This window comes from Schistocerca nitens, chromosome 10 (genome assembly GCF_023898315.1).
Source record: "Schistocerca nitens isolate TAMUIC-IGC-003100 chromosome 10, iqSchNite1.1, whole genome shotgun sequence".
Lineage (NCBI taxonomy): Eukaryota > Metazoa > Arthropoda > Insecta > Orthoptera > Acrididae > Schistocerca > Schistocerca nitens.
This window is the reverse complement of record NC_064623.1, coordinates 233,350,996-233,423,084: the sequence shown is the minus strand read 5'-3', so window position 1 is coordinate 233,423,084 and position 72,089 is coordinate 233,350,996. Positions and strand designations below refer to the sequence as shown.

General features: G+C 42.6%; 1 protein-coding gene across 1 annotated transcript; it reads right to left on the bottom strand.

Annotated features, from left to right (window-relative positions):
• Window positions 1–21,845: 21,845 nt before the first annotated feature.
• Window positions 21,846–58,548, bottom strand: LOC126210614 (arylalkylamine N-acetyltransferase 1-like). The gene is made up of 3 exons (XM_049939907.1): window positions 58,366–58,548; window positions 25,993–26,159; window positions 21,846–22,012 (listed from the first exon to the last, which is right to left on the bottom strand). Exons 1-3 carry the CDS (start codon window positions 58,544–58,546, stop codon window positions 21,851–21,853), a joined length of 510 nt encoding a protein of 169 aa, XP_049795864.1. The 5' UTR covers window positions 58,547–58,548; the 3' UTR covers window positions 21,846–21,850.
• Between the last annotated feature and the right edge of the window lie 13,541 nt (window positions 58,549–72,089).

Sequence of the window (72,089 nt, the reverse complement as noted above, 5' to 3'; positions counted from 1 at the left end):
TTCCTCAAATTAAGGATGGTATTTGATATTAGTAGACTTCTCTTGGCCAGAAATGCCTTTTTTGCCATAGCGAGACTGCTTTTGATGTCCTCCTTGCTCCCTCCATCATTCGTTATTTTACTGCCTAGGTAGCAGAATTCCTTAACTTCATTGACTTCGTGACCATCAATCCTGATGTTAAGTTTCTCGCTGTTCTCATTTCTACTACTTCTCATTACCTTCGTTTTTCTCCGATTTCCTCTCAAACCATACTGTGTACTCATTAGACTGTTCATTCCGTTCAGCAGATCATTTAATTCTTCTTCACTTTCACTCAGGATAGCAATGTCATCAGCGAATCGTATCATTGATATCCTTTCACCTTGTATTTTAATTCCACTCCTGAAGCTTTCTTTTATTTCCATCATTGTTTCCTTGATGTACAGATTGAAGAGTAGGGGTGAAAGGCTACAGACTTGTCTTACACCCTTCTTAATACGAGCACTTCGTTCTTGATTGTCCACTCTTATTATTCCCTCTTGGTTGTTGTACATATTGTATATGACCCGTCTCTCCCTATAGCTTACCCCTACTTTTTTCAGAATGTCGAACAGCTTACACCATTTTATATTGTCGAACGCTTTTTCCAGGTCGACAAATCCTATGAAAGTGTCTTGATTTTTCTTTAGCCTTGCTTCCATTATTAGCCGTAACGTCAGAATTGCCTCTCTCGTCCCTTTACTTTTCCTAAAGCCAAACTGATCGTCACCTAGCGCATTCTCAATTTTCTTTTCCATTCTTCTGTATATTACTCTTGTAAGCAGCTTCGATGCATGAGCTGTTAAGCTGATTGTGCGATAATTCTTGCACTTGTCAGCTCTTGCCGTCTTCGAAATTGTGTGGATGATGCTTTTCCGAAAGTCAGATGGTATGTCGCCAGACTCATATATTCTACACACCAACATGAATAGTCATTTTGTTGCCACGTCCCCCAATGATTTTAGAAATTCTGATGGAATATTATCTATCCCTTCTGCCTTATTTGACCATAAGTCCTCCAAAGCTCTTTTAAATTCCGATTCTAATACTGGATCCCCTATCTCTTCTAAATCAGCTCCTGTTTCTTCTTCTATCACGTCAGACAAATCTTCACCCTCATAGAGGCTTTCAATGTATTCTTTCCACCTATCTGCTCTCTCCTCTGCATTTAACAGTGGAATTCCCGTTGCACTCTTAATGTTACCACCGTTGCTTTTAATGTCACCAAAGGTTGTTTTGACTTTCCTGTATGCTGAGTCTGTCCTTCCGACAATCATATCTTTTTCAATGTCTTCACATTTTTCCTGCAGCCATTTCTTCTTAGCTTCCCTGCACTGCCTATTTATTTCAATTTCTGTATTCCTGATTTTCCCAGAACATGTTTGTACTTCCACCTTTCATCAATCAACTGAAGTATTTCTTCTGTTACCCATGGTTTCTTCGCAGCTACCTTCTTTGTAACTATGTTTTCCTTCCCAACTTCTGTGATGGCCCTTTGTAGAGATGTCCATTCCTCTTCAACTGTACTGCCTACTGCGCTATTCCTTATTGCCGTATGTATAGCGTTAGAGAAGTTCAAACGTATCTCGTCATTCCTTAGTACTTCCGTATCCCACATCTTTGCGTATTGATTCTTCCTCACTAATGTCTTGAACTTCAGCCTACTCTTCATCACTACTATATTGTGATCTGAGTCTATATCTGCTCCTGGGTACGCCTTACAATCCAGCATCTGATTTCGGAATCTCTGTCTGACCATGATGTAATCTAATTGAAATCTTCCCGTATCTCCCGGTCTTTTCCAAGTATACCTCCTCCTCTTGTGATTCTTGAACAGGGTATTCGCTATTACTAGCTGAAACTTGTTACAGAACTCGATTAGTCTTTCTCCTCTTTCATTCCTTGTCCCAAGCCCATATTCAACTGTAACCTTTTCTTCTACTTCTTCCCCTACAACTGCATTCCAGTCACCCATGACTATTAGATTTTCGTCCCCCTTTACATACTGCATTACCCTTTCAATATCCTCATACATTTTTTCTATCTGTTGATCTTCAGCTTGCGACGTCGGCATGTATACCTGATCTATCGTTGTCGGTGTTGGTCTGCTGTCGATTCTGATTAGAACAACCCGGTCACTGAACTGTTCACAGTAACACACCCTCTGCCCTACCTTCCTATTCATAACGAATCCTACACCTGTTATACCATTTTCTGCTGCTGTTGATATTACCCGATAGTCATCTGACCAGAAATCCTTGTCTTCCTTCCACTTCACTTCACTGACCCCTACTATATTTAGATTGAGCCTTTGCATTTCCCTTTTCTGATTTTCTAGTTTCCCTACCACGTTCAAGCTTCTGACATTCCACGCCCCGACTCACAGAACGTTATCCTTTCTTTGATTATTCAATCTTTTTCTCATGGTAACCTCCCACTTGGCAGTCCCCTCCCGGAGATCCGAATGGGGGACTATTCCGGAATCTTTTGCCAATGGAGAGATCATCATGACACTTCTTCAATTACAGGCCACATGTCCTGTGGATACACGTTAGGTGTCTTTAATGTAGTGGTTTTCATTGCCTTCTGCATCCTCATGTCGTTGATCATTGCTGATTCTTCCGCCTTTAGGGGCCATTTCCCACCCCTAGGACAAGAGAGTGCCCTGAACCTCTATCCGCTCCTCCGCCCTCTTTGACAAGGCCGTTGGCAGAATGAGGCTGACTTCTTATGCCGGAAGTCTTTGGCCGCCAATGCTGATTATTTATCAAAATTTAGGCAGTGGCGGGGATCAAACCTGGGACCGAAGGCGCTTTGATTATGAATCCAAGACGCTACCCCTAGACCACGGGTACAGGCATTACATAAAGGGTCAAAATATACCACATTTTTACTATATTCACAAAATTACTAAAGCAATTTGCTCTTGTGTTGTTGAGAGAGAGGGGGCTGAACAGCATGAATGCTCATGGACATGTAAAGTACAAGTAGATATTGCTAGCCACATAGACATTCAATTCTGAACTGATCACAAAGAAAAACTAAGTTCCATTTCAATTGCAAAAAACAACAAGTACAAGAATTTACCTAACCAAACCATGTCTTTGGATAACAAACACGCCTTATGGGAATGTAGTAGAACACTTGTGTAAAGTGTTGATTAAGTCAAGAGCACGTAGTGATCTCACCCGACGAATATGAAATCCATGATGAAAATAGCAACAAGTTTCTATGTCCAAACAGTGCAAGATTCACCTCAGAGTGCCTTCCAAATAAAATCAGTCTAAAAGTCAACTGAAAATCCTGAGCTACACACCTGATTGGCTCACACTAACCAGACTGCCTGGTGCATGCACGATACATCATACGTGTATCATGCAGAGATGCAAGGCGCTCCTAGTGAAGAGTAATACTTCTATATTCGAATGCCTCTTTGGAAAAACAACACAATGATAAGACACATACTTATGAAACGATTCTATCAAAATAGCAGATGTGTTTAGGTGTTAGAATAATTTAACAATGAACTATTACTAAATAAATTGAAGACAACTAATATGAAGGAGGTTTATGTGCAGTTTTGATTTTAATTTTGAATTAACTGCAACACTGCATAGGCTGTATATGTTACTTTGACAGCAAGATCACAAATTGCCAGTCTACCAATTGCATAATAATAAAGTGTCTATTCCTCAGCATTTACTTCTCAGTCTTTTCGTCTTCCTGGTGTAGAGAACATTTATCAACCTGTCTTGTTTTATTTTCACAAGATTTTAGTGCAGTTTTGACAACCATTGGTGTGTTATATTTACCTAGTGTAAGATAATGGGGTGTGTGAGGTTTCTGGGCTAGAAGAGAGCAATAATCAGTGATATCACTGTTACTGAGACACTGTATGAACCTATAAAATTATCCCATTTATGTGGTTCAACAGACAATGCTCAAACACTCCTGAAGCAGATGCTGCATGTGCCCATAGAATGACAAGACTGTCTTAGCTCAGTTAGTACTATCACTCTTAAGAATATGTCTGGAACATTTTTAAGCAAGATTGAATCCTGTGCACATACTTGTTAATTTCTTACCACAACAGAATATTGTCACAGAAGAAGCTGAGAAGTACCGTGGTGTAGTGGTTATGATGGTAAAGTGTTGCACGGAGGGTTGTGCATTCAAAACTCACCTGTACTGTACAATTTTAATTTCTCTATTCAGTTTGAGTACATTCCAGATGTATACGCAAATGTCAAGCATCATTGTACTGGAACGTTCTGTACCTATAAATATGCTGTATGTGGTCTGGCTGGAGGCAGATCGCTCTGCGCTCTTGTATATGGAAGTGCTGAATAAATCTTCATTATGTGAAGTTAATGTTCATCATTCATCTAATTACACCATCTTCTACGTGACAATGTGACACATGCTCCTTGGATTAGCCACAAGACAGGGTTTGTGGATGTACTTCGCTCCTTGAGTCACATTACAACTTATTCACTCCCTCAAAATATATTTCAACAGTTTATGTGGCAGCTAAAAAAATACTTTACAAGTGCAATGTCTGTATCATGAATGGTATCAGTAGAGATATTAACTAAGTGCTGTCATGCTTGGGAGTGCATAGTAAGATTTGAGTCAAAGTACATCAATGTGGATAATATGGAGTTCTGCAAAAGATCCTATGACCAAAGAGAATTTTCAGTGGCTTGTCCTGAGAAGTTTGAGGTCCTTTCGTCTGAGCCAAGTAGAAGGCTTCCAGGAAAGACATCCAAGATTCTGTGGATAACTGTTCTGTGACTTCCTGGATGACTTCGTGGACTTGGCTATGGAGTTGAGAATTGTAGAGTCTGCCTGAATGGGTCAGGGGTGCAGTACACATCAGAGGCTGCTACCCAGGTAGCTAACTGCATGTGGGGTTGCACACAAGTTTTTTTTTGGATTCAGCATCTCTCTAGCCATGCCAAATAATGAGAGATGTAGGGCACACCAAGTATTAGTGTAAGATTTGGAGACATGATCCCCACAGATGAAAGGACTAAAATTCTGTTACTCAACTAATGTAGGATTCCTAGAAAAATACCAGAGTTTGAAGTACTACCAAAAAGCAGTAAATCTTATGTAATACTAGTTAAAAAATGATATGTAAAATCTGAAATAAACTGATTGTATAGCGAAAGGATAGGTTAATGGTAAAATAAGATGATACACTAGTTGCAGTAGTTAAGAAACTAATACTCGCAAGGTAGAAATTGAAGCTGTATGCAAGATAGTTTAGACAAGACTGTCAAGGATAATAGTAAAACTGCGATTGTATCTTTCTATCAGCCATCAGATCCACCCCCAAAAGTTACTGCAAAATTTAGAGAAACCCTCAGTTTGCTAGTATAAATATTTAATAATCATATTGTGGTTGTTGGAGGAGATTGTTTGGAAGGCAACTTATGATGGAAATACGCTAGACCTAACAGCAACAAACAGACCTAACATCTTTGTGGAAGCTCATATTCAAACTGGTAGCTTTGACAATAAGGTATCTGTAACAACAATAATTACTACAGGATTCAGAGCAGCTAAAACAAATAATATTTGTGCATTTAATAAGTTAGACAAAGATGAAGTCATATCACTTCTCAAGAAAGATCTCAAAACATTTACCAATCATAGTAAAAATATAGAACTGTGGCTTAGATTTATAGCTGAACACGCACTGGATGGCTATTTACCAACTCAACAGTTCATGATGGGAGGGACCCTCCATGGCATACTGTCAAAACAAACAGTGACTAATGCATAACAGGTGTATAATGAAGCATAGGGGTATAAATGGAAAGATGCTGAATGTAACACATTTAGTTGTCATGAGGGAAAAATGTGAAACCTTCATTGACTAACATAACAGAACATTATTGGATAAGCTCTCACAAAACCCAAAGAAATACCGCTTATATATATAAAAGGCTGTTAGTGGTACCAAAGTTGGCGTCCAGGCAAGCAAGTCATAGGAGCTGAGAAAGAGAGTAGCAAGAGTAATAGCAGAAATACTGAACTTCATTTTCAAATGTTCTTTTATTGAAGGAGAGTATGTTTACTTCTTGCACCACAGAAAATATGTGATATAGATAATATTGGCCAAACAGCTATAATCACTAAAATTAATTCCAGTGATATTCTATAGCAAATTTGTAATCGATTTAGATCCTTTTTACCATAATATACTGTAGATCCCTTGAAAAAAATTTGGACTTAAAAAGTACAGGACCCATCTACCAGAAGGATAACTGAAGTGATCCGTGAAACTACTGTCAAGTCTCCCTGACACCCACATGTTGTGGAACCCAAGAACATGTTCTGTGTTCAAACACAATACAGTATCTCTAAACAGAATGGTCTCATTCATGTCACTCCATGTCAACCAGCAGGGATTCCAAAAATGTGTCGTGTATAACCCAACTCACAATAGTAGTAGTAGTAGTAGTAGTAGTAGTAGTAGTAGTAGTAGTAGTAGTAGACAATGTACATTGTATCGATTTTGTGAAAGAACATAGTAAGATAAGGGTGTACAGTTTCCTACATAATACAATCATTCATTGTACCCATTTCAATAGTTTTGGGCAATACAACTTTGATTACTGTAATAATATAAAAGTATGAGAAGGATGTTTTACATGAAATACATTACAAGTAAATAATTAATTTAACTCTTTTGTTCAGAAAAATTAACATTGAGGCTGTGGCAAGCACTTAATTTATGGTACTATTAACATATAGCAAATGAATGTAGTTACTTGCTACAAGGTTACTGCAGATATTCATTTACACTATAATAGCAATAGTCATTAAGAATTTAAATATTGCTTCCTTGAATGTAGCTAATGTTTTTATTTCTTTTAGCTGAGTTGGAAGTTTGTTGTACAAAATAGTACCCTGAATGTTGGTTTGTTTTGTGTTAAAGCCTTGTTTACTCTTTTTATGTGGATGTCATTGCACCTTCTTGTATTGTACAAGTGAAGATCTGAGTTGGTTTTGTAATTATCAATGTGCATTTTTATATCAACAACACTTTTATATATAGAGGCATGGTAAGGGTACAGTAATTAGGTCTTTGAAAAGTGTTTGGAAGGTGTTAGCCTTTCACTGTTTGAAATTATTCTAACAGCTCGTTTTTGTAAGGTGAAGATGGTTTTCATGTTTGCCTTATTATGACCACAAAGGGTTAAGCCATAGTTGATGGCAGAATGGATGTAAGCAAAGCAGACAGTTCTGCTGCATTCTCTGCTACACACAGTACTAATTATGCATAATGCAGAACTAAACTTGTTAGTGAGGTAGAGAATGTGGGCTTTCCAGTCTAAATTTTCATCAATTTGGTACACACCTAAGAATTTTGTGGCAGCTACCCTTTCAATTTGTTTATTTTGAATTTTGAGATTCTCATCATGATGAGACTTCCTTGTCCTGTAATGTATTTAATTAGTTTTTGAAATATTTAAGGTTAGCCTCTTCTGTTCAAACCAGTTTTGTATGTATTCCAAAACCATGGTTGCAGATGTTGGCAATACTCTATGTCTGTTACAACAATATTTGTGTCATCAGTGAACAAAGTTATGTGTGTATCACTGATTGGGATCCTGATTTCATTAAAATGAATAAGAGAGGTCCTAGAATGCTGCCCTGAGGTGCTACGATTGGTACAGTCTGCATGTCCGATTTGTACACAATGCTTTCTTTTTTATTGTTTGCTGAGGTAATTTCTACTCCCTGTTTTCTATTGTGGAGATGTGACTGAAACCATTTCAATGCAACTCCTCATATACCTATAGCTTCTAGTTTGTCTAGCAAGATATCATGATCATCAGTACCAAATGCCTTCAATAAGTGCAAGTTTATTCCTACTGTACTGTTATTTCTGCCAAGTCCTATTACAATGTTTTCAATGAATTGGGTAATTGCTGTTTCTGTACTCATGCCTTTGCGAAAACCATGTTGGTTTAAAGACAAGATACTGAATTGTTTGAGGTAATTTGTAATTATATTTTTCATGACAGTCTCTACTATTTTTGAAAATACATATAACAAAGCTACTCATCTATAGTTTCCTACTTCATATATACCTGGTGATCAAAAAGTCAGTATAAATTTGAAAACTTAATAAACCATGGAATAATGTAGTTAGAGAGGTCAAAATTGACACACATGCTTGGAATGACATGGGGTTTTATTAGAACCACCCCATATTGCTAGACGCGTGAAATATCTCTTGTGTGCATCGTTCGGTGATGATCATGTGCCCAGCTGCCAGTTTCATCATGCTTGGCCTCCCAGGTCTCCAGACCTCAGTCCGTGCGATTATTGGCTTTGGGGTTACCTGAAGTCGCAAGTGTATTGTGATCGACCGACATATCTAGGGATGCTGAAAGACAACATCCAACGCCAATGCCTCACCATAACTCCGGGCATGCTTTACAGTGCTGTTCACAACATTATTCCTCGACTACAGCTATTGTTGAGGAATGATGGTGGACATATTGAGCATTTCCTGTAAAGAACATCATCTTTGCTTTTGTCTTACTTTGTTATACTAATTATTGCTATTCTGATCAGATGAAGCGCCATCTGTCTTACATTTTTTGAACTTTTGTATTTTTTTGCTTCTAATAAAACCTCACGTCATTCCAAGTATGTGTGTCAATTTGTACCTCTCTATCTACGTTATTCTGTGATTTATTCAGTTTTCAAATTTATACTCACTTTTTGATCACCCAGTATTACCTTTTTTATACAGTGGTTTTATTTTTGAAATTCTTAATCTCTGTGGGAAAGCCCCTTCTGTTAATGATATGCTTATGATGTGGTGAGTGGTTCTGCTATGACACTATCACATTTAATTATGACTGTACCTGGTACCTCGTCAATTCCAGAGGACATTTTATTCTTCATTGTCTTTACTGTCTTAAGAACTTCTAATTTATTTGTGGGACATTTCAATATTGAATTACCACTTTGCTCTCTTTGAACTGTGCTACTACTATTACTAGCAAAATTTTTACTCAGATTGACTGGAGTGTTTATGAAAAAGTCATTTATGTAATTTGCTAGAGTACCATTACTGAGTAACACACCACAATCATCTTTTAATATGTCATCTTGCTTTTTAACACTTTTGTTTTGTTTCCTTTTTTACTATATTCCATATTGCTTTCGACTTGTTTGCTGTCCCTATGATTACTTCGTCGTTGTGCATTGTCTTGGCTGTTTTAATTACTTTCTTAACATATTCTGCAAATATGGTTGTCTTTTCCCAGTTGATTGAGAAGTTTTATCTTTTGACTGGATACTCTGATAGCAAGTGTTATTCACTGGCTACTGTTTCTTGGCATGACACTAATTGTTGTCAGTTTTTTTGGAAAACACATCTCAAATATGGACATGAAAGTATTATAAAATGCACACGCATCCTAAATACCACAGATCAAAAGAATCATGTGTGTGACGTCTTTTTTGATTTGGTCCTACACCAGCTTTCATTAATAAAATTGCAATTACACAGGGTATCAAACAACATTTGTGACTAGTTTGTAAAGGGCCACTGTCTGCTTCTGTTTCCACATCCTTCGGAACATCGCATTCATCTGCCAATAGTGCCACAATCCACAAGAGACCACTGTCAACTTGGGACTACATTGCTTCCCCCTAGTACTGGTGGAGGTAAAAATCCTTGCACTGACAGACAGAGAAGATGAGGCACTGTAGACATTCATCCAGTTATTGTGCAATCAGACATTACATGTCAGTGCCTGCGGCTCGCAAAGTATAGTTCCTTCATCACACTACAGAGCACAGTGCCACCACTTCCATCCAGTAGATAACCATTACAACTTAACAGTTGCTCTTTATGGACAACTAGATAAAGTAAAACAAATGTCTGCATCATTACTTTCAGTCATAATGACAATATCAGAGACTGCCAAAGACAAGTCATTTAAACATAACTGTATAAGGTAGATAACATCAGGTGTCATGCATCAAACTGTTAATAAAACTTAAGTAAAGTTTCTAACAATTAAAGTTCCTAACAAAACTCCTAATACAGGTTATCTGTTATTTCTTATACTGTTAACACATTTATTTTCTGCTGCCACCCTGTCAAACAAATGTTTAATTGGTAATACTAGTGCGCAAACTGCCATCCATTTTAAATAACTGTAGTAGAAACACATGTTATACTGCTGTGGATGTTTGGGCTGAATTGATAATAACATTCAATTACTACATCCCAATTTTGGATGGACTCAGCAATTCACAACCAAAATACTAGATGTAGAAATAATTTCCATATAAACTATGCATCCCAATCAGGGGTTCAGAGAAGGGTTTTTGATTATGAATAAAATTGTGTTAATGGTTACTAGCTGACAGCTCACAGGAAACTGAAAATTCCTGAATGTTCAGAGTAAAAGGCTGTGTATTTTACTACCCATTCCTGCAGTTTTTCAGAATACTGAATTCTGTGATGTTAATTCTGCACATTTTACTGAAATTACTATTGATTGACTATGTGAAAGCTTTTAATAAAGTATAAAGAGGAAAGCTAAGGGAGATCATGAGCAAAATAGGTATCCCTCTGCAAATAATAATGACGGCAGAAAGCATACACCAAGTATCAGAAATCACCAATGCAAATATTCGAAAATATAAGACAGGAAACTTTTTGAGTAAGACAAGGACGTAGTTTATCTGTGATTCTTTTTAATAATGATACTGATGACATTCTGAGATAGTTGGTAAGTAAATTAAGTTTTATACTTTTGCCTTCGACAAAGGTAATTATTCTGACAGACTCCTTCTGTTGATAAAATTGTGATTGCTGACAGCAAGAACACACTCCAGCCAGCTGCTCATATTTTGTCCAGAATAGCTAATATATATAATCCATTAATGTCCTCAAAGACAGACAGAAATGGACGTACAAAAGACAGAAACAAACTATAATAACTAACTTAACAATCTATAGAACCATCAGAACTAAAGTATGAAAGGAAAATCTAATGAAGAGTGTAATGGAACTAATTAGTGCTCCTATCTCTCTCACATATAGCCCTGAATTATTCTTATTAATAAATAGAGCTAATGAATAAAAATAATACAACATTTATTTCCAAGTTAATTTGAAATTGTAATTATAATTTAAAATTATTGTTATTATTCATAATTGTATGATTTATTTGGAAAAAAATTGTGAAAGAAGTATTTAGTTATGAAACAAACACTTTGGATGTAAAAGATAAAGTACTCCATGATCTCTGAACTGTGACCTATTTTTTCTTTGCAGTAGTTGAATTTGTGTATTAGTGGGTCACAGAGTAGCAGTACTGTTAGCATAGTTATGGTGCAAATAGTTGGAAGATGTCTGTTGACAGAAGCGTTATGAAGTTATTGATGATGACATGTGTTTTATCTGAGATGATTTAGTTTGTGACAAAACATTGAGAGAGTAAAAGCTTATATTTTTCAAAGAGCAAACACATGTAACTGGTCAGTTTGTAGTGAATATTTATTTATTTAGCATCCGTATTATCACATTCATGATATTGGACTTGTCAAAGTACAGAACAGGATAAAATATTACATATTTACATCATGTACAAAATCTTATCATTGGTATCAACACATATTTATGACAAAAACATTATTCTGCTTAATTGGATTATAAAATTACACACATACATACAGTAAGGATGAAAGCTAGCGAAACCCCTTGGTTGCTATTAAATGTGGGTTTTAGGGTAAGGAGTCATTCCAATCCCGGGAGCGGAAAGACTTACCTTAGGGGGAAAAAAGGACAGGTATACACTCGCGCGCACACACACACACACCCATATCCAACCACACATACACAGACACAAGCAGACATTTGTAAAGGCAAAGAGATTCGGCAGAGATGTCAGTTGAGGCAGAAGTACAGAGGCAAAGATGTTGTTGAAAGACAGGTGAGGTATGAGCGGCGGAAACTTGAAATTAGCGGAGGTTGAGACCTGGCAGATAACGAGAAGAGAGGATATACTGAAGGGCAAGTTCCCATCTCCGGAGTTCTGACAGGTTGGTGTTAGTGGGAAGTATCCAGATAACCCGGACGGTGTAACACTGTGCCAAGATGTGCTGGCCGTGCACCAAGGCATGTTTAGCCACAGGGTGATCCTCATTACCAACAAACACTGTCTGCCTGTGTCCATTCATACGAATGGACAGTTTGTTGCTGGTCATTCCCACATAGAAAGCTTCACAGTGCAGGCAGGTCAGTTGGTAAATCATGTGGGTGCTTTCACACGTGGCTCTGCCTTTGATCGTGTACACCTTCCAGGTTACAGGACTGGAGTAGGTGGTGGGAGGGTGCATAGGACAGGTTTTACACCAGGGGCGGTTACAAGGGTAGGAGCCAGAGGGTAGGGAAGGTGGTTTGGGGATTTCATAGGGATGAACTAAGAGGTTACGAAGGTTAGGTGGATGGCGGAAAGACACTCTTGGTGGAGTGGGCAGGATTTCATGAAGGATGGATCTCATTTCAGGGCAGGATTTGAGGAAGTCATATCCCTGCTGGAGAGTCACATTCAGATTCTGACCCAGTCCCGGGAAGTATCCTGTCTCAAGTGGGGCATTTTTGTGGTTCTTCTGTGGGAGGTTCTGGGCTTGATGGGATGAGGAAGTGGCTCTGGTTATTTGCTTCTGTACCAGGTCGGGAGGGTAACTGTGGGATGGAAAGTGCTCCTCTCATTGCACACAAACCCAGTCTCTCCCATCTACTCAATCTCCCACTTCCAGCTCCACTCCCTCCAAAACCTCAATATTCCAATCAACACAATCTGGAACCACAACACCCAAATTCAGTAGTTAATCTTTCCTCCAAACCCCTCTCCCAATCTGAAACCGCTGTCCTATCCAAAGACACCTTCAGCCCCACTCCCAGATTCAACCAAACAGCCCTCGTCATAGATTTACTGTCCGACACCCATACTCTCTGCTGGAAATATCACTTTGCCATGAAGAAAAATGATCCTAATCCTACTCCTAATGATCCAACTCCCCAAGACACTATCCAAATTGAACCCCGCCTGGAACAGTTCCATCCTCCGTCACAGCCCGTCACTTCCAACATCACCACTGCTGAAGCCCAAGCTATCCGTGATTTGAAGGCTGACCGATCCATCATCATTGTTCCGGCGGACAAGGGTTCCACGACCGTGGTACTTCATCGTTGGGAGTATGTGGCTGAGGGACTGCGTCAGCTTTCAGACAACACCACATACAAAGTTTGCCAAGGTAATCCCATTCCTGATGTCCAGGCGGAGCTTCAAGGAATCCTCAGAACCTTATGCCCCCTACAAAACCTTTCATCTGACTCCATCAACCTCCTGACCCCACTAACACCCCACACCCCTATCTTCTACCTTCTTCCTAAAATTCACAAACCCAATCATCCCGGCCGCCCCATTGTAGCTGGTTACCAAGCCCCCACAGAATGTATCTCTGCATACGTAGATCAACACCTTCAACCCATTACATGGAGTCTCCCATCCTTGATCAAAGACACCAACCACTTTCTCGAACGCCTGGAATCCTTACCCAATCTGTTACCCCAGAAACCATCCTTGTAACCATTGATGCCACTTCCTTATACACAAATATTCTGCACGTCCAGGGCCTCACTGCGATGGAGCACTTCCTTTCACGCCGATCACCTGCCACCCTACCTAAAACCTCTTTCCTCATTACCTTAGCCAGCTTCATCCTGACCCACAACTTCTTCACTTTTGAAGGCCAGACATACCAACAATTAAAAGGAACAGCCATGGGTACCAGGATGGCCCCTCGTACGCCAACCTATTCATGGGTCGCTTAGAGGAAGCCTTCTTGGTTACCCAGACCTGCCAACCCAAAGTTTGGTACAGATTAATTGATGACATCTTTATGATCTGGACTCATAGTGAAGAAGAACTCCAGAATTTCCTCTCCAACCTCAACTCCTTTGGTTCCATCAGATTCACCTGGTCCTACTCCAAATCCCATGCCACTATCCTTGACGTTGACCTCCATCTGTCCAATGGCCAGCTTCACACGTCCGTCCACATCAGACCCACCAACAAGCAACATTACCTCCATTATGACAGCTGCCACCCATTACACATCAAACGGTCCCTTCCCTACAGCCTAGGTCTTCGTGGCAGACGAATCTGCTCCAGTCCGGAATCCCTGAACCATTACACCAACAACCTGACAACAGCTTTCGCATCCTGCAATTACCCTCCTGGCCTGGTACAGAAGCAAATAACCAGAGCCACTTCCTCATCCTCTCAAACCCAGAACCTCCCACAGAAGAACCACAACAGTGCCCCACTTGTGACAGGATACTTTCCGGGACTGGATCAGACTCGGAATGTGGCTCTCCAGCAGGGGTACGACTTCCTCAAATCCTGCCCTGAAATGAGATCCATCCTTCATGAAATCCTGCCTACTCCACCAAGAGTGTCTTTCCGCTGTCCACCTAACCTTTGTAACCTCTTAGTTCATCCCTATGAAATCCCCAAACCACCTTCCCTACCCTCTGGCTTCTACCCTTGTAACCGCCCCCGGTGTAAAACCTGTCCCATGCACCCTCCCACCACCACCTACTCCAGTCCTGTAACCCGGAAGGTGTACACGATCAAAGGCAGAGCCACGTATGAAAGCACCCACGTGATTTACCAACTGACCTGCCTGCACTGTGAAGCTTTCTATGTGGGAATGACCAGCAACAAACTGTCCATTCGCATGAATGGACACAGGCAGACAGTGTTTGTTGGTAATGAGGGTCACCCTGTGGGTAAACATGCCTTGGTGCACGGCCAGCACATCTTGGCACAGTGTTACACCGTCCGGGTTATATGGATACTTCCCACTAACACCAACCTGTCTGAACTCCGGAGATGGGAACTTGCCCTTCAGTATATCCTCTCTTCTCATTATCTGCCAGGCCTCAACCTCCACTAATTTCAAGTTGCCGCCGCTCATACCTCACCTGTCTTTCAACAACATCTTTGCCTCTGTACTTCTGCCTCGACTGACATCTCTGCCGAATCTCTTTGCCTTTACAAATGTCTGCTTGTGTCTGTGTGGTTGGATATGTGTGTGTGTGTGCAAGTGTATACCTGTCTTTTTTCCCCCTAAGGTAAGTCTTTCCACTCCTGGGATTGGAATGACTCCTTACCCTCTCCCTTAAAACCCACATCCTTCCGTCTTTCCCTCTCCTTCCCTCTTTCCTGACAAAGCAACCGTTGGTTGCGAAAGCTAGAATTTTGTGTGTATGATTGTGTTTGTTTGTGTGTCTATCGACCTGTCAGCGCTTTCGTATGGTAAGTCACATCATCTTTGTTTTTAGATATATTTTTCCTACTTGGAATGTTTCCCTCTATTATATATATATATATATATATATATATATATATATATATATATATATATATATATAATATGTACTTATTACTCTTACAGCTTTCTTTTGGAGCTTAAAAGACTGAAATATTGCTGCAGGGAATTTCCACCACGAATCTTGCATGGATGTCCATAAATCCGTAAGAGTATGAGGGGGTGGATCTGTTCTGAACAGCATGTTGCAAGGCATCCCAGACATGCTCAGTAATGTTCATTTCTGGGCAGTTTGGTGGCTAGGGGAAGTGTTTAAAATCAGAAGAGTGTTCCTGAAGCCACTCTGTAGCAATTCCAGATGTGTGACGTGTACCACTGTTCTGCTGGAGTTGCCCAAGTCTGTCAGAATGCACAACGGATATGAAAGGATGCAGGTGATCAGACAGGATGCTTACATACATTTCACCTGTCAGAGCCATATCTAAATGGATGAGGGGTCCCATATCATACCAGCCGGCCGTGGTGGCCGAGCGATTCTAGGCGCTACAGTCTGGAACCGCGCGACGGCTACGGTCGCAGGTTCGAATTCTGCCTCGGGCATGGAGGTGTGTGATGTCCTTCGGTTAGTTAGGTTTAAGTAGTTCTAAGTTCTAGGAGACTGATGACCTCAGCAGTCAAGTCCCATAGTGCTCAGAGCCATTTGAACCATTGACATGCATGTTCGTGTCGTGCAATCATGAAGGATACACGAGTGAGCCTTCAGCTCTGAAAGCCCATATTGATGATGTTTCATTGAATGGTTCACATGCTGACATTTGTTGATGGCCCAGCATTTAAATCTGCAGCAATTTGCTGAAGGTTTGTACTTCTGTCATGCTGAATGATTCTCTTCAGTCATCTTTGGTCTCGTTCTTGCAGGATCTTTTTCCAGCAACAGCAAAGTTGGAGATTTGATGTTTTCCTGAATTTCTGATATTCATGCTACACTTGTGAAATGGTCATACAGGAAAATTCCCACTTCATCGCTATCTCAGAGATGCTGTGTCTCATCGCTCGTGTGCCGACAATAACACCGTGTTCAAACTCACTTAAATATTGATATTCTGCCATTGTAGTAGCAGTAACTGATCTAACAACTGTGCCAGACACTTGTTGTCTTATAGAGGCATTTCCAACTGCAGTGCCATATTCTGCCTGTTTACTTATCTCTGTATTTGAATATACCAGTTTCTTTGGTGCTTCAGTGTATAAGAAATGGTATTACTCATGCAAGCATTTTGAGCCTGTGACTTCTTCTTCTGGCAGAAGGGATGAAGGGGAAGGAAGAGAGGTGAAGGAAGAGGACTGGAGAAGTTAAGGAAAATGGGTACAGTTTGTAAAAGTTGCCCAGAATGCTGCGTCAGGTGAGACTTACTGGACCGGATAATGTGGAAAGACTGAAGTCGGGGATTGCAACGGACGAGATTTGAAAACTTGAGAGCTTAAAGGTGGATTATAGGGTAATATGCAAGACAGATTACTCCTAAAACATTAAGCATGAGTTAATAAGACTGAAAAACTAAGTGGATTGTATGTGATAGAGGTGGGAAAAAATAGATAGGTCAGAAAATGAAAGACGGAGAAAAGCTAAATGGAATGAGGAAGATATATTTACTGTGAAGAAGTATAAAGTTGAAAGAAATTAAATTAAATTAAAGCCAGGTGGGTGGTGAGACCCAAGAACATCTTGTAGCATTGGATCCCATCTGCAGAGTTCTGAGAAACTGCTGCCTGGGGGAAGTACCCAAATGGCACGTGTGGAGAAACAGGCACCGAGATCACGACTGTCATGTTGTAGAGCATACTCTACAAACTGAACTCTGCCCGAACCCACCACGAAGGCCCAATGGTACTGACGGTCTCTGTCTCATCCTCAGCCTACAGGCGTCACTCTATGCGGATATAGAGGAGCATGTGGTCAGCACACCGCTCTCCTGGCCATATGTCAGTTTATGAGGCCTGAGACACTGTGTCACAACCACTTAGCTCCTTAGTTCGCCTCACAAGGACAGAGTGCCATACTTGCCAAAAGTGCTTGGCAGACCGGGCAGCCTCCAAATGCCAGGCCAGCCTGACAGTGCCTAACTTCAGTGATACGATGGAAACCGGTGTTGCCACTGCGGCGAGGCCGTCGGTTAGAATGTGCTGTGCAACGGCATATAGTGTGTTGCAACTACACACCCTCTGCCTAAGCCCATCAATCCTAACTGATAATTTGGTAGTAGCCATGCTGATGTAACAGGCCAAACAGTGTTTTTGTAACACGTGGCATATGACATGTCATTTCTCAAGTGACTTTCCCTTTGATAGTATATATTCTGCCAGTTGTGGAGCTGGTGTGGGTGGTAGTAGGTGGGTGCATAGGGTAAGTCTTGCAGTGCAGACAGTCACAGGAGTAGAATCTATAGGGTTGGGAGATGGGTGCAGAAGGAGCATAGCGTCTGAGAAGGATATTGTGGAGATTGGGAGGATGATGGAAAGTCATTACAGGTATATAAACACTGTCTGGCCTTTTAAATTGACATGACTACCACCAAATTATAAGGTCCTTGGGAGAGCCAGTCCTGACAAAACTCTACCATCTGGTGAGCAAGATGTATGAGACAGGCGAAATACCCACAGACTTCAAGAAGGATATAATAATTCCAATCCCACAGAAAGCAAGTGTTGACAGATGTGAAAATTACCGAACTATCAGTTTAATAAGTCACAGCTGCAAAATACTAACATGAATTCTTTACAGACGAATGGAAAAACTGGTAGAAGCGGACCTCGGGGAAGATCAGTTTGGATTCCGTAGAAATGTTGGAACACGTGAGGCAATACTAACCTTACGACTTATCTTAGAAGAAAGATTAAGAAAATGCAAACCTACGTTTCTAGCATTTGTAGACTTAGAGAAAGCTTTTGACAACGTTAACTGGAATACTCTCTTTCAAATTCTGAAGGTGGCAGGGGTAAAACACAAGGAGCGAAAGGCTATTTACAATTTGTACAGAAACCAGATGGCAGTTATAAGAGTCGAGGGGCATGAAAGCGAAGCAGTGGTTGGGAAAGGAGTGGGACAGGGTTGTAGCCTCTCCCCGATGTTATTCAATCTGTATATTGAGCAAGCAGTAAAGGAAACAAAAGAAAAATTCGGAGTAGGTATTAAAATTCATGGAGAAGAAGTAAAAACTTTGAGGTTCGCCGATGACATTGTAATTCTGTCAGAGACAGCAAAGGACTTGGAAGAGCAGTTGAACGGAATGGACAGTGTCTTGAAAGGAGGATATAAGATGAACATCAACAAAAGCAAAACGAGGATAATGGAATGTAGTCAAATTAAATCGGGTGATGCTGAGGGGATTAGATTAGGAAATGAGACACTTAAAGTAGTAAAGAAGTTTTGCTATTTAGGGAGTAAAATAACTGATAATGGTCGAAGTAGAGAGGATATAAAATGTAGACTGGCAATGGCAAGGAAATCGTTTCTGAAGAAGAGAAATTTGTTAACATCGAGTGTAGATTTAAGTGTCAGGAAGTCGTTTCTGAAAGTATTTGTATGGAGTGCAGCCATGTATGGAAGTGAAACATGGACGATAAACAGTTTGGACAAGAAGAGAATAGAAGCTTTCGAAATGTGGTGCTACAGAAGAATGCTGAAGATAAGGTGGGTAGATCACGTAACTAATGAGGAGGTATTGAATAGGATTGGGGAGAAGAGAAGTTTGTGGCACAACTTGACTAGAAGAAGGGATCGGTTGGTAGGACATGTTTTGAGGCATCAAGGGATCACAAATTTAGCATTGGAGGGCAGCGTGGATGGTAAAAATCGTAGAGGGAGACCAAGAGATCAATACACTAAGCAGATTCAGAAGGATGTAGGTTGCAGTAGGTACTGGGAGATGAAGAAGCTTGCACAGGATAGAGTAGCATGGAGAGCTGCATCAAACCAGTCTCAGGACTGAAGACCACAACAACAACAAACCATCAGGATTCTTCTCCCAGACACCACTTTCTCAGAACTCCGCAGGTGGAAACTGGTGCTACAGCATGTCCTTGGGTCTCACCACCCATCTAGCTTTAATTTACATTAATTTCTTTCCTCTCAGCATTTCTTCATAGCAAACATTTTTTCCTCACTGCTTTATTTTTCTACATCTTTCATTTTCTGACCTGTCTATTTTTTCCCACCTCTATCACATATAATGCACTTAGCTTTTCACTGTTATTAACTCATGTATGATGTTTTGGGAGTAATCTCAGTCTTGCATAATGCCCTATCTTCCACCTTTAAGCTCTCAGGTTTTCAAATTTCATCCAGCGCAGTTCCCAAAAATCAGTCTTTCCTTCTCATCCTATTCGGTGAGTGTCACCTGACCTGGGGTTCTGGATGATTTTTCTGAACTCTATCCCTTTTCCTAAACCTTTCCAGTCCTTTTCTTTCACCCCTCCTCCTCCCTCTTCAACCCTGCTGCATGAAAGAAAGAGCATAAGTAATATCTTTTTTTTATGCGTTTTCTACTGCCACCACTTGGTGAGCAGATTTTTTGGTCTATCTTATTGCATTTAATTACAATGTTTGCAATAATAATGATCTTTTCTGATGGCTTATAGTTTTTTGATTGGAGGTTAGAAGTTGCACAAAAAATGTCAGTATGAGTGTGAGTCAAGGACTGGAACAAAAAGAAATTAACAAAGATTACAAGCATCAGAGATCCTATGCCTAAGAAGAGGAGACGGATGCATACTATCCAACAGGAGGAGGGATGCAGGCATTGGAAAAGTACTGGCAAATTAAAGCATAAATAAGCAGTTTAAGGAATACAGCAACAACTAGAAGAACAATGTCAGAAAAATGGAAGACTGCAGAATACATGAAGTAATTGTGAATTATTACCCCCTGTACCAAAGATCTGCACAAAGACCAAGGGAAAGGTGTAAAGACCAAAAATTTCACTCAAGAAGGCACAGCAGACCAATCCTTTATATGTGCAGAAAGAAGAAGGAGAATAATTTGCACATAACTTTGTATTAAACAGCTCTTGGGTTTGCCAATCACAACTAAAAGATGTTTGTGCAGAATATTGAACATGATCATTTGGAGTAGAAGGGCAGAACCACTGGCCTGTATCAGTGAAGCTGTTTTTCTTCTGATATGCTTAAATATACTTAAATGTACAAAACTTCCTAACAGATCAAATCTGTGTGCTGTGCAGAACATTGCTTTGCTAAGAATGCACTAATTCCCAAATTCTACTGCATACAAGAGGTGCTAGCAGAAGTAAAGCTGAGAGGGAATGTTGTGACTTATGCTGGGTAGTTCATCCGGTACAGCTTTGCTTTTCTGCATTTGAGTCCTGGGTCAGCACAAAGCCCTTATAGGTAACTAGAACAAAAAAAATCATTTTCTAATGGTTTAAAAGATGCTTTGAACCTTCTAAAGTAAGAGGCAAAAACTCTAATCCCTGAAAAAAATTTGTTCTATGGAATTCTGAACTACCCCTTTAGTGCCTTGGATGACCTGAAATGGCCTACCTGTGCCAACTCAATACCCCCTGTAGTGTTTGGGTATAGTTAGATGCATTTCACAGCAAACAGTATATTAGCTTGGCATCAGCAAACGTCAGTATGTGCACAAAGAAGACAATTCTTTTGCTTTGAATCTCGATTTTTGTTTGCAGTGTGACTTTTGATAGTTTATTTGTGAGCTTATAATACACAGCTTTGTCTATTATGTAAGAATGAGTGATATGAAAGTGTATTCAGGTTAGAAGGGTATAAAAATATCATATCCGATGTGGTGTCAAAGGTGACCAAAGAAGAGATATGAGGCTGAAAGCAGTTTAAAGGAGTCACTGACTTTGCAGAGAAACTGAATAACAGTGGCCAGGACTTTGATGTGAAATATGGATCGAGCTGTAGGATTATAAATTTTCCTGGAATTTTCTCTGTTATTTCTCAACACATGAAATGTGAAACATGCAATGTAGACATCACATTGCAAGAACAAAGTCCTGGAGACTTAGGCTTCACAATAATAATTTCTTTTTCAAACTGCACAGCAGTTGTTATACTAAGTAGTAAGTTTATATGGAATGCATATTAAATCAGTCATTGATTCATCCTAATAATATGCCTGTTTGGAGTCAGGCTAAACAGGACTGTAAAGTCTTGTGCATTCATAGAATCGCCACAACCAATATTTCAATCACAGTTACAAAACTATGACAGACCACTCCTGGGATAGCAGATTAATGGTAAGGGTTTTCTAAAAATAGAATTTTCTCCTTTTGTTCATGTCTATAACACATCTCAAAACTTCAAACGCATTTTACTCAGAATACAATTTTTCAAAATGGCACACAGCATAACTCCAACAATTTTCAGTCTTTACCCTCTAATCTGCTAGTAAATTTCAGCACATGATGTTGATGGAGATGTTAGATACTGACTTGGTGTGCTCGACGAGGGCAACGCCAATTCCACAATTCCTGGCAGCTGGGTCGACAGACCCAGCTACAATCTCCAACCGGTGAAGGTGTACATCAGGGAACAGTGCACGCAATTTCTCAGACACCTGCAAAACACATTACATCTATACCAGACTCCACAGGTAACTAATACACACTGCCTGCCAAGAAGGTGAAGTACACAGAAGCCGAGGAGGAAATGTAATGGAAGTTCATGGATTGAGAGGGTCCAGCTGTTAATGGTGAGTGACATTTTCTGAACAGTTAGTAGCTAGCTTGAACCCCTCGCCATGATTATTCTGATAACCTCCATGTAGAAGAGGCATATGGTCCTGGCTTGTACTGAGGCCAACTCGTATAGACTTGTAAAGCTTCACCTAGCTTAGCCTAATGGAGTTAAATCAACCTCCACTTCTGCTGTGTACAAGGAATGGAAGTAAACAGAGTGTCTGGACTTCCACACTCCAATTTCTGCCTCTGTATATATTATGTTCTGAACCACCATTAAGTAATGTTTACAGAATGAGATTTTCACTCTGCAGCGGAGTGTGTGCTGATACAAAACTTCCTGGCAGATTAAAACTGTGTGCCGGACCGAGACTCGAACTTGGGACCTTTGCCTTTCGCGGGCAAGTGCTCCACCAACTGAGCTACCGAAGCACTCTGTGAAAATCTCATTCTGGAAACATCCCCCAGGCTGTGGCTAAGCCATGTCTCCGCAATATCCTTTCTTTCAGGAGTGCTAGTTCTGCAGGGTTCGCAGGAGAGCTTCTGTAAAGTTTGGAAGGTAGGAGATGAGATACTGGCAGAAGTAAAGCTGTGAGGACGGGGCGTGAGTCGTGCTTGGGTAGCTCACTTGCTAGAGTACTTGCCCGCGAAAGGCAAAGGTCCCGAGTTCGAGTCTTGGTCCGGCAGACAGTTTTAATCTGCCAGGAAGTTTCAAGTAATGTTTAATCTCAATGTTTTGGTAGTTTCAAAGAAACAGTTTCGTTTCTGATGTCTGATATTCTGCCCACTGTAATAAAGATATGCTAAGTTTGTTTATGTCTCACTAGAGTACCCAAGAATACAGTTAACCCAAGTGTCACCACCTAGTGAAAGCCTAATGAATGGTCGGATAAAATGATTGTGCAAAACATGTCAGTTATTTCAGTTTGTGGAGTAAAAGTCCAGACTCATTGTCAAACAGTGACTGCTATGCTTTGGTCTGCCTATGCAACAAGAGCCCATAAACTGCTTTCACAGGCAACCTCAAAATAGTTGTAAAGATTCACCTGTAGCCCTTCTCTGCTTGCTGTCATTCCAATTGCCCTTAGATGGAAAAACCTCTTGAGTAATAAAGTGTCCAGCAGAAACATGTGCAGAATTCACCAGTGATATGAGGAGATAAGACTCTCTGATCATCACAGGAGGGCTGTGAGTGGAATATCTTGAGAGGAAAGCAGTGTACTCTGAGCTTAGTGCATGTACAGCCATGCATCAGTTTGCACCGCTTTAAGTAGTAAAGAGGATTTTATCTGCAAGTGTGCCATTATTACGCACTTGTTTTGAGCTTTCCTGGGGAAAAATCCACATATATAATCACAGTTACAAGAAATTATTCCATGTATTCATAGTTCCTTTTGTTTGCACATGCGAAATAATAAAATCTCATACAACTTGTATTATTTCCTCAGCACTATAGTTTCTGCCTACATTATACATTGGCCAGTTTAGTCAGTGATAGTTTTGCTCACCTGTAAGTGGAAAGTCTTATTCTCTGCTTGCCAATGATTTTGGATATGCATGGCACACAAAAACTCATGAAACCAAAATGGATGAGGCACATAATGCCATTTAGTCTTTCACAGTTTCATAAAATTCACACAAAAATTCAAATTTATGAGATGAGGTTCAAATAGACCATAGCCTCACTTGCCAAAGCTTAAAGATTTTGCTGCTTACAGCCACCTGAGGATCACACTTATGGCAATGACTTGCAGCTTCCATTACGAAGTGAACGCATCAAGTGACTCATGCAGACTGATTCAGGCAGATATAATAGTGTTGCTTTTATTCTTTTGGTGCGGATGGCAAAGAGAACATTCAATTTATGATGAAAGGGTCACAAAATCAGTAGGATCTGAAGAATTTTACCCCAATAGTGGCAGATTCACAGACCTCCACAGTATAGAAACCACAAACAATGACTGATTCAGAGTACAGGAAATATTGATATTGATTGAAGAATGAGTTGTAGGAGTAACTCCCATTTCCTCTAAATTTTTAAGGCAGTAAGCTGAACAGTTAAATACAGAAGCCACAGATGTGAAATTTTGTGTATAGAAGAAGTATTAAAAGTAATGATAAGAGGGGCCCATTTCAAGAACATTAATGTTTAAAGGTTTTCAATAAGAAACACAATTACAGTGTTCCATAACCATAACGGATAAAGTGTTACATTAATATTTGACTAAATGTTAAAAAACTACTAGATTAAAAAAATATTCAAGATTAAGTAGGAGAGATAAAAAGCTATACATTTTTGAAATACGTGCATTGAATGCATCCTACATGAAAATCTTGGTTTTTTGTTTCTTGGTATATCTGATGTAGGAGTAAAAAGAAACATAAAAATAAAATTATAAAAATAAACTGAAAGATAAAAAATAAAATAAAAACAAAAATTAGAAATAAATAATAAAAGTAAAAAAACAAAAACTGAAATAAATATGCAATGTTCTTGTCTAGTAACCAGAACATCTTGGCTATCGGGTTTGGTGCCAGTCAGTGCTAAAATTCTGAAAATAAAGTCGTCAGCAATGGAACCCAAATGCTCCTGGCGTAGAGTGTCAACCTCGCTGTGCCTTTGGTTTGACATACAGAACTAGCCATGTAATGACACACTGGTGTCATGGTGCACCAAAAGAGAACAGGTGTGCATCCCATGAAAAAGAAGTTGGAAGAAGCTGAAATGAAGAAGACAGTAAAGAATCAAAGGAATTGACAGACTGATTTGAATAACAAGAATGGGAAAAGTGTATGTGGGTGCTTTACTGAGCAGTTAGAAGGGAGAAAAAGAAAATGTGAAGTATGCAGAAAACACCAGAGTAATCAGAGGTATTAGATGTTCCCAGCATTTTTGATTATGTGGATGATGACGACTACAATAACCAATTTACTGGATCTTGGAACTCCTTATCTTAATGTGGTAACTAATGAATGAGTTATTTTGCAGCTGTGGAGAACTTGGTTCAGGGTGTGTGTGCTCTGCTTGGAATTGTGCCGCATTTACTGGAAAAGGAACACCCCAAGACTGTGTGTATGATGACTACTTGCACAAGGAATGAATATTCTAAAATGTTTTGAAATATAAAAATGAAAGTACTTACACATTCCATGTTAGTGTTTAAATACATTTCAGTACTCTGATTTCTTAACATAAATTAGCAGATAAATTAAGTGGAAATTATTTTCACTCATGTATGTGTAATATAAGCTTCCTTCTCAATAGCATAATTCCCCAACCTTGCAGAAAATTACCACTTGGTGTGGGGAACGGTCTATAATCACATATTTGTGACTGAGCGAGGTGGTGCAGTGGTTAGACACTGGACTCACATTCGGGAGGACGACGGTTCAATCCCACGTTCGGCCACCTGATTTAGGTTTTCCGTGATTTCCCTAAATCACTCCAGGCAAATGCCGGGATGGTTCCTCTGAAAGGGCATGGCCAACTTCCTTCCCCATCCTTCCCTAATCCGATGAGACCGATGACCACGCTGTCTGGTCTCCTTCCCCAAACCAACCAACCAAACACATATTTGTGCTATTTACAGTTAACTTGATTTAGTGTACTGAAAGTAGAGAAATTACAGTAATCTTACATGCAGTTGGTTTTAGATTACCTACAAAAAATACGCCAAAATAATAACTTTTGCTTAAGTGTGCACAGTGAACAGAGATGAGGGGAGGAGGATAAGGTGGATAAAGATAGGGGGAAGAAGTGATGGACAGAAAGAGAGAGGAAAAGGAGATCAGGACATTGTGAATCATTGCTTGGTTCACTAGTATATTATATGAGAACATTTATAAATGGTAGGTTCACCTGGAGATCAACAGAGGTGGTGAACCGCAGGATCTCACGGAAGGCTGGATCTGGACAGGTCTCAACCTCTCTGACAGCCTCCCCTTCATGTCCAGGTTGGTGCAAGTGGTTTATGAAGACTCCCATAATCTTGCCACTCATGGTATCGACTGCTTGCAAAGAAACACCTGTCAACATAAGTTGTTTTCTGAGTCTGTAAGTTCTGTTCTTCAGAGTCTAAAAAGATGAACCTCAGTTTAAATCCTAGCCAAGCTATCTTGATTTTATTCTCTGCATCTTTATCAGATTAATTCTAAATGAGCCTATTGTAGTCTTTCTAGTGAGGCCTCAATGCTAATGCCCCCCTGTACTTCTCTCCTCACTTAACCTACAAAAGGACTATGCAAACAGTTGAATGCAATGCCCAATTGTAAAGTGATGTGCAAAAAGGTCATATCCTTTGACCTTTGTGAGAAATCATAAAATACAACAAAGATTGTACCTTACTTTAGTTACTGGGTCACACCAAAAATACAACAAAGATTGTACCTTACTTTAGTTACTGGGTCACACCAAAAATAGTCCTGCACCATCTCTGCATCTACATGGTTATTCTGCAAGCCACACTAACATATTTGGCAGAAGGTTCATAGAACCACTTTCAGATTATTTTTCAGTCACTCCACTCTTGACTATCAAATGGGAAATATGAACACCTAAATGTTCCCATGCAAGATCTGATTTCTCTTATTTTGTTATGATGGTCATTTTGCCTTATGTAGGTATAAAATATATAATTTTAGCACAGACCTGTTGTGTATCATGGGAGATCAGACAATAAAAATAAAAATTTAAAAAAAATGGAAATTTGTGGTAAAGACTATGGGACCAAACTGCTGAGGTCATCGGTCCTTAGGCTTACACAAGACTTAATCTAACTTTAACTTATGCTTAGAACAACACACACATCCATGCCTGAATGAGGACTCGAACCTCTGATGGGGGGAACCACATCAACCGTCACAAGATGCCTTAGACCCCAGGGCTATGTTGCACAGCTAAAAATTAAAACCAAACTCTGTCCAAAGAGGCCTCTGAAGCCAGAATGAGATTTTCAGTCTGCAGCAGTGTGCGCACTGATATGAAACTTCCTGGCAGATTGAAACTGTGTGCTGGACCAAGACTCGAGGCAAAGGTCCTGAGTTCGAGTCTCGGTCTGACATACAGATTTAATCTGCCAGGAAGTTTCAAGCCTCTGAAGGCTTAACGGTACTGACCGACCACCGTATATCCTCAACTGATAGACATCTGTGGATGTGGATATGGAGCAGCATGTCGTCAGCTCACTGCTCTCCCCACCATTGTCAGTTTACAGGACCTTAATTGCTACTCCTCACAAGGGGATGCCACAACGTTGGGATCATAGATTTACTTCAAACTTCGCACACATTCAGTAGGCCATCAAAACAACATAATGTGTAAGTAATAAGGTGCAGTTCTGCAACAGCAGTCTTACATGTCTATTGTGTAACACATGTATTTGAGTGAAGGTGCCGAGCCTATGGCATTGCGGTCAAGTAGTTGCCAGCACAGTAGCTCAAAGTGTTAGGTCAGATGGTTAGCTGCCTTCTATAATTGAAAAACTGAGTTAATGGATCAACAATGTTCTTGAACAGGTGTCATGATGGATCACCCACCCTGATCAAATGCAATGAACAATAATGAACAAAATGAGATTAAAAAAAGTGGTTAGCTTTAGCACACTGCATGAGGGTCATGGATGAGGAGACAGTTCGAATCCTGGTAACACTTTCTTGTTAACCTACATTTTTTCTTCACTGGTCACATTATTTAATTTATTTTACATTTGAGAGGTAATATAATGAAAAAACCTCATGGGCATTTTCATAAAGTTGTAGTGAATCCCATATTATTTGACTACTTACTACTTGTAATTAAATTTTCAAGGATGAGGAACAGACTTGGAAAGCCCAAATCAAACCTCGATAAATAATGATGCGAATGATGTTATTATCAATCATTAATATAGTAAGTCACGATGTGCTAGAGCGCAAGAGTAATGAACAACTACTTGTCAGATGTGCTCTTGACAGCACATGTTGCAGGATAATATTTGTGATACAGGCATAGAAAACATAAGTTGAAAGTTCATGCAAATACACATGATCTTTTCATAATATTATCCCTCAAATGTGATATAAATTAAAAAATATGACCAGTGATGTAAAAATAGATTAATAATTAAGCTCAAGTGGCAGTCAAACCGTCGTGTCATAGACTCTCATGTTATGAAGCTCAAACACTAATCACCTCACCACCACAGATTCTAACACCCAGCACCTATGCATAGATTCATAAGCACATAACAGACGTGTAAAACATCTCTTGTGATTTTCTCGGAATTGCCAGAGTAGTGCACCGAACAACTTTCACATTATGTTTTTTTAATGGCCTACTAAAGCTTGAAGTAGGTCTGTGATCCCAACATCCCAACAATGGGAGGCCCCCTTGTCAGTCAAATTGCCTGCTTGCCAACAGCACTTGGCAGACTGGGGGGGATCACCCCTCCAAGTGCTAGCCAAGCCCAACAGCACTTAACTTTGGTGATCTAATGGGAACAGGTGTTATCACTTCAGCAAGGCCAAGCACAGTGGCCGAGTGGCTGTAGGCGCTTCAGTCCGGAACCGCGTGACTACTACGGTTGCAGGTTCGAATCCTGCCTCAGGCATGGATGTGTGTGATGTTCTTCGACTAGTTAGGTTTAAGTAGCTAAGTTCTAGGGGACAGATGACCTCAGATGTTAAGTCCCACAGTGCTCAGTGCCATTAGAACCATTTTTGAACTGCAGCAAGGCTGTTGGCTAGAACATGGAAATAACTACACTAAAATTGTCTGTCAAGTTGAGGTACATCATCTGAATAGAAAAGTGGAGCACTCAGATGGGGGAGGGGGAGGTGGAGGGGGAAGAAAGGCAAAGCAATGAAACTTCATGGACTGGGAGGGTATATGATGTCATTTAAATGGTTATAAAATTGAGTCAAATTTACTAAGAACTTGGCAGTATGAAACAACTTTTCAGTATCCTGTCACACCCCCTCTAGCCTTGATGCATGCACTGATCTGGTTGGGAAGGGTGCCATAAAGCTGTTGTGCCCGGAGAGAAGTTGGCTCACAATTGATGTAACTGGTCCTCGATATCCTCAATACTGGACCTGGGATGGAGCTAATGTCCCAGCTGGTGTCACACGTGTTCTATCAGGGACAGACCTAGCAATCTAGCTGGCCACAAGAGTATCTCAACATCATGCAGGCAGTTCAGAGAGAAACGTGACATGCATGGATGAGCATCATGCTAGCAAAAAATGGCCACAATAGTGTTGCATGTGATGTAACACATGAGAATGCAGGATGTCTGTGACATACGGTTGTGGCATCAGAATACCCTTATTCACTACCAGCCATTTCATGAAGTCATAGCTGGTGACTCCACACACTGTAACACCAGTGCCACTCCAAAACATTGCCAGAATGGGTCCTCTCCACATGCCACCATCACACTCGCTGAGAATGGTTGCATGGGGTGGTATGCTGTTCCAGTTGTGAATGGAGTGCACTTTGGAGAAAAGAGAACCACTTGTATGAATATCAAGAGCTCACATGGAAACCCAGTTCTAAGCAAAGAAGGGAAAGCAGAAAAGTGGAGGGAGTATATAGAGGGTCTATACAAGGGCGACGTACTTGAGGACAATATTCTGGAAATGGAAGAGAATGTAGAGGAAGACGAAATGGGAGATACGATACTGCGTGAAGAGTTTGACAGAGCACTGAAAGACCTGAGTTGAAACAAGGCCCCGGGAGTAGACAACATTCCAGTAGAACTACTGACGGCCTTGGGAGAGCCAGTCCTGACAAAACTCTACCATCTGGTGAGCAAGATGTATGAGACAGGCGAAATACCCTCAGACTTCAAGAAGAATATAATAATTCCAATCCCAAAGAAAGCAGGTGTTGACAGATGTGAAAATTACCGAACAATCAGTTTAATAAGCCACAGCTGCAAAATACTAACACGAATTCTTTACAGACGAATGGAAAAACTAGTAGAAGCCAACCTTTGGGAAGATCAGTTTGGATTCCGTAGAAATATTGGAACACATGAGGCAATACTGACCTTACGACTTATCTTAGAAGAAAGATTAAGGAAAGGCAAACCTATGTTTGTAGCATTTGTAAACTTAGAGAAAGCTTTTGACAATGTTGGCTGGAATACTCTCTTTCAAATTCTGAAGGTGGCAGGGGTAAAATACAGGGAGCGAAAGGCTATTTACAATTTGTACAGGAAACAGATGGCAGTTATCAGAGTCGAGGGACATGAAAGGGAAGCAGTGGTTGGGAAGGGAGTGAGACAGGGTTGTAGCCTCTCCCTGATGTTATTCAATCTGTATATTGAGCAAGCAGTAAAGGAAACAAAAGGAAAATTCGGAGTCGGTATTAAAATCCATGGAGAAGACATAAAAACTTTGAGGTTCGCTGATGACACTGTAATTCTGTCAGAGACAGCAAAGGACTTGGAAGAGCAGTTTAATGGAATGGACAGTGTCTTGAAAGGAGGATATAAGATGAACATCAACAAAAGCAAAACGAGGATAATCGAATGTAGTCAAATTAAGTCAGGTGATGCTGAGGGAATTAGATTAGGAAATGAGACACTTAAAGTAGTAAAGGAGTTTTGCTATTTGGGAAGCAAAATAACTGGTGATGGTCGAAGTAGAGAGGATATAAAATGTAGACTGGCAATGGCAAGAAAAGCGTTTCTGAAGAAGAGAAATTTGTTAACATCGAGTATAGATTTAAGTGTCAGGAAGTCATTTCTGAAAGTATTTGTATGAAGTGTAGCCATGTATGGAAGTGAAACATGGACGATAAATAGTTTGGACAAGAAGAGAATAGAAGCTTTCGAAATGTGGTGCTACAGAAGAATGCTGAAGATTTGATGGGTAGATCACATAACTAATGAGGAGGTATTGAATGGAATTGTGGAGAAGAGGTGTTTGTGACACAACTTGATAAGAAGAAGGGATCGGTTGGTAGGACATGTTCTGAGGCATCAAGGGATCACAAATTTAGCATTGGAGGGCAGTGTGGAGGGTAAAAATCATAGAGGGAGACCAAGAGATGAATACATGGAGCAGATTCAGAAGGATGTAGGTTGCATTAGGTACTGGGAGATGAAGAAGCTTGCACAGGATAGAGTAGCATGGAGAGCTGCATCAAACCAGTTTCTGGACTGAAGACCACAATAACAACAACAACAATGGAGTGTGGCAAGAATGATCATTGGTAAGCCTCTGTATTGGCTTTAATTTCTCGAATTATCTCTTCATGGTCGTTACAGGAGATGTATGTGGGAGGAAGTAGTATGTTGTCTGACTCATCCTGGAAAGTACTCTCGAAATTTCTGTAGTAATGTTAATGCATCAGGATTGGCCAGGAGGGGAAAACTGTAGGCACCCGTGAAGAATTACACATTTTTTATATGCATGAATGTTTAATGCCATAAACAGGCAGGCCTAGAGAAGCCGCGGGAACTGAATGGGCTACCGCCCAAGAAAGCAGGAGAGGTGGGAGTCTGATCAGTTTGGAACCTGCCTGCAGAAGAGGGCGAACAGCGTGTCCGCTCCCAGCAGCTGGCCGTGGTTCCACCCTCACTTGACCGCCTCCAAGCCTCCCTATTGTTCGGCCAGATCGTAAGACAGACAGTTCAATATCGTTACCTCATCAGCAACACGTGAATTTAGCTGCTGATGATTCAACACGTGAGTTTCAGAGTGGTTCTATCCGTTTCTGGGCAACGTGACAGATGCTGCAACTAGCTGCCAGGCAGAAGGCGCTGATGAACATCAAGTGAAACATAAAAATAAAATTTTTATACTTATAAATCCATTCAATAATGGCCCCCATTGTACACCCTTCACCCCTCCGCAGGGGTGGGAGGGGATGGTAAACCGACAGTTACTGGAGGGGCTCCTGCGAGGGACGGCCTTACATAATTTTAACAATACATTTTGATTATTTGTGTTTTTGTGCTAGATTTGTATTAAAAAATGACAATAATTGGGTGATGTTTGCTTGCTTGACAAAATTTGGAAGATGGCGGATGGTGCGGTGGTGGTGTGGGACACTGTGAGTGGCAGCACTGGTTGCACCAATCAGCTGTTAGCGGTGGTAGTGGCGGAGGTCGCTGACCGTGACAGGCAGCTAAAAGTGAGGGGGGGGGGGGTTCCGGAAGGGGCGATGAATAGATCACGGGCGGTGGGGGGGGGGCTTCATACACATACATAGTTGTTTAAATCTAAAGGAGGGCCATGCCTTTTCTTTTGGGGGTATTTTACTTTTTTACTATTCCTTTCTACTCATTACTATCTTCTACTGAACTACTATCATATGGGGGCAGCAAGGAACACTCTTGCTTGCATTTCACAACTTAACATGGTATTCTCCAGGAAATTGCTGTTTAGGGACAGCAGGAAGAGATGACCGAAGTCATGCCAAAGGTCCTTTTCTAAACACTGCTCATAGTGATAAACCAATAAAGATAATTTCCTCAGTGGGGTAGTGATACTACATGGAGAGCTATTAAATAGTGAACCACTACCGTTAAGTAGCAGGGCTGGGTTGCTCGAAAGTATTCTTAGAGTTATACTGTATATAATACTCAGCGTACATTTTCACTCAAAACTTATACAATAAATGACTGATAAATCGTAGGAAAATTAGAATCAATTATGGCAGACAAGGAGAAGAATAGGGAGAGAAGTGGTAGCATCCGGGGGTGTGACTAGCTTATCACAAGGCGACCTCTGTGCCAGCCCACGTGTTAGTGCCATGTGGTCTCTGCTTATAGCGAGCCTTCACTGGAAACATAGGCCACAATTTAGACAACTAAAAAGACTGTCTCAACTGGAAACTCACTGTATGATAAAGTGAATCATGGTTAATGGTTCTGCTCTGACCTCTGGGGTGGCAGAATAAAACAGACCATTTAACATCACTTAAAACAACACACACAGAACCTTTTGACTGCTCACCAGTAACCTCAATAAAACAACGTCATACATCACTTCATGTCAACAAAACCTCACTGCCCTCTGGGGGTTAACAGCCGGAAGTCATCTCGTAGCTTCGTGCGATATCTCTATAAAATGGCTGGAAAAGTGTGTCTGATATACAGGGTTATATTAGTTCTTGCGGTGCTGCTGCAAGGCATAGCCAAGCATCACTTCCCCGACAGCAGAAAGGAAAAACACAGAATAGAAACGTTGATGGGGAAGTAGGGTAAGAGAAATGGGGAGGACAAAAAAATATCTGCAGCGAATGATACGGCAGTAAGACGTACTGTCCACATGGACTTCCACAGCAGAATCGGTTGCCTACCGCCGGCCTAGCAGGAGAGTAAGGAACTGAGTCAAAGAAATTTGGCCTCTACTAAACCAAGTTTACTGTGGGTCAGAACAGGTCTGGTCTTAGTTAACCAGCATTGAATTGAGTATGTAGCACCTTGGGGAGGGGAGGGGGTGCGATGTCCTTAAAGCAAGAGAGATGGGCACAGGTAATTACTAATATTATACGAAGAGGGGTGGTGGAATTTCAAGAAACCTCTTGGGTGGCTTGTGAGCCATCTAGTAAAATCAGTCACAAACTTCATACTAGCTGGTTTTAAGGTGGGGCATCTCATTGCCCGGGACTAAGAAAGTCACATAGCCTCGACAGTAGGACGTGTTAGTGTGGGAGGACAGTGGCAAATATCTGGAGTTACTAGTGTGTGAATGTATGTTTGTGTTGTCGGTTGAGAAACAGCTCTGCTTAACTTCCATGCCAGGGAAAAGTAGAGGGAAGCAGTGCTGTAAAGTGCTTAACCCTCACACCAGGGAAAAGTAGGGAGGGGGCAGGTGGGGGGGGGGGGGGGGGTTGCTGCAGTAGTATCATCACTGATCAAATCCCTGACTATATATGGTACAGCCAGGTTTCCATACAAGGGATTGCAATGGGTGGATAGTCTAAGGGCATGATACTGATTAGACCCCTAATTACAATAAGTGCATAGCCTAAAGACAGACAGGGTGCAGAACGAATGCTGCTAGAGGAGCACAGAAGGCTGAATGTGGTGACAACAGAGAAATTCCGACTGTAGTAGCCATATTAGAATATATTGGAATATAAAAGGCTTCCTTCCCCCTCGCTCTCGGGGGAGGCATTTGACTGGGCCTTAGAAATAAATTTTTTAAACCAGTCCCTTGACTATCTGCCACCATGTACAGTAAACCTCTTCATGACGCACGACACCTGTCTTGTAACGTCTGCCAGTGGAGTTTGTTGAGCACTTTGGCAGCTCTCTCATGCTGACTAAACGAACCAATGATGAAACATGTCACTCTTCTTTGGATCTTCTCTACCTGTTGTATCAGTCCTACCTGTTAAGGGTCCACTATTGATGAACAGTACTCAAGACTCAGTTGAACAAATGCCTTATAAATCACTTCCTTCGTTTATGAGTTACATTTCCTTAAGACTCTTCCTATGAATTTAATTCTGACATCCACTTTTCCTACTATTTGTTTTCTGTCTGATTCCATTTAAGGTCCCTCTCAACGGTTATTCCTAGATATTTTGTGGTAGATACTGTTTCCAGCAGTTTCTCATCAATAGTGTAATGGTACAGTTGTAGTTTTCTTTTCCTATGTACCCCCAATATGTAGCATTTATTTACATTTACATTCAAATGCCTGAGCCTGCACCATTCATCAATCTTCTGCAGATCATTGTACAAATCGATACTGTCTTACGGCATTGTTACTTTGTTATAGACAACCTCATCATCAGCAAACAGTCTTAAAGGGCATTCAATGCTTTCTACTAGATAATTTATATAGGACTACACTGTAAAAATTACAGTCCTACTACACTTTTGCAGGGTACTCTGGAAATTACCTTTTCATTTGTCACTTTTGTTCCATTAAGAATGGCATGTTTAGTTCAGTCTGGAAGGAAGTCTTGAATGCAGTCTCAAATCTGGTCTGATAGTAAGATTTTATTTTTTTACCAAATGGCAGTGTGGTATGGTGTCAAATGGCTTCCTGAAGTCAAGGAACCAGGCAACAGCCTGAGCAGCATTGTCTACAGAGCCATGGATCTCAAGGAGGAACAGAGTGAACCGAGTTTCACAGGATCTCTCTTTATGGAATCCATGTTGATTTTTATAGAGAAGATTTTTGTTCTCCAAAAAACATCATAACTCTTGAGCATAAACATGTTCCATAATTCTACAACAGATATAGGTCTACAATTGTATGCATCTGTCCTGAGGCCCGTCTTGAATAGGGAATGACGTGTGCTTTGTTCCAGTCGCTAGGTACGGTACCCTTAGACCCTTAGTTGCTCCAGGGATCGACAATTGCTACATCTTCAAACTGTTCAGTTGCAGCATGTGACACTGTAAACGGCCATGTGCCAGCTGAGACCACTTCGACTGTGGGATCTTCTAAATGCAACACCTCCCAAAACACATCTCTATTCGGAGCAGAATGGACAATGAAGTTACATATTAGAAAGTCGGCATAGGACTGTTTACTATCATTATGTTTATATTGTGCTTCCAAAACTGGATTTCCAAAACCGATTTCAGAATACTGTTTCTGGTTGTTCATGTAAACACTCTTAATCTGATTCTGGAGATCTGTTTCACCTGCCAGTTTTCCACACTCACAATCCATGTAAGCCCACAATCATATTTGAAATGTGCTCGCATTGCACGTTATGTCTTGTTCACAAAGTATTTGGCTAAAATGGATGCAGTGACTTACTGGGGAGAAGCAGAAATATTAGACTCAGCACGAAGCTGTCTACCAGTGACAATAAAGTGAAGAGTAGCAGTGATGGTGCTGACTAAATAAAAAATTGGAAAAGATGTTTCCCAGACGCCGTATTTAACTGAGCTAGTAAATCCTCTTTAGAGTTCAAACCTTAACATATAAGCACGACAGTGAAAAATGGTTTCCGGAATTCAGTTTTCATCTTTTGGAAGATGTGTTGCATGCAAATGTAGTAATGATCACAAGTAAAATTTCAATTTTGACTTAAAACATGGAGGTTGAGTAACCATACCCGACAGGGCTGACCCATTTTCGGTTCAGTACAGGCAGCGACAATGTGGGTTTGTTTATGACAGTAAGCACTGGATAACTCACACATTGAAAAAATGACAATGTCACATGGATCTGTTAATGGAGCTACTTTCTGAAGCAAATGAAATTTTTTGGTTTCGATTAGCAAAATGACATTTGCACAGTTGGCCCATTACTTGAAACACTGTGTAATGCTGTTGCAAATACTACACAGACAATTCCCACTCTTCCTTCACCACTCAGCAAGGTGGAAAAGCTGAGGATGTGGGATGATGCGGAAGGACTGTGGCAATTGTAACCAACTGACGAAGCAATTCTAACTGCTGTTCAAGCTGCTGCTGCTGTTGTCATAACAATGAACCAATGCCGGATCCACGCTGTTGGTGCACATGTGAAAAACGAAATTACCTTGTTGGCAAAAACTGTAGAATCTACTGTTTTCTTGCAAATAACGAAGTAAACAGTAAATGCAATTGAAGCAACTAAACGCCAGAGTTTATGCACACACGTGGACAGAGACAGTGGGAAAAATGAAATAGGCCAAGTTTGGTATCAAGCATCATAACAAAACACGTAAAAGTTTTAGATGGCAAATAAAACCTTAACGATCTGTGATCATGTGAGATGGAGCAGGCCACACTGTTGGCATATGGAAGCCCCACTTGGGTGATCGTGGTGTAGGCAAAAAGAGAGGCAGGCATCCTAGTTTTGGTATCTTGCCAGGGCAACCGAATGTGAACTCTGCAGTTGTGATGGTGGCGTCACAGTCGAGAACAGGACAGTATGGATTGTGTAGACTCTCCAGTCTGCCAACACACCTCAAAGGTTCACTAGCTGTAGAGATCTCATTCATCAAGCCCAACAGTTCGGAGCTGAATATGTCATTTTGTTCCTTCAGTGCCACAGGCTCCTTACAAGTGTGATGTTTACTTATGTGCAGCAGTTTTTCTTCTCGTTTGTTCAGGGCAGAAAGATCGTCACTGACTACGACAAGTGTATCGCCATTTTCCATGGAGGCCAGAGTCTGAAAATGAGTGACATATGCTGTGTATGTACTTGCATATTTTACACTCAACAAAGTAGGAAAAGATAGAGTGCTGTTTATCATAAATATGATTTGTTAAGCTGCAGACCGGCATAATTAAAAGACACTTACACTTAAGGTTTCATCCACAACCTGTGTCAGAAAAGGAAAGAGAAACACACACCACTCATTCACATAAGCAAGCACACCTCATGTACACATGACTGCCAAGCTCCCTGAGTTGGCGGTCATATGTGCATGACGTGTGCTTGCTTGTGTTAAGGACTGGTGTGTGTTTCTCTTTCCTTTTCTGACCAAGGCTACAGCTGAAAGCTTATGTGTATGTCTTTTAATTGTGTCTGTTTCCAACGTAACATGTCATCTTTATGGTAAGTAGCAATCTGTCTTTCCCTACATTGTTGATACACCAGCCTGGAGGTTCTATCTTTTCCTATATTGTTGATATGCCAACCTGGAGTTTCCATTGTTCCATTTTACACCCGAATTGACGCGTGTACATGAATATCTGTGGCTGCAAGTTTTGCACTCGGGACACATCACGGATTCCACTTGGAGAGACAGGGGGAGGAGCAATTATGCAATAGACTGTCTTCGTTAATTAAAATTAACAATCGTACAAACCAGATGCATTTATCTCTGAATCTACCAGTCTACCTGAAGACATCAGTGTTTCACCAAAACAAATACAATGTGAAAACCAGTGCAATACAAGTGCCTAAAATGAAACAAATGCTACCTGACAAGTAGATTACCATTAGAAGCACCACAGCACACCAAAGGCAGAGTCCAGAATCCAGGTAACCAGCTAGCAAGAAGACACCACCCACACCTCAAAACAAGGAGGATTTTTTAAAGCTGACAATACTAGATGTAAAAAAGAGGTAAGTGGTCAAGCAAGACACATATAGTCCCTGCTTCATACATTGAATTGTTTCATCGGAATGTTCAGTCTCTTTCCAATAAGCTGAATGAAATACAAATCTTGTTAAATGATACGAGTGATATTTCGGTTTCATGCTTTACTGAGTGCCGGCTAAATAAAGACATGATAGAACTAGCACACCTACCTCAGTTTAAATTAGGTGCCACATTTTGTAGAGAAGTACTCAGGCATGGAGGTAGCTGCATATATGTTTGAGAAGACATAGACTTAACTAACATAACCAAATTTGACAAATTGTCTAAAGAAAGAGACATAGAACTCTCAATGGTAGAACTGCCAACTAGAAATTCTGTAATCATCTGTGTATACAGGGTGTTACAAAAAGGTACGGCCAAACTTTCAGGAAACATTCCACACACACAAATAAAGAAAAGATATTACGTGGACATGTGTCCGGAAACACTTAGTTTCCATGTTTGAGTTCATTTTAGTTTCGTCAGTATTTACTGTACTTCCTCGATTCACCGCCAGTTGGCCCAATTGACGGAAGGTAATGTTGACTTCGGTACTTGTGTTGACATGCGACTCATTGCTCTACAGTACTAGCATCGAGCACATCAGTACGTAGCATCAACAGGTTAGTGTTCATCACAAACGTGGTTTTGCAGTCAGTGCAACGTTTACAAATTCGGAGGTGGCAGATGCCCATTTGATGTATGGATTAGCACGGGGCAATAGCCGTGGCGCTGTACGTTTGTATCGAGACAGATTTCCAGAACGAAGGTGTCCCGACAGGAAGACGTTCGAAGCAATTGATCGGCGTCTTGGGGAGCACGGAACATTCCAGCCTATGACTCGCGACTGGGGAAGACCTAGAACGACGAGGTCACCTGCAATGGACGAGGCAATTCTTCGTGCAGTTGTCAGAGAAGTTGCTGCTGTACAAGGTAACATTGACCACGTCACTTTATGTAGAGTACTACGGGAGAACCAGTTGTTTCCGTACCATGTACAGCGTGTGCAGGCACTATCAGCAGCTGATTGGCCTCCACGGGTACACTTCTGCGAGTGGTTCATACAACAATGTGTCAATCCTCATTTCACTGCATATGTTCTCTTTGTGGATGAGGCTTCATTCCAACGTGAACAAATTGTAAATTTTCACAATCAACATGTGTGGGCCTACGAGAATCCGCACGCAATTGTGCAATCACGTCATCAACACAGATTTTCTGTGAATGTTTGGGCAGGCATTGTTGGTGATGTCTTGATTGGGCCTCATGTTCTTCCACCTACGTTCAATGGAGCACATTATCATGATTTCATACGGGATACTCTACCTGTGCTGCTAGAACATGTGCCTTTACAAGTACGACACAACTTGTGGTTCATGCACGATGGAGCTCCTGCACATTTCAGTCAAAGTGTTCGTACACTTCTCAACAACAGATTCGGTGACCGATGGATTGGTAGAGGTGGACCAATTCCATGGCCTCCACGCTCTCCTGACCTCAACCCTCTTGACTTTCATTTATTAGGGCATTTGAAAGCTCTTGTCTACGCAACCCCGGTACCAAATGTAGAAACTCTTAGTGCTCGTATTGTGGACGGCTGTGATACAATACGCATATTCTCCAGGGCTGCATCAGCGCATCAGGGATTCCATGCGACGGAGGGTGGATGCATGTATCCTCGCTAACGGAGGACATGTTGAACATTTCCTGTAACAAAGTGTTTGAAGTCACACTGGTACGTTTTGTTGCTGTGTGTTTCCATTACATGATTAATGTGATTTGAAGAGAAATAATAAAATGAGCTCTAACATGGAAAGTAAGCATTTCCGGACACATGTCCACATAACATATTTTCTTTCTTTATGTGTGAGGAATGTTTCCTGAAAGTTCGGCCATACCTTTTTGTAACACCCTGTATAGGTCACCAGATAGTGAAAGTTTTTTATTATCATATGGAAGAGCTGTTTGAGAATTTCAACACCTTCAAAAAATATATTAACATTTGTGGAGATTTCAATGTTGATTTCTCCAAACGCAGTAAATTTAAAGATGAAATCAAAGATTTACTGAAGTCCCTTAACCTAAAACCAACTATAACTAACCCAACGTGTATAACCACTACTTCTGCAACAACCATAGATCACATGTTTGTAAATACAGATAAATATACCTGCAACACACAGACAGCAAACACTGGTTTCAGTGAACGCAATGCCCAAATACTAAAAATGGCTATTCCAGGAAACACAAAAGCCCAGAAAACTAGAGCTATTGTCAGGAAGTTTAATAATGGAAACATAGATTACTTTTGTTCTCTCTTGAGAAGAGAAATCTGGACTGATGTTTACAGTTCAAACAACACAGATGACAAGTTTGATAAATGTATGGCCACATACAAACATTTTTTTAAATAGCCTTTCCTAAACTAACATCACTTATAAATTCTGTACACAAACAAAATAAATGGATCACAACAGGAATTATAATATCATGCCAGAATAAAAGGAACTTATATGAATACTCAAAGCAAACCACAGATCCTGTATTTATCAACTACTTTAAACAATGTAAACAAATACTTAGACAAGTTATAACAAAAGCAAAGAAAATGGAAAATGACAAACAAATAAAAGATTTCAGGAATAAGTCTAAATCGACCTGGAATATCATAAAAGAGAAACAGGTACTACATCATTAGCCCACAAAAATATAGAATTTCATGCATACAACAATAAAATAATCAACCCCACAGTAGTGACTAATAAATTTAATACTACTTTTCCAATGTAGCACACTACCTGATTACCAGACATTACAACTCACAATCAGACAGCAATACACTCCAGTGAGATACAAAAATTCTTATAATAAATTAAGCCTTTTTCTCATGGCAGTCCCCTCTGGAGATCCGAAACTATTCTGGAATCTTTTGATAATGGAGAGATCGTTATGCCACTTTTTTAATTACAGGCCATATGTTCTGTGGATACACATTACGTGTCTTTAATGCAGTGGTTTCCATTGCCTTCTGCATCATGATACCGTTGATCATTGCTGATTCTTCCGCCTTTAGGGGCAGTTTGCCACCCCAAGGGCAAGAGAGAGCCCTGACCCTCTGCCCACTCGTCCACCCACTTTGACAAGGCCGTTGCCTGAATGATGGATGACCCCTTATGCCATAAGCCTTCGGCCACCCATGCTGAAGATTTTTATTGAAAATCTAACGGATGGCAGGGTTTGAATGCGGAGCCGAGGACGTTTTGACTACCAAGGCTGCTGCCTTTTTTGGTTGATCTCATCGTGTTCGTTATTGTTCGTTGTGTTTGTTCGGGACGGATGTCCCCTGACACCTGTTGAAGTTCATAGTTAATCTATTCACTCAGTTTTTTTATTACAGAGGGCAGCTAACCCTCTGACCAAACATGTTGAGCTACCGTGCCAGCATCGTTGACCATTGCTGATTCTTCCGCCTTTAAGGGCAGTTTTCCACCCCAAGGGCTAGAGAATGCCCTGAACCTCTGTCCGCTCCACCGCCTTCTTTGACAAGGCCGTTGGCTGAATAAGGGGTGACTTCTTACGCTGGAAATCTTCGACTGCCACTGCTGATTATTTTTGTTCGAAATCAAAGCGGTTTTCTGCTCAAGAATTATGACGTTCTCGAAAATGGAACATTTCCTCTACATGGATTCCACAAACAGAGGTCCTGAGAAAATTTGTTCCTCACTCCGTTACTCCACGAGATCGACAGTGCCGTGGACAACGGCGCTGAGGTCGATGCCGTGTTCCTCGATTTCACTAAGACATTGGACACAGTCCCCCATTGCCGTTTAATGAAAAAATTCTAGCTTACCGAGTATCGGAGCAGACCTGCGACTAGATTCAAGACTCTTGCAGATAAAACTCAACACGTTGCTCTTAGCGTAACTAAATCGACAGATGTAAAGGTAATATCTTGAGTACCACAGGGATGTGTGATAGGACCAAACTTTTCAAATGTGTGTGAAATGTTATGGGACTTAACTGCTAAGGTCATCAGTCCCTAAGCTTACACACTACTTAACGTAAAGTATCCTAAGGACAAACACACACACCCATGCCCGAGGGAGGACTCGAACCTCCGCCGGGACCAGTGATAGGACCGTTGCTGTTTACAATATATATATAAATGATCTAGTATAACTCGTTGGATGCTCTTTAAGGCTATTCGCAGTTGATGCAGTTGTTCATACCAAAGGAGCAAGACCAGGAGGTAGTAAGAATTTGCAGAACGACCTGCAGAGATTTGAAGAATGGTGCAGACTGGCAGTTGACCCTGAACGTAAGTAAATGTAACATATTGCGCTTACATAGAAAAAGAAATAGACTACTGTACAATTACACTGTTGATGATAAACAGCTGGAGGCAGCGTCTGCCGTAAAATATCTAGGCGTAACTATCCAGAACGATCTTACGTGGAATGACCATATAAAACAGATAGTGGGAAAAGATGACATAAGACTCAGATTCATCGAAAGACTCTTAATGAAATGTAACTCAACCACGAAAGAAGTGGCTTATAAGACGTTTGTTCGCCCACTTCTTGAGTACCTATTGTTCATCTGTCTGAGATCCCTATCTGCTAGAACTGAGAGAGGAGATAGAGAAGATCCAACGAAGAGCGGCGCGTTTCGTCACGGGGTCTTTTAGCTGGCGCGAAAGTGTTACGGAGATGGCAAACGAACTCAGCTGGCAGACGTTACAAGAGAGGCGTTGTGCATCACGGAGAGATTTACTATTGAAATTTCGGGACAGCACTTTTCAGGAGGAGTTGGACAACATATTACTTGAAACTTCCTGGCAGATTAAAACTGTGTGCCGGACCGAGACTCGAGCTCGGGACCTTTGCCTTTCGGGGCAAGTGCTCTACCGACTTTTTTTTTTTTTTTTTTTTTTTTTTTTTTTTGGAGAGGCAAGTCCTTTACTAATCGCACGGTTTTGCGGTGCGGTCTCAAAACACAGACACTAAACTTATTACAGTGAACAGAGACGTCAATGAGTGAACGGACCGATCATAACTTCGCAAAAATAAACAAATTAAACTTTTCACTCCAGGGGAGACTTGAACCCAGGACCTCTCGTTCCGCAGTTGCTCACTCTAACCATTTTTTTATAGTAACAATAATATTTTATTTATTCATTTAATTTTAATGTCCCAAAAGAAAAATCATATATAAAAAAGAAGAGGGCCGAAGCGACATCCTCGTCACTTCACTGGGAGTAAATCCTATCCCTCGAAACAACGTAAACCTGGGACTCCCCACCGCTTCGGGGGGTTATGAAACATGCTGCCTAGAAAGTTCGCAAAATGCGTTTTATATTTAGAGTGGCGTCTGATGATTTCGTGTTGTTCTATTAGATAATGCCAATAGTCCATGACCGATATCAAGGTCCGCGAGAGCACGTAGTGCGATGCGTGTCCTCCAATCCATCGGATTGCCGATGTTTTTTGTGAGGGGAAAAAGACAGGGTCAGGGAAAAATAAAGCGTCCGTCGTGATCGTTGATTCGTCGGTGTGTCGGAGGAGGGCCATGATGCGTTGCGTCAGCCGCCAAACATCCTTTGCCTCACCGCACTGCAGGGAATGTTCGTCGGTGTCCTGCATGCCACATCTAAGGCAGAGCGGGGAATCCACCATGCGAATGTCGTACAATCGTTGGCGGTTGACTGTCTTTCGGTTGATTAATGTATACCATGACGATCGCGCTGCTGTGGTGAGGAGTGGTGTGTGGACAGCTCGCCAAATCTGTCGCCAGTTTCGTGTTGGGTATTTAAGTTCGACAACATTGCTGCCATGATGACGCCGCAAGTATCGATATATCTCGCGGGTAGTGGGGATTCTGGTAGAAGGTATCTGTAACTGAACATAACCAAAATCAACAAAAAATCGCGCGACGTGAGAAAACGAGGGCGAGATGGTGCCTACTGCTACCGGTGGTTCAAAGGACGTGGGAAGAAGCACATCCAGGATGGCCGACGTGATGGCGTGTTGCCGCTGGTTCCAAGTTCGTAGCGTCGCTCGCAGGTATAGAGCTAGAGCCTTGTTCCGCACATCCGTGAGGTTAAGTCCTCCAGAATGGTGTGGGAGAGTTAAAGTCTCGTATTTGACCTTAAACAACATTCCTTGGCTGACATAGTATCCAAAGGCCGCCATTAATCTGTCAGCAATACCATGTGGCTTTGGCAGTACCTGTGCCAAGTGCGGCAGTCGCGAGGCCAGGTGAACATTAGTGTAGTCCACCCTTTGGAGCAGGTCGTGCGTTCGGAGTGAATTGTTGCGTATGTGCAGTCGGACGTTCTGGAGGAGACGTCGATAGCTCGCCGCCGCTGATTGCCGTAGCGATCGGGTGAACAAGACACCTAAGCATCGCAAGATGTCCACCGTCGTAAACGGACTTCGCAGAGCGTCCAGCCCTCGACCGATGTGCATGATCTTGGTTTTATTCGTGTTGACCCTGCTTCCCGCAGCTACCCCGTACGTATTAAGAAGGGTAACCACCTGACTGACTTCGTTCTCCGACCGGACGAGTATCATCAAGTCGTCGGCATATGCACGACACGTGAAGGAGCTCGCACGGAGTCGGACGCCTGTTAGAGTCCGTCTAAGAGTCTGCATCAATGGTTCGAGCGCTATTGTAAACAGTATCATCGACAAGGGACATCCTTGCCTAACTGAGCTGCGAACAGGAATCGTTCCTACCTCCCTGCCATTGACTCTCACCGTCGAAGAAGCGCCGCGAAGGAGGCGCATGAGGACGGTAATAAAATCCTGTGGTATCGCCATGCGTCTCATGGTCGAGTCAAGGAAATCATGGTTGATCCTGTCAAAGGCACGATCAAAATCCACCGATACGAACGCCGCTCGCATGCGACAAGCTTCCGTCAGGGAAATTACGTCACGGTATTCGCCGAGGATAGAATGTATGTTGCTCCGAATCCCGAGACAAGCCTGGTCTGGTGGTATTGTCTTGGATATCACAATCTTGAGTCTTGCCGCCAACATTCGCGCAAAGATCTTATAGTCAGTATTGAGCATCGTGAGCGGTCTAAATTGATGGGCGCTGTCACTCGCTGTCGATTTCGGTATTGGTATAAGCAGTCCCGCCATGAACTGCGACGGAACGTCCGTGTCAGGGCTCAATAACTCGTTATACATCAATACCAACTGGGACATCATTAAATCCGCAAATGCGCGGTAAAATTCGAGTGTCAACCCATCTGGCCCAGGGGATTTATGCACTGCACCCTTCGCGAGTGCGCCCCGGATGTCATCTTCCGTTAGGGGTTCCAATAGCGCCTCTGCATCCGGACCATCCACCTCCGTTTGCATCTGTCGCAAAATTTCTTCTTCTGTCCGATTGTCCGTCGGCGTCCCAGCGAAAAGGAGGCGGTAATGCTCCAGAAACTCAGCAGCAATGGCCTGTTGTGACGTCAAGGGCCGACCATCGTCATCACGGAGGAGTGTGATTAGGGATCGGCGATTACGCGTATGTCCCTTGGACACATGATGCGTGCCAATACGTTCGCCATCGACGTTGTCCAAGCACCGAGCACGGATCGAAAGTCCCTCCAGTCGACGTCTCGTGATCGATAAAATGCAGGCCTGAATGCGATGGACTTCCGCTTGACGTTCGGGCGATGGGGCCCTGGAGGACAGGTCGCGGAGCACCATGTAGTAATAGTCAAGTGTATCTCGGAGCCATTTCGCTTTTTCCTTGCCATACGTTATGAGAGCTCTTCGTATCGCCGGTTTTGCACACTGCAGCCACCACGAAAGAACCGTACGGTGCAGCGGCAGACGGCGAGTGCAAGTCTGCCATGTGTCTTCGATCCGCTGGCGACATTCGAGATCCACCAATTAGGAGGAATTAAGTTTCCAGGAACTACGACTCCGCCAGACCCGCTGCCGTGGGAGGGTTAACGTGCATAAATACGCAAGGTGATCCGTAAAAGCTGTGGGCCAACGTTCAGCAGCCAACACGTGATCTCTTAATCCGTCAGAAACATAAATCCGATCCAGCCTGCTCGCCGAGTGGCTAGTAAAATACGTGTAGCCCTCTCGCTGCCCATGGATCTTTTCCCACGTGTCCATAAGGGCCATGTCCCGGCAGATCGTGTTCATTGCGTGGCAGGAGCTGAAATTAGGAGTTTGATCCTTCGGCGTGAGTACACAGTTAAAATCCCCCCCTACAAAGATGTGGTCATACCTCCCATGGAATAGGGGGGCAATCTCCTCCGAGTAGAATCGTGCACGCGCCTGTCGATTGTCAGATCCGGAGGGTGCATAGATGTTGACGATACGAATGCCGTTCACGGTCATAGCCAAACGCCGAGCCGAAGGAAGGTAATCGAGGTCACACATCGGAATCCCTTCCCGGACTAGTATCGCTGTGCCACGTCCTCCATCTGGAGTCGGCGCTAGGTAAGTGTTGTATCCGTGCACGTCGGGAAAAGCAGCATTGAAGGTTTCCTGCATCAGCAGAATATCAACGTCTGTGGCGTAAATCATGTCCCGGAGAAGTTGCATCTTTGCAAGCGAACGTGCGGTGTTAATGTTCACTGTGCCCACCTTATATGCTTGGTTCGTTGTCGTTGTCATGCTCGTGTCATGTCATTGTGAACTCCAAGGGCTTTAGTCCACTATTCGTGCTCAGAGGGGTGCCCGCCAACGGGCTGCCCTCCTTCGTTGTCGTTCCGTGGTGTGCATCCTGTAGGTGAGTGGTCATCATTTGGGGGTGGCAATTCCTGTAGGTCTTCGACTGGTTCCGCCCAGTCGCAGTGGTCATCCATCCGAGAAACGTCCTCTGATGTATTTCGACGTGGCTGCCGGGACATTGGTGTCCCTGACTCCTCCGTCGGCAGCGCTGGGTCAGTCGGCGTCAATGAAGAGGGACCATCTGAAGGGCAGGACATCCGGTCACCATCGGACGGAATCCTGTCAGCGTCCTCTAAAGGCACGTGTTCTGTGTCAGACAGTTCTTCGGCTAGGATACCTTCCGTGTCCCCTAGGCTAGGGGGGGACGTGTCACCCGAACTATGGCGACGCTTTTTGCGACGCTTTGGCGATCGCTGTTTGCGTGCCCTGCCCTCCGCTGCCTCACTGTGTTCGTCGGTCGTTCGTTGGTCCGTTGCCGGCGCCACCGTCTGGACCTCCACTTCCACGTCGCGTCCTACATGTGAGTTTTCGGAAGGTTCCTCCCTCAACTGTCGTGACATGGGTGTAGGGACAGTCTCCGAGTCACCTCCATTCTCCCGTAACTCGGTCTGCTCGTGCATAAACACGTCCTTGTCACGCTCCGAACTTGGCAACACTTCCCGGCGGGCCACCGACACGTACGTCATCGGCAGTTGCGTGGGAACTTCTCGCTGTGACGCGTCTCCATGTGGCAGTTGCACGACGCGGCGTTGTATGCACTCCGAGCGGATATGTCCTTCTCCACCACAGCCAGAACAGGTGCGTGGCTGGCCATCGTAGATCACAATAGCTCGACATCCGCCAATGTATAAATAAGACGGGATATGTTTAGTAAGGACGATCCGCAGCTGTCGCACGCCGTTTAGCACAGGATAGGTATTAAAACTAGCCCAGCGTTCAGGCGTATGACTAAGTACCGTTCCATATGGTCGCAGCGATTCAGTAACCATCGATTCTGGCACCTCAAACGGCAATTCAAAGATCCGAACGACCCTCACACCCAATCCTGAAGGAGCTACTGTTACATCGCTGATATGGCCATCAGAGTGTCGAAATTTAAATCCTCTTTGAGCAGCGGAGAGAGTTCTTTCACACGCAGCTTCATCGGTCATCTTTACGTACATTGTACTGCTTACAATGGACAGGTGTATTCCAATTATGTCTGCAGCAGGTAAACGAACTTCGTCCCTCAAAAAACGCTCTATTTCGAAAGCTTTGAGTCTGGAATATTCGTTGTCGAACGTAAATTGGAGCGTAGTCTTCCGAAAATTGTGTGCCATGGCGATCGAGTCAGACAACAACACGCGCGATTACCGGCGGTGTAAACACTTCCTCGTTCACGCGCGCCCGCGGCCGGGACAGCAGGTCCGTGCCGCGCCACTGCCTAAAGCAGACTGCTACTACCCAAGCACGATCCACGCCCCCTCTTCACAGCTTTAATTCCGCCAGTCCCTCGTCTCCTACCTTCTAAATCTGCTAGAAATTTTTTTATCAGCGTACACTCCACTGCAGAGTGAAAATATCATTCTGGAAAACATCCTCTAAGCTGTGGCTAAGCCATGTCTCTGCAATATCCTTTCTTCCAGGAGTGCTAGTGCTGCAAGTTTCGCAGGAGAGCTTCTGTGAAGTCTGGAAGGTAGGAGACGAGGTACTGGCGGAATTAAAGCTGTGTAGACGGGGCGTGAGTCGTGCTTGGGTAGCTCAGTCGGTAGACCACTTGCCCGTGAAAGGCAAAGGTCCCGAGTTCGAGTCTCGGTCCAGCACACAGTTTTAATCTGCCAGGAAGTTTCATATAAGCACAAACTCCGCTGTAGAGTGAAAAATTTCATTCTAAAAACATATTACTTCCCCCCCCTCCCCCCACCGCCCCCCCCCCCCAAAGGACAGATATGATCCAAAAAAATGCAAAACTGGAGAACATAACCTGTGTTCTGGTGGATTCTGGGGTCTATGGTATTTCCGATTTTGCCGAATATAAGGATGTTAATCTGTGCGAGGTGTTCGGAAATTCCCATTGCAAACACCCTACAACTTGTAAAGGGGAGTGAGTGCATAACACATACATCAAAAAATGTTTTGTATCACCTCGGTTCCGAGAGTTCCGGAACCTGGACAGAAAAGTGGAATAGAGGCCAACATAAACATCATTCCGCGCTTTTTATTGCTCATGAAAATCACACATTTCATGTTGTACCAGCATACAGCAAGAGCTTCAGAGGTGGTGGTCCAGATTCCTGTACACACCGGTACCTCTAATACGCAGTAGCACGCCCTCTTGCATTGATTCATGCCTGTATTCGTCGAGGCATACTATCCACAAGTTCATCAAGGCACTGTCAGTCGGGATTGTTCCACTCCTCAATGGCGATTTGGCGTAGATCCCCCTGAGTGGTTGGTGGGTCACATCGTCCATAAACATCCATCTATCCCAGGTATGTTAGATAGGGTTCATGTCTGGAGAACATGCTGGCCACTCTAGTCGAGCGATGGCGTTATGCTGAAGGAAGTCATTCACAAGATGTGGCATGATGGGGGCGCGAATTGTCGCCCATGAAGACGAATGCTTCGCCAATATTCTGCACTATCGGTCGGAGGATGGCATTCATGTATCATACAGCCATTATGGCGCCTTCCATGACCACCATCGGTATATGTCGGCCTCATATAATGCCACCCCAAAACACCAGGAAACCTCCCTTGCTGCACTCGCTGGACAGTGTGTCTAAGGTGCTCAGCCAGACCGGATTGCCTCCAAACACATCTCTGACGATTGTCTGGTTGAAGGCACATGTGACACTCATCGGTGAGGAGAACTTGATGCCAATCCTGAGCAGGCCATTCAGCATGTTGTTGGGCCCATCTGTACTGCACTGCATGGTGTCGTGGTTGCACAGATGGACCTCGCCATGGACGTTGGCAGTGAAGTTGCGCATGATGGCCTGCACGAAAAGCATTATTCAACATGGTGGCGTTGCTGTCAGGGTTACTCCGAGTTATAATCCACAGGTAGCGGTCATCCACTGCAGTAGTAGTGACCTTGAGAGGCCTGAACGAGGCATGCCATCGACAGTTGCTGCATCTCCTCCACGTCCGAACAACATTGCTTTGGTTCACTCCGAGACGCCTGGACATTTCCATTGTTAAGAGCTCTTCCTGGCACAAAGTAACAATGCAGATGCGATCGAACCGCGGTATTGACTGTCTAGGCACGGTTGAACTACAGGCAACACGAGCCGTGCACCTCCTTCCTGGTGGAATAACTGGAACTGATCGACTGTCTGACACCCTCCGTCTAATAGGCACTGCTCATGAATGGTTGTTTACATCTTCGGGTGGGTTTAGTTACGTCACTGAACAGTTCAAAAGGGCTCTGAGCACTATGGGACTTAACTGCTGTGGTCATCAGTCCACTAGAACTTAGAACTACTTAAATCTAACTACCCTAAGGACATCACACACATCCATGCCCGAGGCAGGATTCGAACCTGCGACCGTAGCGGTCACGCGGTTCCAGACTGTAGCGCCTAGAATCATTCGGCCACTCCAGCCAGCTCACCGAACAGTCAAAGGGACTGTGTCTGTGATACAATACCCACAGTCAACGTCTATCTCCAGGAGTTCTGGGAACCGGAGTGAAACAAAACTTTTTCTTTTGTGTACAAGGCATATCAAAAAGAATCATCCGATTTGGCACGCCTATATTTCTGAAACTAATAAACATATACAATGAATTTATTTTTTGGTGAACGGGAAACTCAAAGTTTGTTTCATACCTTTTCAAGGTATTCAATATGTCCTCCTTGGGATGCACAACATATGTCAATGCAATATTCAATTTTGTTCCCACAGTGCAGTGAGCATGTCTTGAGTTGCAGATTCCACAGCTGCTGTTAAACGATGTCTCAGTTAATTCACTATTTTTCGTAATGGAGCACATGAATAGAGTCTTTTATAAACCCCTAGAAGAAATAATCACATACAGTCAGGTCCGGTGACCTCGGAGGCTAGTAATGTAAGGCTGAATCGTTTGCTCCAGTGCGACCGATCCATCGTCCAGTAATCCTTTGATTTAAAGCTTGCAGTAACCGAATTTTGTACGATTTCACGTGTAGACGTCGACGCAACACACGCCAGACGGACATCGAGGGCACGTTGAGCTGCTCGACAGCTGGATTTCTGCACACTCCTTGTGAAACTACAGCGGATGCATTCGACGTGTGTCAGACACTCGGGGATGGCCTGGTGATTTGCCTTTACACAAACGACCTGTTCGGAATTGTTCATGCTATCGTCTAACGCTCTGTGCTAATAGGAGGATCCAGTACCTAGCACGAAAATCACGCTGAACAGTTATCACTGTTGTCCCGACACCATTTTTACTAGAACTGAAGCAGGCGACACTGCTGCTATCTAGCGGGAAGCATGTAAAACTCGACAGTTTGCTCTTTCCAATAGTATTTTGTTCACCCACGTATCTCAAATAACCTAATAATTGATTTTTAAAAAATTGGATGGTTCTCTTTGATACATCCTGTATTTTGAATAGTAACCCATGACTGGAAACGTACAGCCGTTTTAAAACATGTTTGCTAGGTATGTTTGCAACAGGGTAATCGTGGTGGGGAGTGCTTACGTCTGATTGGCTGAAGTCATTTGACTTCCATCCTACCTCTGACCTCGTTTGAGCCACATTCACGTGTCTGTGAGTGTCAGAGCAACACGGTCGAGCTCACATTTGCAGAACGCACCGACCCGATTCTTCTGTATGGCGAAGCTCACGGTAGTGGAAGAGCTGCTCGTCACCTTTATCAGTATCTTTACGCACAACGTCTGGCTCCATCGGATCTACATCTACATCCATACTCCGCAAGCCATCTGACGGTGTGTGGCGGAGGGTACCTTGAGTATCTCTATCGGTTCTCCCTTCTATTCCAGCCTTGTATTGTTCGTGGAAAGAAAGATTGTCGGTATGCCTCTGTGGATAGGCTTCAAAGCGACTAAGAGCCAAGCAATATTATTAGCCAAGAGACATTGTCCAATGAAGCCACAACTGCAGCTCTTCTGCGAGACTATGCCATGGACCAATGATGCAAAATACCTTTATGTCACCTTTGACCCTACGCTCACCTGGCAAAGGCACATACACAGTGTCGATCGCAAGGTGCAGCAACGACTTGGCGCACACTGCCCGCTCCTGCATGAAGGATCCACCCTGCCGGTCGACTGTGGCCTCACACTCTGCTGGCCTCGTGTGGGGCCCATCATGGACTATGTGTGTGTGTGTGTGAGACATGGGGCTCTCCGGCCAACTACCGCCAGTGCTACCTACAGCAGACGTTGAACGTCACACCGTGCAGCATATTTCATGTAACTCGATGGTTTCTGGCACAACCCTTGCACGACCCAGCCCAAGTAATGGAGATCCTTGCCTATTCCAACATTATGCCTGAAGGACGCACAAAAAGACAAGGGAACCCCCTCGCGGCTCATCCATCAACTCGACCGATTAAATTGCGACAGAGAACAATTTTGGCGCCCAGTGGCCGTATTTGACTGATAGTAAGGCCAGCGTATTACAGCCCTGCAATTCATGTCACAATCGCTGACTAAACGACTCGCTAACACATGGAAGTAATAAATGAAAGTTATACACGTTGCTGTTGCGGTAAATGCCCCAGGGTAAACACTTCCTTGCGTCCTTCATCCCCAGGAAGAGCAGATAGCTGAACATGCACGCGAACCATCAGTTGGTAAGACTCTGCGGAACCACGTGAAGCTCTGAAGATGTCGAGCGCAGATGTGGACGAAACGTTAGAATCGGAAAGGTTTCAGTGCTCATGGCCATACAACCAGGAAGATTCATCAGTGACTGCGTGACTGATTTAACTGTTTAGTAATATATAGGGTGTTTGTTTTAACTTTAGATAACTAAATATCTCAAAAATTATGCTCCATACAGAAAATCGTTGTATGTGAAGAGTTAGCATCAGTAAAGAGGACATCTGTCTGTGCTGCAAGTGGCCACTTCCTAACCAGCCCCTCCTGCATGGGTGAGGTCAACTTTGTAATTTAAAATGGGATCTCCCATTTGTATTACGTATTAGGATTCTATGCCAAAAAATGTGTATAGTTCACTCAAAGCATCACTGCCCGTTCATGGTATATGGCGCTGTAATAGAAAAATATCAAGTGTGCTGTTTTCGTGCTTCAACCGACGTATTTGATTCTACATTACATTTACAATGTATGGTAACGTAGTTTTCTGTTCTCTACAGGGTTGATTGTGGTGAGTCCCCAAATCATCAGAATGATTGATTTTGGTAGCCACCCTCGAATCCACCATCAGGTTCACTAAGTTCGCTGTTTGTCTCCATCCAACCACCATAACCATCGCACTGGTGGAATGCAATCCACAACCATCAAATAATGTCCATAAACGATAGTGATGGCGCACCCACCGTGGAAACAACTGTGAGCGAAGTGTGGGTGCTATTCTGTCATTCTGTGCAACGGATTAACCTGAGATGTACCCTTTACCCTGTGGTTCCTGCAAGATGCAATTTTCACCCCCACACTACTACAGAAGTCAGACAGACGCTTCTAACGTTCTAAAGAGAAATGACTCGAAAACTTTCAGCAATAAATACCTTCTGGAGTCGTCCGCTGTAAGGAACTTTTTTTTTTCCATCAGTCTATTGACTGGTTTGATGTGGCCCGCCACGAATTCCTTTCCTGTGCTAACCTCTTCGTCTCAGAGTAGCACTTGCAACCTACGTCCTCAATTATTTGCTTGACGTATTCCAATCTCTGTCTTCCTCTACAGTTTTCGCCCTCTACAGCTCCCTCTAGCACCATGGAAGTCATTCCCTCATGTCTTAGCAGATGTCCTATAGTTATAGTAGGAAATGACACAAAAATTCACAAAATTTCTTACGTAACTAGTGGGATACTAGAGTACTGGAGTCGTGCTAGTTAGTGTAAGAAAAACATGAAACTAACGAAAATTATTATTATTATTATTATTATTTTTTTGCAAAAATTCTGATAAATCACAATGACACTTTAAGTTATGAACTGAAAAAGTTATTTCCAGGTTCTTTTCGGAATGTGAAGCTACCTCTTAAGAATAGGATTCGCTAATGAAATTTCTATATAAAGTTTAAGATTGTTATTGACTTGGCAAAATGGCTGAGAGCCGCGCCTACTCAACTTGAATAATTATCCATTAGAATGTTGCCTGGTACGGTCGAGGTTGTCACGTGTGCAATGCAGTGAAGTGTACTGTTGTGGACGAAATATGGGGCTCGCAAGAGCTGTAGCGCACAATACCGTAAGCTGCGATGACTGCTATCTGCGCCGCTCGCTGCTGACAAATAAGATAACTCTGCTTCTATCTGGATTGCCCTTCGCCAATCAAACTCTCCCTACACCTTGATGAAGTCGAGGACTCCTATTCGCCCCTAGTCTAACTATTGGCGTGGTACACCGGTCAGATAACCAGTCCACCGCGATGCCACTCAAAAATTCGCTCCCAGGCGTTTAACTATAACTACGTCCGTTCACACTGTACAATAAGTGTGGCGGCCAACACAGTGAACAATGCTTAATCACAAGGACTCAATATAGAGTCGCACTCCGATTCGCTCTCGACAGAGGTGCTCCCCCAGTGAAGCAATGAGGAGAGACTTGTTCCTCGCTCTTTGAGCACAATTACGAACGCACACGCTCTCTTTACGTGTTCTCGCTCCAAGAGCGACAATGGAACGGCCCCTCTCCACGCCCGACGTGAAGGGGTGTATCTTTTGGTCTCTTCCATTACTCCTTCAGCTCAAGGCGCCAGGAATATCGTCTGCCAATTAGCATTGTTCTTCTAAAACGGGAGAATGGCGTTTCGTTTAAGGCGACCAATCCGGAAATCTTAAGCATCAGCGTTTGCTGTCTCCCTGTGAAAACATCCGAAACTGAGTGCTATGTTTGTAAAGAATGCGTAGGCTGGGTGCTCCCACACAATGTAGCGGAATTTGCTTTTAAGCTGAACATGGGGTCGTTCTCCCTTTCACTTGGGCAAATGCTGTCTGCTCTATGGGTGGTCGCCGGCCGACATGGATAGGTTGACTCATCCTCTGGAGGGACCGGCCTCCTGGCGTGTGGTTTGCCTCTCCCGAACTAAAAGCTTTTGTGACCGTTGTGTCTTGAATGTGTGTTTGTACCCCAGCCACGAGTATTTCAACCTCGGTGCGCACTTGCGATTTACTTGTTATTTGCATATCGTTTACATGAATTCATACATTGACTCTATCTTATCGAGTTTGGGTTCGAATGAAGCGTCTTGATGTGCGGAATATGACTGTGAGGGCGGAATATGTAAGCAATGAAGGTCAGGACACTACGACATCTTACAACACATATCGTCTAAACACTCACATTCTCACCTCAATGCTCGGTGCCCCACTACATGATATGCCGCTGCAGCGCCGGGGGGTTTGTAAGCATGAACAGCGAACTTCTTGGCACTACTCCTATCTGGAAGCTGTTCTGGCAAGCTACGTAATTGATGTTGCATCCGATACAGAGAAGACTGAAATAATTTTAATTTATGGCAAGGCTGCAAGCAGAGAGACAAGGGGACTCACCAAAATCAAGTACCCCAGTGGTGAGAGGCAAGGGGACTCACCAAAATCAAGCACCCCAGTGGTGAGGGGCTAGGGGACTCACCAAAATCAAGCACCCCTGTGGTGAGAACTAGAGGACTCACCAAAATCAAGCACCCCAGTGGTGAGAGGCTAGGGGACTCACCAAAATCAAGCACCCCAGTGGTGAGAGGCTAGGGGACTCACCAGAATCAAGCAACCCAGTGGTGAGAGGCAAGGGGACTCACCAAAATCAAGCACCCCAGTGGTGAGAGGCTAGGGGACTCACCAAAATCAAGCACCCCAGTGGTGAGAGGCTACGGGACTCACCAAAATCAAGCAACCCAGTGGTGAGAGGCAAGGGGACTCACCAAAATCAAGCACCCCAGTGGTGAGAGGCTAGGGGACTCACCAAAATCAGGCACCCCAGTGGTGAGAGGCTAGGGGACTCACCAAAATCAAGCAACCCAGTGGTGAGAGGCAAGGGGACTCACCAAAATCAAGCACCCCAGTGGTGAGAGGCTAGGGGACTCACCAAAATCAAGCACCCCAGTGGTGATAGGCTAGAGGACTCACCAAAATCAAGCAACCCAGTGGTGAGAGGCTAGGGGACTCACCAAAATCAAGCACCCCAGTGGTGAGAGGCTAGGGGACTCACCAAAATCAAGCAGCCCAGTGGTGAGAGGCTAGGGGACTCACCAAAATCAAGCAACCCAGTGGTGAGAGACTAGGGGACTCACCAAAATCAAGCACCCCAGTGGTGAGAGGCTAGGGGACTCACCAAAATCAAGCACCCCAGTGGTGAGAGGCTAGGGGACTCACCAAAATCAAGCACCCCAGTGGTGAGAGGCTAGGGGACTCACCAAAATCAAGCACCCCAGTGGTGAGAGGCTAGGGGACTCACCAAAATCAAGCACCCCAGTGGTGAGAGGCTAGGGGACTCACCAAAATCAAGCACCCCAGTGGTGAGAGGCTAGGGGACTCACCAAAATCAAGCACCCCAGTGGTGAGAGGCTAGGGGACTCACCAAAATCATGCACCCCAGTGGTGAGAGGCTAGAGGACTCACCAAAATCAAGCACTCCAGTGGTGAGAGGCTAGGGGACTCACCAAAATCAAGCACCCCAGTGGTGAGAGACTAGGGGACTCACCAAAATCAAGCAACCCAGTGGTGAGAGGCAAGGGGACTCACCAAAATCAAGCACCCCAGTGGTGCGAGGCTAGGGGACTCACCAAAATCCAGCACCCCAGTGGTGAGAGGCTAGGGGACTCACCAAAATCAAGTAACCCAGTGGTGAGAGGCAAGGGGACTCACCAAAATCAAGCACCCCAGTGGTGAGAGGCTAGGGGACTCACCAGAATCAAGCAGCCCAGTGGTGAGAGGCTAGGGGACTCACCAAAATCAAGCAACCCAGTGGTGAGAGGCAAGGGGACTCACCAAAATCAAGCACCCCAGTGGTGAGAGGCTAGGGGACTCACCAAAATCAAGCACCCCAGTGGTGAGAGGCTAGGGGACTCACCAAAATCAAGCACCCCAGTGGTGAGAGGCTAGGGGACTCACCAAAATCAAGCACCCCAGTGGTGAGAGGCTAGGGGACTCACCAAAATCAAGCACCCCAGTGGTGAGAGGCTAGGGGACTCACCAAAATCAAGCACCCCAGTGGTGAGAGGCTAGGGGACTCACCAAAATCAAGCAACCCAGTGGTGAGAGGCTAGGGGACTCACCAAAATCAAGCACCCCAGTGGTGAGAGGCTAGGGGACTCACCAAAATCAAGCACCCCAGTGGTGAGAGGCTAGGGGACTCACTGAAACCAAGCATGCAAATGGTGAGAGGCAAGGGGACTGACCAGTATCAAGTATCCTGATGGCCACAAGAAACTGTTACATCTACATTGTTGTTCCTGGATCATGCTATACATAATTTCTAACAAGTCATTGAAACATGTAACCATATTGTACTATAATGTCAAATGTGCAAGACTAAAGTAAATGTAGAACACAAATATGAACTCAATAAATAAGGTATGCACCCAACAGGATACATAAGTTCAATGTAAATACCATGATCAGGTTTCGATACCACTAAGGATGTCTTCTTCATAAGGAAGTCACATAAATTGTATGAGATTATAATTGTCAACATACATGGTGAGCTAAGAAGCTCAAGTTAAACAGCAGAACATGAACTGTTAGAACACAAAAGTATACAGTGACTTCATAAATGAAATGTAGGATCAAATGTATCTGTTATTAATTGTAAATTCAGGCACACTTGATATTTGTGGAATGCAGTAAAATAAAATGTCTGGAGAGTTCCCATTTTAAAATACAAAGTTGACCCTCCATGCACGAGGCATGGTTTGGAGGTAGCCAGTGGCAGCTTTTTGGTTCAAATGGCTCTGAGCACTATGGGATTTAACTTCTGAGGCCATCAGTCCCCGAGAACGTAGAACTTCTTAAACCTAACTAACCTAAGGACATCACACACATCCATGCCCAAGGCAGGATTCGAACCTGCGACGGTAGTGGTCGCGTGGGCAGCTTTTTAGTTAGAACATTTTTTTTTCGTGTGATGCGTCGTTTTTGGGGTATTTAGTTGTCTCAAGGGAAAACAAACACCTGTGTATGGCGCCTTCTCTGTAACCATATGGGCTGATTCACCGTTACGGCACGTGGAGTGGCCAGGTGGTTGGCGGCGCCATGCCGTGGACTGCGAGGCCCCTCCCCCTGGATGTTCGACTCCTCCCTTGGGCATGGGTGTGTGTGTTGGTCTTAGCATAAGTTAGTTCAATTAGTGTGTACATCTAGGGACTGACGACCTCAGCCCTACAGATTCACACTTATTTGAACTGTTATGGAGTAAAACCGACTGATATGCTGCACTGTACCTTGGGACAGAGGCTCGAGAAGGAAGCGCTCTTGCTCTGGCCAGGACTGTCGCCCGTTGGCCATGATACCCATGGCTGCGTTGAGCGGCTCGTCCCTCAGGAAGAACCGACGCAGGAAGTCCACCAGCTGTGGGCTGTCCCTAGCCGTCAGCTGCCGGATGGCGTAGGACACCGAGGGCATGTTGCAGGTAGTGCTGCGAGCTACCTGTACATAGAGGAAAAAGCTGTAAAAATGGATGTAACTCCAAAAACATTCTGTGTTGAATGTGATGGAACTCAGTCAGGAGTTTAATAAAATACACTGACGAAAATAAAAAAAATACGAAAATGACGCACCAGTAAGGAGCCGTCCGAATAAGATGGAAATGGGTAGATATAATGTGCATTTACAGCCAAACAAATGATTACAGTTTCAGAAAAGGTTGATTATTTGTTCAACATTGTGTGTGGGTTCACCTCTGGCCCCTACCCAAGAAGTTATTAAGCTTGCCATTGACTGTCCTCCTGATGGGCACAGTGCCTAATTCTGTGCAAGTGCAGCGTTTGATCATCAAAATCTCTAAAGAGTTGGAGGGCCCTGGCCATAATGATCCAAATATTCTCATCTAGGGAGATGATCTTACAACATAGCTTGCCTAGATAGGTTTCAGCAAGCATAAAAACAAGGTGTAGAAACTCTTGCCGAGTGGAGGTGGATGCTATCGTGTTGCAATGTAATACCGGGGTGGCTTTCCATGAAGGGCATCAAAACTGGGCATAGAGTATCGTGAACGTAGCGCTGTGCCACAGATGACCCACCAAAGGGGCCCTGTTATGAAACGAAATGGCACCTCAGACCACCACTCGTGGCTGTCAGGCCGTTTGCTGGGCGACAGCCACTTTGGTCTCCCACTGCTGTCCACGGCATCTCCAGACAAATCTTCAGCCTGGAATCTCAATGACTGGAGTAAAATTGTCTTTAGTGATGAGACACGCTTCGAACTGAACCCTGATGACAAACGAAGATGTGTATGGTGATGCCCGAGACAGCGGTGGGACACCAACCTCGCTGTCACTCGCCATCTGGGTGGACAATCAGGAGTGATGGTCTGGGGAACCATTTTATGTCATAGTAGGGCCCCTTTGGTTGTCATCCACCGCACTCTAACAGCACAGCAGTACATCTATGATATTCTATGTCCAGTTTTGTTGCCCTTCATGGCAAGCCATCCTGGTCTTACATTTCAGCACGATAATGTCCGAACACACATGGCGAGACTTTCTACTGCTTGCCCTCATGCTTACCAAACCCTGCTTCGGCCAGAAAGATCACCAGATCTCTCCGTAGTAGAGAACATATGGACAGTTATGGTCAGAACTCTCCAACAAGCTCGGGATTTTGAAAATCTGACACGCCAGTTGGATAGAATTAGGCATGATATCTCTCTGTAGGACATCCATCAAATCTATCAATCAATGCTGAGCTGAATAACTGCTTGCATAAGGGTCAAAGGCGGAGCAATGCGTTATTTGTGAAGCTCTTTCTTTTGAATAAATCATCCAATTTTTCTGAAATTGTAATAATTTGTCTGTCTACATGTGTACATCACAGCTATCGATTTCTGTCTGTATAACTCTTTCGTGGTGCGTCCTATTTTGTCTTAGAGTGTATAAAACTGAAGTTTCACCCTCACACACACACACACACACACACACACACACACACACACACACACACACACACACACACACACACACACACACACACACACACACACACGCGCGCGCGCGCGCGCGCGCGCGCGCGCGCGCGCGCGCGCGCGCGCGCGCGCGCGCGCGCGTCACAAACAGAACTTATCAAACGCCATTTTGAATTAAGGCATACTGCGTTGAGTTCCGTATTTGGTGGTTTTTATATTATAGTGGTTCAAATAGCTCTAAGCACTATGGCACTATGGTTCTTCGAAACAGCTTATATTCATACCATACACACTATAATATCAAGTGGCTCTACAGTCGCAGGTTCGAATCCTGTCTCGAGGATGGATGTGTGTGATGTCCTTAGGTTAGCTAGGTTTAACTAGATCTAAGTCTACAGGACTGATGACCTCAGATCTCAGATGTTAAGCACTATGGCACTATGGGACTTAACATCTGAGATCTGAGGTCATCAGTCCTGTAGACTTAGATCTAGTTAAACCTAGCTAACCTAAGGACATCACACACATCCATCCTCGAGACAGGATTCGAACCTGCGACTGTAGAGCCACTTGATATTATAGTGTGTATGGTATGAATATAAGCTGTTTCGAAGAACCAACACACTGAGGGGCTGTTGAAAACATGTCGTTTAGGGTACAATTTGTTATAATAATGTTCCAGTGTAACCACAAGTGCCGGCACGAAGATGAAGAATGCAAGAGCAGAGAAGGCTGTGATACAACTTCAGCCAATAGCCTGCTGACTATGACGGCACCGACGGAATAGTTGTTAGTGATCCGTGTGAATTGCTTACATGGACACTGTATATAGTGAAGGACACCGACTTGTTTGCATGTCGGCCATCGCTTGCGACACTTTCTTATACATACAAAGTTAAGTATTGTCAATCTGCTTTATTGAAATAAAAAACGATTAATGTGATTTGCTTGAATTGTTGTATAGATATCAAAGAAAGCACCATCCTTTACGCACCCTATAAGAGGCGGATGGGCAGGACCCCACAAATAAAATGAGAGGTTATTACATATTGGTAATTGAAGACCTCCCATATTTGATGCTTTCAGTGGCCCAGCACTGAAATCTGCAGACATTTTCGGAAGGGTTGCAGTTCTGTCACGTTGAACGATTCTCTTTAGTTATCGCTGGCCCTGTTCTTGCAGGATCTTTTATTGACCTCAGCGACGTCACAGATTTGATATTTTACCAGATTCCTGGTATTCACAGTATACTCGTGAAATGGTTGCAGTGGAAAATCCCCACGTCATTGCTACTTCGGAGATACTGTGTAACATTGCTCGTGCGCTGACTATAACACCACGTTCAAATTCTCTCAAATCTTGATAACCCTCCATTGTAGCAGCAGTAACCGATCTAACGACTCCACCAGACAGTTGTCTTATACAGGGTGTTACAAAAAGGTACGGCCAAACTTTCAGGAAACATTCCTCACACACAAAGAAAGAAACTATTTTATGTGGACATGTGTCCGGAAACGCTTACTTTCCATGTTAGAGCTCATTTTATTACTTCTCTTCAAATCACATGTCATGGAATGGAAACACACAGCAACAAAACGTACCAGCGTGACTTCAAACACTTTGTTACAGGAAATGTTCAAAATGTCCTCCGTTAGCGAGTATACATGCATCCACCCTCCGTCGCATGGAATCCCTGATGCGCTGATGCAGCCCTGGAAAATGGCGTATTGTATCACAGCCGTCCACAATACGAGCACGAAGAGTCTGTACATTTGGTACCGGGGTTGCGTAGACAAGAGCTTTCAAATGCCCCCATAAATGAAAGTCAAGAGGGTTGAGGTCAGGAGAGCGTGGAGGCCATGGAATTGATCCGCGTCTACCAATCCATCGGTCACCGAATCTGTTGTTGAGAAGCGTACGAACACTTCGATTGAAATGTGCAGGAGCTCCATCGTGCATGAACCACATGTTGTGTCGTACTTGTAAAGGCACATGTTCTAGCAGCACAGGTAGAGTATCCCGTATGAAATCATGGCGGTGAATCGAGGAAGTACAGTACATACTGACGAAACTAAATTGAGCTCTAACATGGAAATTAAGCGTTCCCGGACACATGTCCACATAATATCTTTTCTTTATTTGTGTGTGAGGTATGTGTCCTGAAAGTTTGGCCGTACCTTTTTTTAACACCCTGTATAGGCGTTGCCAAGCGCAGCGTCGTTGTCTGCCTATTTACGTATGAGTGCTTCAGTGTACAAGGTACTTTCAAGGCATACAAACACCTTCGAAATAGACCAGAACGGTGGGCACAAAACAGTCTCCTTCGACAGTGAAACGTACTTGTTTCGATTTGTTAAGGTGAGTGAAAGTGAATCTTAAAGTGAAACTGAATATGTTAGTGACGAAGTTCAACTGCAGAAATGCGCAGATAAAGCTAACTGCGACAATCTCACGAAAATCGTGCCCTGTCCGAAACTTATTGTAATCACAAAATCTGACTATAAACTTGGATAAATAAAATTGATTACTTTGAAATTAAAGTTTATCCCTGTGAGATTTAATTAAAGAAAGAATCTGTTCACTACACAATTTGTGTTACCTGGGTGCAAACTGCTCTTGTAGTTACGGCACGTGTCGATAACAGCGCTTCAAAATCTAACTACAGAGATACACAGAGGTACGATGCGTTCTCAAAAAACATTGCTATCATTCTTGGGTCATAATTTTTTGATAATGGTTTTTAAATAATTGAAAATTGACTCTTCGGATGTGGACAATGACTCTGGGCTAAATGAACCAAACTCCAATTCCAGTCGCTTAGACTTAATACTCGTAACATTTAATGAAAGTTCAAAAATACTTTAAGTTTTCTCTGAAACCACGTAACAATAATGCAAGAATTATAATAATTGAACTTTAGAAAATGGACTTTATATGTATAACCTCTTCTTAAATCAAATTTCAAAATCTAATTCTTCAATTCACTTCTTTATCAGTGAGTGATAAATCCTAAGAAAAAAGTGAAAAGCGAAGAGATTCCTGATGTAGATGTCTGACAAACAAAGAATGCCGCATTATCAAACAGCTACCACCAAGAAAACAAACTTAATCATTACCTGTAATCCATTCTTCACAAATATGTGAATGTAAAAATCAGTTCTTTTTCTCTCCAAAATAAGTCTTCTGCTGATTCATAATACAAGTCCATAAATCTCCATTGTTTGTCCCTTGCTGCTATTAAACCGGAACTCGACTTGAAACACCTATTTTTGACCTATTTTGTATCTCTATCGGTATTTCTATGTCAATTTGTAGTATGGCTTATGTATGGTGTTGTATAATTCATTGACTATGTATACATGTTTCAGTGAATTTTTGGTAATTTACAAGAACGATTGCCTGTCGAAGTCGCGGGGTCCAAACTATAAACATCGAGCGTGCGGTTGTAAATCGATCATGCGATTCGGGTGGCGGGTGTTATGATCAGTTATTTGTGATCGTCATTTTTATCTGTTTTCCGTCGTTCCATTATTTGCTCTAACTTACATACCACCGCGAATTAATGGCAAAAAGGGAATTGTTCCTGTAGCGTAGGCCTACACATTACATGTACTTTCACATGACGACAGCACGACGACGAGATAGGAAGGTCATTTCCTTTGTAATTACAAGTGTTTTTGTAACGGTCTTCTTTTGTCATTGCTGTAGTGACCATAGAGTAAATATCTCTGGAGTGAGCATTGCGTTCTGCGCATGTTGTCAACATTAAACCAGGACTGTCACGTGTTTTCAGGACTTCGCTGTGCGTGTGTGCTTCTGCAGCGTTTGAAGTTAATAATATCAAGAGTTTTTGTTGTGTTTCACCGTTTGTTGATACAGTAGAACCCCTCTAATCCGACCTTGGATAGTCCGTCACTCTGGTTAGTCCGACCATGCTGAGGCTCGTGAGCCTGTGCCGACTTGTCACTGACTAGACGCCTGTCGGGCCATTGTTGCGGTGTCTATCGCTGTGCATATTGTTATACTGTACGTTATTGTGCAGTTTTATCCTTTGTTGGGATTAAAAAACTTCGTTGTTTGCTTTATTCCGTGTTCTATACCGTACTTATTACTGTAGATTCACTGCGTGTACAGTTGTCTGTTTTTCAACATGTCTGGATTCGAACATAAACACGTAACTCTTTCACTAAATGAAAAATTAGCAGTGCTACAAAGACTGGACGAAGGAGATTCGCTCCAAAAAATTGCAAAGAAACTGAATGTAGACGTTACGACAATTAAGGATTGGAGGAAGAATCGGAAAGACATTGACTCCTATACAGGTACGATTGATGGTGAAAACACTCTGAAGAATCGCAGAACATTAAAAAAGCCTGAACTTCAACTGCTTTTGTCAAGAAAGAAGGAAAGGAACTCCAACATCCGGGCCAATTCTCAAAGAAAAAGCGATAGTTTTTCACAAAAAACTGGAAGCCGAAAGTAAATTTGCTGCCAATCAAGGCTGAATTGATCCTTGGAAAACTCGTCAAAAATGTATCCCTGACTTTTTTTGCAAGTAATTTGTTTTCGTTTTTACTGTAAACAGAATGCATACAGTATAATCATTTCTTAGTTTATACACACAGTAGTTTATTTCTTTATAAAAAATTTCTTTTTATATAGAGTGCTATAAACATTTTTTAGTTTACAGTATACATAGTTTATACGTTATTATGTACAGTACAGTATTGTAATTTGTTTGCAGTTTTTCCTTTTAAAACCAATACATGTTATAGTGTGTGTAGACGTTTTTTAGTTAATATACTGTTTAACACTGTGTAAAAAGCATCTTTTTATATTACTGTAGACATCTTTTAGTTCTTAAATAGTTTAATGTTTTGTACTAAATGTCTTTCTATAATTTTTGCAATAAATATTAGATTTTTCGGATGATCCGACCTTTTTCTCGTTCCGACCATGGTCCCGGTCCCGAAGGTGACGGATTAGAGTGGTTCTACTGTAGTGTAATAGCGATGGTGAATTACTGTTGTTGCTACGGATGCAAAGAAAAATATGTGAAATGAGGGATAGTAACTTTTCATGGGTACATACCATGTAGCTCCAATTATAGTTATCATATTAGTAATAGTCACTGCATATGTTTAAAAATTTGGAGTCACATTATAATTAAGGCTTGATTCTGTAGACCTATTTCTCTACGATTTTATGACTATATATTACAGCTTGTACAAAAGCATACAAACAATCGCTTCCTCTCGTAAATTTGCTAGTGGAACAGGAAAGGGAATGGTTTGTTGTTTCAGCAAATACTATCCTCCAGGAATTTATCAGTGACTTGTCGATTATGTCTATAGATTATTCAGTCTACTATTTATTTAATAAACTGGGAGCAAGTACGTAAAATGTGTCACCAGTAAGAAAAATTGTGCTCTAGGTCGCAAAAATGAGAAAATAAATACGCAGAAATAGCAGAAATAAAGGACGAATTAGCAGGGATATAATCGCTAATGTGTGTCATTTTGCAAGACTATCGCTGCAAAAATGTACGTCAGGCTCTGTAATACTATAAAGTGACGTATCATACCGAAAACTACCAAAAAACGAGGGCATCTGAACTGTGACACCTATCGCAAATAAGCAGGATGTAATATCACTTGCCCTTAAAAGTTACGTAGCTGGTTTATTCCCGGTATCAAATGGATACTCTTATATTGTCTGTGCAACATATACAAATAATCCCCGACACGTACGAAAAGAATCCGTCTGTACTATGGATGTAGCGACATTCTAAATATACAGGGCGCTGTACGGATAAACACACGACATCCCGAGAACATGTGAGCAGGCCGGCAATGTATGTTGACAACACAAAATCTGTTCTGCGCATGAGAATGCTCACTCCAGAGATATTTACTCCATGGTAGTGACCACCGTAAACATACTCATAACGCCCACCACCAGAGTCGCGTGATCGATTTAGGATCGCACGTTCGATATTTGTCGTTTGGACCCCCTCACTTCGATACGTAATCATTCTTGGAAATTACCGGATTTTTGAACGATGTTGTTTAAATTACGCTTGTGAATTTAAATAACTACTGAAATGATTGTTATGTAAAGTACCACAAATGACTTGGTCTATAATTAGGGAATGTAAGGTTCAATGTAACAGACGTAGGGAAGCTCCGCAGCTGCGGAAGTAGCCTGGCGGAGTGGAAAAGGTGTCGTTGGGGAGCAAGTGGCGCCTCGCCCTTTGTGACCAGTAAGGAGTCTGGGCTGAGCAGTGCTGTGGTTAACGTCTCGCTAGCAGTAGCGGATCATTGTGGCTCCTCTCCCTGGAGTTTTGAGGTCAGAAGAGCTTAAGGGCAGTATTTATGGGTTTCGGAAGCTGAATTTGGTGATACCATTATCATGGCATGGTTTTTTGGCCCTATAATTATTTCGACGCCAAGAAGATCAGCAATGGGGCGAGGTGAACAGTACTATCATGACTGCATCGCCGCCGGTTTAACAGCCATTGAAAATTGCACCACCAGTGCCACCTGCCTTCCACTAAATTGTTTTGTATTTGGCACTCTGTAAATGGATGACGCAGGGGTACCCGTGGTCTAGGGGTAGCGTCTTTGATTCATAATCAAAACGTCTTCGGTCCCGGGTTGGATCCCCACCACTGGCTAAATTTTGATAAATAATCAGCATTGGCGGCCGAAGACTTCCGGCATAAGAAGTCAGCCTCATTCTGCCAACGGCCTTGTCAAAGAGGGCAGAGGAGCGGATAGAGGTTCAGGGCACTCTCTTGTCCTAGGAGTGGGAAATTTCCCCTAAAGGCAGAAGAATCAGCAATGATCAGCGACATGAGGATGCAGAAGGCAATGGAAACCACTGCATTAAAGACACATAACGTGTATCCACACGACATGTGGCCTGTAATTGAAGAAGTGTCATAATGATCTCTCCATTGGCAAAAGATTCCGGAATAGTCCCCCATTCGAATCTCCGGGAGGGGACTGCCAAGGGGGAGCTTACGATGAGAAAAAGATTGAATAATCAACGAAAGGATAACGTTCTACAAGTCGGGGCGTGAAATGTCAGAAGATTGAACGTGGTAGGGAAACTAGAAAATCTGAAAAGGGAAATGCAAAGGCTCAATCTAGATATAGTAGGGGTCAGTGAATTGAAGTGGAAGGAAGACAAGGATTTCTGGTCAGATGAGTATCAGGTAATATCAACAGCAGCAGAAAATGGTATAAGAGGTGTAGGATTCGTTATGAATAGGAAGGTAGGGCAGAGGGTGTGTTACTGTGAACAGTTCAGTGACCCGGTTGTTCTAATCAGAATTGACAGCAGACCAACACCGACAACGATAGGCTCTGAGCACTATGGGACTCAACTGCTGTGGTCATAAGTCCCCTAGAACTTAGAACTACTTAAACCTAACTAACCTAAGGACAGCACACAACACCCAGCCATCACGAGGCAGAGAAAATCCCTGACCCCGCCGGGAATCGAACCCGGGAACCCGGGCGTGGGAAGCGAGAACGCTACCGCACGACCACGAGATGCGGGCCCCGACAACGATAGTTCAGGTATACATGCCGACGTCGCAAGCCGAAGATGAACAGATAGGTACATACGTACAAAGAAGGTAGCTGCGAAGAAACCATGGGTAACAGAAGAAATACTTCAGTTCATTGATGAAAGGAGGAAGTACAAACATGTTCCGGGAAAATCAGGCATACAGAAATACAAATCGCCGAGGAATGAAATAAATAGGAAGAGCAGGGAAGCTAAGACGAAATGGCTGCAGGAAAAATGTGAAGACATTGAAAAAGATATGATTGTCGGAAGGACAGACTCAGCATACAGGAAAGTGGAAACAACCTTTGGTGACATTAAAAGCAACGGTGGTAACGTTAAGAGTGCAACGGGAATTCTACTGTTAAATGCGGAGGAGAGAGCAGATAGGTGGAAAGAATACATTGAAAGCCTCTATGACGGTGAAGATTTGTCTGATGTGATAGAAGAAGAAACAGGAGTCGATTTAGAAGAGATAGGGGATCCAGTATTAGAATCGGAATTTAAAAGAGCTTTCGAGGAGAATTTCTAAAATCATTGGGGGAAGTGGCAACAAAACGACTATTCACGTTGGTGTGTAGAATATATGAGTCTGGCGATATACCATCTGACTTTCGGAAAAGCATCATCCACACAATTCCGAAGACGGCAAGAGCTGACAAGTGCGAGAATTATCGCACAATCAGCTTAACAGCTCATGCAACGAAGCTGCTTACAAGAATAATATACAGAAGAATGGAAAAGAAAATTGAGAATGCGCTAGGTGACGATCAGTTTGGCTTTAGGAAAAGTAAAGGGACGAGAAAGGCAATTCTGACGTTACGGCTAATAATGGAAGCAAGGCTAAAGAAAAATCAAGACACTTTCATAGGATTTGTCGACCTGGAAAAAGTGTTCGACAATATAAAATGGTGCAAGCTGTTCGAGATTCTGAAAAAAGTAGGGGTAAGCTATAGGGAGAGACGGGTCATATACAATATGTACAACAACCAAGAGGGAATAATAAGAGTGGACGATCAAGAGCGAAGTGCTTGTATTAAGAAGGGTGTAAGACAAGGCTGTAGCCTTTCGCCCCTACTCTTCAATCTGTACATCGAGGAAGCAATGACGGAAATAAAAGATAGGTTCAGGAGTGGAATTAAAATACAAGGTGAAAGGATATCAATGTTACGATTCGCTGATGACATTGCTATCCTGAGTGAATGTGAAGAAGAATTAAATGATCTGCTGAACGGAATGAACAGTCTAATGAGTACACAGTATGGTTTGAGAGGAAATCGGAGAAAAACGAAGGTAATGAGAAGTAGTAGAAATGAGAACAGCGAGAAACTTAACATCAGGATTTATGGTCACGAAGTCAATGAAGTTAAGGAATTCTGCTACCTAGGCAGTAAAATAACCAATGACGGACGTAGCAAGGAGGACATCAAAAGCAGACTCGCTATGGCAAAAAAGGCATTTCTGGCCAAGAGAAGTCTACTAATATCAAATACCGGCCTTAATTTGAGGAAGAAATTTCTGAGGATGTACGTCTGGAGTACAGCATTGTATGGTAGTGAAACATGGACTGTGGGAAAACCGGAAGAGAAGAGAATCGAAGCATTTGAGATGTGGTGCTATAGACGAATGTTAAATATTAGGTGGACAGGTAAGGTAAGGAATGAGGAGGTTCTACACAGAATCGGAGAGGAAAGGAATATGTGGAAAACACTGATACGGAGAAGGGACATGATGATAGGACATCTGCTAAGACATGAGGCATGGTACTAGAGGGAGCTGTAGAGGGCAAAAACTGTAGAATAAGACAGAGATTAGAATACGTCAAGCAAATAATTGAGGACGTAGGTTGCAAGTGCTACTCTGAGATGAAGAGGTTAGCACAGGAAAGGAATTCGTGGCGAGCCGCATCAAACCAGTCAGTAGACTGATGACCAAAAAAAAAAAAGGATGAGGTATTTGTGAAATTTGCTTAGTTTTAATAATAACCGTGGTGTTACTAAAAACTACCTTACCGCCATGATTATACCACATCGCAAACCTGGACAGGAATCCTATCCTAGTGAATTTAATTCTGTGTTAATTTATTATAAGAAAGTGGCTGAACTTGTATTTAACGTTGTGTTATCTTTTACATAGCCAATTATTGTTTTGAGTAGGTTGTTGATGAAAGCACATTTGTTATTCAAAGAGTTGTAGTTTGTTGTGCTTTACTTAACTAGTGATCAATGATAAGAATACTTACCTTGCCTCATACATACTGGCGTAGGTACGTTAATGAGTACAGTTATTCAAAACTTGAAAATTTAAGGGTCCTCATGGACCAGCCTAGTTATTTAATGAAGCAATTCAAAGACTCCTTCAGAGCCAGTGTATTTAGATTTGCATTCTGTTTAGTTGCTTCAAACCAAGTTTAAGAAAGAACTGTTTACTGTGTTATTTATTCTAATGTAAGTTGGTTAGTTCACAGGCATAGAGACCCTGTATTAGGCAATGAAGTTATAGATTATGATCATTAGTAGACCCCATGATTGAAAATCAGAATCATTTCAAGCTTTTCCCTGTTCTGTATTGCTACTAGTTGGTATTTGGTTTTATAAACTGTTGCACCTAGTTCATTTAAGGTACGTGTTGTTGAAAGGCATATATTGCTGTTTACTGTGTCATTGGCCATTTGCTTATCTGACTTACTAGTTAGTAGCACATATACCTGCAAGGTTAGGTTACTGTGTTGTAGTGTGAACAGATATGAGAAAGAATTTAGTGTGTATGTCAAGGAAGGTTATGTTAGACTTAGCACTGCCTTCTGCTTTAGCATTTTTCTCGACACAAGAATGCCTAATTAGGCTGGCGACCGGTTTTAATATGTAATGTTACAACTTGATTTTGTACTGGGAGAACGTCTGTTCCTGACCCACAGTTTACTATTGTTGATACTCTGCTGGAGAATTGCGGAAACGAATCCCAATTTGGTTGCTGTGTTTCCATTAGGTTATCTCACGGTCACAACTTTCAAAAATTCCTTGCTGAGTTATAACATGAGCAGCGATTATCGTAAAAGATGGTCCGTGGTACCGTTACAGACTGTTCACACCTAACACCAAAGCTCAACTGTCTGCATCGTCTACCTCCTCGCGATCGACAGGTAAATCTGGCGCGCACCTTCACAGTGCTAAGATCACCTTTAACCCATCCGTATGTGGCGTAGCATCTCTGTTGCGTCTGCGCGCATGTCTAACAAGGAGGGGTCCGAAGCTGTGCGACAAATTTTTTGAAACTATCTATACGGTGATTAGGTTAAGATTCCAGGTATCATACACTGCATCCATTCACCTGGTGGGCTCTCGTTTGCGAGTAACTGACGAAAAAACGTTCGAGATTTGGTGTGACAATGGTGTTAAAATAGGTCTATTAAGGAGTCGGGTTACGTCGTATATTGAATAGGATACCAACTTCACATGCAGCAAGTTGTAGGATGGAAACACATCTGATGCAATAAGCTTATTTTTTATTTTTAAATCTTTAACCAAATGAATTTGATCATTTTTATTCAGTTAATTGATTTGAATGTAATTTTTTAGTTCTATTTCTTTGTCACATTATTCTAATCATAATATCAACTACTTCAATTGCTCTTATTTTTATTTCCAGCATTCTTTCTTCACCTGAAATTTTTATTCATGCATTTTTAATTAATTTTAATTATTAATTTCGATTTAATTTCTTCCGTTTTATCACCCTGTTTTTCCAATCATATTATTGCGTTCATTATATGTACTTCTCATTTTGCTTGAATTTTGTTTTACTTATAAACGAGTCATTCGATTAAATTTTCAGCTTCGTTATTTCATCCATAGTGCAATAGGTACTTGGGTAATGTTTTAAATGTTTCTGTGGCGATTACCATGCGAAAAAATTGCACAGCTGGTAACAAAAATACATTTTTTACACCATTGCACAAATATAGATTTCGCCTTTTGTTTTTTTAACTGAGACATCGGAGTTTTCAAATAATTGAATGTCAGTAGAGAGATAGAAATTTCATATTCACGAAAATTCCGACTGGAAAAAGAATGATATGTGATACCTGGGTCCTTAACCTACATCACCGTATACACAGTTTCAAATCTCGATTGCCCTGTTGGGGATCTCTCCTTGTAAGCAATTCAAACCATACGAACGTTATTTCAGACAAGCAGACCAAGAAAAATTCCTACAAAAATTAACACACACTCGCCTTTCAGCTGATCAAAGCAAGCATATCTAGACATGGAGCAACTGGCACAATACCGATCCGTGAATTCTACACCGACGCAAGGCGATCGGACAGCACCGAGTGACGCAGAGGGTTTCACGGTCAGTCCAGAAGACACAGCTGTACCACTTAGTGCTGCTACGCCAGAACTAGAGATGTTGATAAAATATAGCGACATCGACAAATCGATATTTATTCACGAATATATCAATACATAA

What these genes read in the sequence shown, in the direction of transcription:
- LOC126210614 (XM_049939907.1), bottom strand. Translation starts at nt 58,546, where the DNA reads ATGCCCTCGGTGTCCTACGCCATCCGGCAGCTGACGGCTAGGGACAGC. An exon ending in TCTCGAGCCTCTGTCCCAAG is followed by an intron (nt 26,160 to 58,365) that starts GTACAGTGCAGC and finishes TTATGTTGACAG; the next exon opens with GTGTTTCTTTGCAAGCAGTC. An exon ending in CCACCTCTGTTGATCTCCAG is followed by an intron (nt 22,013 to 25,992) that starts GTGAACCTACCA and finishes TGTGTTTTGCAG; the next exon opens with GTGTCTGAGAAATTGCGTGC.